This window comes from Solanum dulcamara, chromosome 5 (assembly GCF_947179165.1).
Source record: "Solanum dulcamara chromosome 5, daSolDulc1.2, whole genome shotgun sequence".
In the NCBI taxonomy this organism is placed as follows: Eukaryota; Viridiplantae; Streptophyta; class Magnoliopsida; order Solanales; family Solanaceae; genus Solanum; species Solanum dulcamara.
This window is the reverse complement of record NC_077241.1, coordinates 41333550-41405638: the sequence shown is the minus strand read 5'-3', so window position 1 is coordinate 41405638 and position 72089 is coordinate 41333550. Positions and strand designations below refer to the sequence as shown.

The 72089-nt window shown below is 35.8% G+C and overlaps 1 long non-coding RNA gene across 1 annotated transcript; it reads right to left on the bottom strand.

The window, feature by feature from the left end:
* Nucleotides 1-32469: 32469 nt before the first annotated feature.
* On the bottom strand, nt 32470-65929 carry LOC129888285 (uncharacterized). Its single transcript, XR_008766613.1, has 4 exons — nt 65891-65929; nt 50158-50222; nt 46964-47028; nt 32470-32494 (listed from the first exon to the last, which is right to left on the bottom strand). It is a non-coding gene; the product is annotated as an uncharacterized LOC129888285 (long non-coding RNA).
* Nucleotides 65930-72089: the final 6160 nt, after the last annotated feature.

Sequence of the window (72089 nt, the reverse complement as noted above, 5' to 3'; positions counted from 1 at the left end):
GCGGCTACATGTACATGGAAATGCTATGACCCACTGGGGTTCTTATGTATAGTTCTTATATCGATTGGTACATCTGATAGTTAAATATACGGGGGTCCAGGTCGGACCCAGCCACGGCCTATGGGGCTGGATTATGACAAATCCTGGCCTAAATATAGATGGAAATTGGTAAATATGAATGCCAGGATCTCACATAATCTTCGAATCCACATAGTGCTTTGTACGAAAGGAAAAATCACCAGTGATAACCTATACTAAGTTCTACAGGGTACAGAAGTGTAGTATGAGTACTAAATAAGTGATACTTCATAGGCATAGGCTACTTAGCTCCAAAGATAAAACAAGTATAGATAACATATAAATAAGGTATGTACAACATAAGTAACTACACATGAGATATAACATGATAGAACATGTAGCGAAAATGAAGAAGCAGGATACACATAGTAAAGGAAATGAGTCAAAAACCATACCTGAAAACATAAGTCCAACAACCTACTCTCAACAAGTACTACAGATGTCACGATCTGACCTAGGGCCTAGTCATAACACGGCGATCAAAACCCCAAATGGATCCAACCAAGCCTCTTATCATATCGTAATCATACATAAGGAAAAGTAAAGAAGAAAAAAATATAGGAAAGATTCATAAACATGAATCATAAAAGTGAGTGTGAACTCGACTACATAAGACTCTACATCATATGTCCAATAATGTCTTTACTACTTATGATGGAGGGGGCTAAGACATGTCCCTAGATCAGCCTAAATGCGAATATAACAAAAAATATTTTAAATTAATCAACTTATAACTCACCTTCGATATAAAAGGACTCACCAAATACTTCGCCGGATGGAAACCTCTACTAGCCATATGTGGAAGAAATGTGATCCTTAACCCCTACATTATGAGAGAATGAAGGCACAATATGCGTTAGTACATTTGAATTTACTACGTATTTAGGCATGACATGCAATATAAATCATAGGATGCAATGATCAATTAACATACATGATAAAAAGGATAGGTAAAGTTATGACAAAACCATAGTGATCAAGCTCTAAGAGACATAGTTGAAGTCATAAAAGAGAATAAGAGAATATACATATGTGGGATAGAGCCATAACCAATAATAATACCATACGAGCTAACATGGAATCCTGATGTGTCCCCATACAACGGAAGAAAGTGGAATATACTTTACAAGGTAGACTCTACCCTACTAGGAGGGTGTGATGAACATGTGCTATATGTGGATTCACTCACTAAACCATATTGGAAAACCTACGATGGCATGTAGTTATGAGACAAGAGATTTTATATAAGGACCCAGTAGATCAAGACCCCACATCAAGACTCATTTGGTGCTACGTTAAATCCCATGGAATACATATCATAGTAATCATACTTTAACATATATCATAGCATTTGTACATGGGTTTAACATTCATAGAGTAGCTTATTTTCATGTAATAATTGCAATGTTAGGAAAAGCCTTTCAATATTATAAATCATACTTGTATAATTCATGCTATTAGGTTCCTAGGTCATCAATAAAGGATCATAGGTCATATTTTTTCATAACTTGCATGTAATTCATATCTTGAACATAATTGTAATCCATGATAATAATTCATACTTGAATTTAGAGTAAACCTCATATACATAGTCAATTTGGATGAAAACAATGAGAATACTTTGAAATCATTGAACTTCAAGTATGACATTGGAGCTGCTCACTAGGACTCCACAGAAGCAATCCCATAACATCCAATCCAGCTTTTGGCTTTGTTCTTCTTCATCCTTTTGGACATTGCCTTTTTCCCTTTATGTAGACCCTCTTTGGAACTGCTATAAGGGCTGCAGTAACCTGGGGCTTCTATGGAGCAACACACTCAGCTTGCCATCCACATTCTCTAACATCAACACACCCCAGCAACAACTCCACCAACCTGCAGCACACAAGGAACAAATATAAGTTAATAGTACTGGTTACAGCAGCTTGCAGATTTCTTTGGTTGTGTGGTTTGTTGGTTTTGTTTGTCTGTGCAGGTACTCCAAGAAGTTGAACCTGATCACAACAAAGGACCTCCCTTCTTGTGTAACTGACACCAATAAGTAGCCTAAGAACAATAGAAGCAACAAGGAGCTGCACACAAACTCACACGAAGGGAGACAACTGCTTGGCTTAATTGGATCATCACATCAACTCTTAATCCATACCAAGTCCCCTGTCTCAATACTTGCAACAACCTTCTTGCACACCAGCTACAACTTCAAAGTTGAGAATGCTTGGTTTCTCAGGGCACCTGCAGCCATCATCACCCACCCTCTGTACCACCCATATGCAGCCCACAATGAGCAACTACAATTCACTAGTACCTAGTACAGCAGCCTCTAGATTTGTTTGTTTGTATATTTTTCTGGTTTTGTTTGCCTATGTAGGTATCCCAAGGACTTGACCATCATCCAAAAGAGGGATCTACTACTGAACCTAACCTGCAACAACTAGCATATTATCACTGCAGCTAGAGAGGCAGCAAGGAGCTGGATACAGGACTGCAACAACCATGTTTGTTTGCTTTCTTGGCTACTTATAGGTGCAGGTCCACATAGTTGTAAATGAATGGACACTGAAGCATGGCTTACTAGGGCCTCTCCAGCACACTCCAACATTCTTCAATACCTGCAGCAACCATATACTTAGACCCCCATGCAGCCTCCTTAGCTGATAATCATGATACTGATACAATGGCACACTTCACCTGGATTTACTTGGTATGACAAGACTAAAAAGAGCAAAGATGAAAAGAAGTTTCCCATACCATGCGAGATAGAAGTTTTGTATACTTTTTCTATTTCAATGGAGCTATGTCTGGTACGTAGCAAGTTGAATAGGACTAGTGTAGGTTACTTTCCTTTTTTTCTCATGGACGGGGAGAGTCTCCCTCATTTATGCTTTCTTAGTCGATTTGTACCGAGAGGAGTCCTCTCATAGGTTTATTGCTTTCTAGTTATAGTTAGTCTCCTTTTTGTATCGGGGATGAGTTAGCTGACCTTAATAGGTTAGCTGACTTATGAACCACCATAGGATCGGAGGTAAGGTTTATGTCCCCCTCCTTGTATATTTTACTTTGTTTATTTATGTTAAGTCTTGGGGGTGATGCTCAACCCCTGACTGTGCATGAGAGGTGGGAGCCTCATGTAGGGTCTGTTCCCATAAAAAAAATCATGTAAATCATCATTGAAAATAGCTTCATGCATGGGCATTCATAATTTAACTTAAAATCATGCAATTAATGTAAAATCATACTTGTAATTATCATTAATCATAATTAAAAACATAATTGAAATAACCCAACACAAATCATCAAAACTAAGATTTAAAAGTAATGAAATTCTAAGAGATTTTTTAGGAAAATATTGAGACTCCAAGGGTGAAAGGAACCCATAGATCAATCCCCACATAACTTGATTGAATCAACTCAGAATTGAATAGGAACCTTGACGAACTTGAAACCCTAGCTTGAAATTGTAGGAGAAGATTGAGAGATTTGAAAGTCTTGCCTTAGGAAATTTTAAAATAATGAATAGAATAGGAGGGGAATTTAAATAATTGGGTAAATCTAGACTTTAAACTTGTCCATGAAAGTGTCTAGGTTTATTGAATCAAATTTGTAAAAAGGCAAAAATACCCTTAGTTTAAAACCCAAATTTGATCCTAAATATTGACTCTTCGAGTTGTGGACAAGTCGATGAGTCATAAACTGCAGACATTTCCAAAATCCTAAAAATCCTGAGTCTCTAAAGTTGCATCTACAAGTCATTCTTACTACTCATAAAAAGGATTATAGGTCATTGAACCTTGTCTTCATGTAAGTTCTCTGAATCCTGTAAATCTAAGCCTACTGATCTAGTTTGCTATGAGTTAGTATTAGACTCATCATTAGGCCTATGACTCGTCCAGTTAAGTCATACGACCTCTCCTGAAATTTGGTTTTGAACAAGCCTAAGGGTTCACTCTATGACTCGTAGGTATGAGTCGTAGGAATAGTTGAGTCATAGAGGCACTCGTGATCCTGAAGTCAATCAATATTTAGAGAAATTTCTCCTGGGTTCCAAACTTTCGAATTTTGGGGTCTTACAATATTTCCTCCTTAGGAACAATCATCCTCTAATAAGATCAACTTTGCACAAAAAGATATGGAACAAAGAGTAGAAATCCAACATGAATAAAATGACATATTGAAAAGCATAGACCATAAGATTTCCAAACGTCACATTAATCATAACATTTTAAAATGAACTTCATGAACATACATGTATATGAAAGACATATAAAATAGAAACGTAGGTGTTTAATCAATTTGATCTTGGAAAACTTAGCACCTTAGGCTTGAGTTGAAGGAGATAGATACGGATAATGCTTTATCATGTCCATTTCCACTTCCCATGTAGCACTCTCTACTAGTTGATTTCTCCACAACACCTAGACTGATGCAACCTCTTTGTTCCTTAATCTAATCACTTGCCGGTCTAAGATTTCTACCGGAACCTGCTCATAAGACAAATTCTCTTCAACTTTCACATTCTTCAATGGCACAATAGCATTTAGATCACCCAGAACCTTTCTCAAAAGTGATACATGAAATACCGGGTGAACTATAGCCAACTCAAATGGAAAATCTAACTCATATGCCACTTTTCCAATATGATTTAATATCCTAATAGGTCTTACAGATCTAGGACTCAATTTCATTTTCTTACCAAAACACATTACACCCTTCATAGGTGAAACCTTCAAATACACCTAATCATCCATATCAAATTCAATCTCTCTTATTCTAATGTCCGAATAGGATTTTTGGCGACTTTGAGTCATCTTCGTTCTTTCTCTTATCAGCCTTACTTTCTTTATTTCATCTATAACCAAATCAGGACCAATCAATGTCATCTCGCCCACTTCAATCCATCCCATCAGTGATCTACATCTTCTTCCAAACAAGGCTTCAAAAGAAGCCATTTGGATGCTAGAGTGATAACTATTATTATAGGAAAAATTAATCAATGGCAAATGCTCATCCCAACTTCCTTTATAATCAATCACACATGTCCTCGACATATCCTCAAAAGTTTGGATCACCATTGGTTTGAGGATGGACGGTTGTACTTAGCTTAACTTTGGGACCAAGACCCTTTTGAAACAACTTCAAAAAATATGAAGTGAATTGAGTACCTCTATCGAATATAATAGACATGGGGACACCATGAAGCTTTACCAACTCAAGAATATGTAATCTAGCATAGTCTTCAGCATCATAAGAAGTCTTAATTGGTAGAAAATATGCCGACTGAGTCATTCGGTCCACAAAACCCATATTGAATCATGTTGCCTTCTAGTATGGGGAAAACCTGTCAAAAATTTCATATTCACATCTTTCCACTTACAAGTAGAAATTTCAATATCTTGAGTTAAACCTCTCTATTTTTGATGTTCAAGTTTCACTTGTTGACAATTTAGGCACTTAGCAGAAAACGCCGCTATGTCCTTCTTCATACCATTCCACCAATACACTTTCCTTAAATCACGATATATCTTAGTGGATCCCGGATGAATCAAATACTGAGAACTATGGACGTTATTTAATACAATTCCCTTAGTCCATCCACCTTAGGCAAGCCATGGAGAAGGTAAAGATCATTCAAGTGAGGTTAAAAATTAGGCAAAGTCATTAAAATTCCTACACTGATGTTCAGAGAAGAGACGTATATTTGAGGTGTATGATTGGGTTTATTTGAAAGTTTCAACCATAAAGGGTGTTATGATATTTGGGAAGAAAGGAGAGCTAAGTCCCTGATACATTCATCCTTACCAGATTATAAAGAGAGTTGGCAATGTTTCTTTTGAGTTAGAACTACCATCAGAGTTAGCCATTGTTCATCCTGTACTTCATATTTCCATGCTTAAGATATGCTTGGGAGATCCTTCACTCACTATTCGTACAAGAAACATTGGTGTGAAAGATACTTTGTCCTATGAGGAGATTTCTCTCTAAATTTTGATCATCAGGTTCGCAAATTGAGGACCAAAGAGGTTGCTTCATTCAAAGTCTTGTGGAGAAATCAATTTGCTGAGAAGGCTACATGAGGAGATGAGGAGGATATGAAAGCCAAGTACCCATCTATTTGTTCCTCCTAGTATCAACATTGTAGTTAATATTCCTAATTCCTATCTCAGAGTGAACCTTCTTGAGTTTTAAGTATTTGAGTAGTTATTCTTGATTTAGACTCTTTGAGTTATTGCATTATACTCGTGCTTTGAGGAAATTCTTAGATTGGTCATGATTCGAGGATGACTGATCCCAAAGGGGAAATATTGTAACAACCCATACTATTTTAAATTAGAATAATTCCAAAAACCTTAAGAAAAATAGAGAAGAAGCCACTGTCAGTAGGTCCACAACCCACTCTACGACCCATAGAATCTATAAGCAGTAGAATGAGCTCGTGGAACCCCTTTATACTTAGCCAAATTTGGTTTGTTAAAGACCACTTCTATGGTTCATCTTATGAGTTTTCATTCACTGTACAATCTATAGAGCCAGTTGTAGGGTCCATTGACACATTCCAGTAGATACTAGAATGTGCAACTAGGTCCTACGACCAAGTTTACAATTCGTACAAATTAGTACAGACCCCTAACCCAACCCATTAGTAGAGCCCTATGAGTGGAATTTTATGAATCGACCTATGGACTATGACCCATTAAATTTGGTCGTAGACCCATCTAGCCTAATTCTAATAAATTCCAAATTTTGGACTAAGTTCCTACGATCGACCCCCAACAGTCCGTAGAAGGGTATGTAGGCGGTCAGAATTTATTTTTAATGAGGGTTAAAGTATTCTTTTTCCATTATTCCGTGATGAAAACCAAGACTTCTTGGGACTAAAATTAAACCCTTATCAATACCCAACAATCTTTTTCTCTCATTATCACTTAGAATATTTTGTTAGCAAGGATTAGAGAGAAGAGGAGAAGCTAAGGTTTAAGCATCCAACTAAATTCCTCGAGTTTCTCTTAGATCTTTGATCTTCTAGATATGTAAGGATAATCACAACATTGGACTGAGTTTGTCCTCGTGTCCTACATCTTCATACAGTCAAGTTGAGTTTAGAGTTTGCATTTCAATCCTGATATATTGAGTTCTTGAGTTATCTTGTTAACACCTTGTTGAGTTATTGTATATAATTAAGTATACTTTGATGATTTTCATGTGTTGAGCTCTTGAGACGTTCTTTAATATTTTCAGTCACATGAACCCTAGTTGAGTATTGGCATTATTTATTTTATGCATTGTTGAGTACAAATAATGATATAATTCCTTTTAATTAAGAAGTGTTTGAGCATGTCTCTTATTCACTAGTATGAGCATGAGTATTATTAAGTCTAAATGAGTTTGAGAATAGTGCATTCAAACATTTTATTTTGAGATAAGTTGATGAAATTGAGCTATGTTTAAATTCATTGCTTGAGTTGAGAAAGTATAATTTTTTAAAAGAAAAAAGATGAGTTGAGTAAAATGAGTAATGTCCACTAAGACTAATGAGTTAATTGATTATGATCTAAATGAGTAAAGTCCACTGAGACTAAATGAGTTAATTGATTACCTATACTCCCTTGAGATATGAGCATACTAAATATATTTTGAAAGTAGTATTGAGTACCGCATTGGGTAAGAGTATAGATCAATTCGAACCCCACAAACTACTTAGCGATCGTAGGATAGGATCGTGTCATTCATTCGGGCAACTCCACATAGCCTCATTGAGGACTTTTATATGGATCCATGAGATGAGTTGTATTCCTTACGCTGACAAGATATTGGACAGTTTTGACAATGACAATAATTCATTATATCATCACGTAGATCATAAGTGATGGTTATTGGTTAGAGAAACTCACCAAAGAGTAAAATACTATTTTTATACAGAGTTGTATTATTCATATGTATTTTGCAAAGCATTGTCTTATTCATATATTTTATGCTTTACTGAGTTGAGCTATTTCATTGAGTTTAGTTATGTATCTTTGAGTATTTTTCTTTCATCTATTTTGCACCATATGGTGATGCATTATTTTCTGATGTAGAAATAGATGATAGAGATCCTTAATAGGTGCATCGTTGAAGATCATCTTTCCATCCAGCTTTTGGTAAGACCTCTTTGTATTTTAGATTCACTCTTGAGTTTTTAATTTAGTCTTTATATTACTAGCATCTTTAGATAGTTGTGAGCTTGTCCTGATACCTATTTTCAAATTCAAGTTTTGTAACACCCCAAAAAAAACTCTTAGCTAAGACCGATTCACCCTAAATATGTGTATGGGGTTGTACCATATGATTCATAATTGTGTGCATGTGTGGATGTTAATTCTTTAGTGTGAGAAAATATTTGGAAATGAATTACCATCATATGGATCCTCTAGCACAAAGTCGAGTTGAAAGCTTCTTTACCGATTGAGTTTTGGTAAAAGATGTTACTTGGGTCAACATCAAATGACTATATCTCCTAGAATATAAAGAATTAGCTTCCTTATGACCTATCAAATTAAAAAACTTTGAGTCTTCTTTCCAATGCCACCAATATTGTATCAATTGGAGTTTGGAGTGAAAAGTTATTTCTACTATACCAGAGGAGTATGTGCCAAGTCTATGAGTCTTGGAAAAATGAATGGGGGAACTCCATTGCATCGCGGAACTGTTGTCAGCTCGTTCAAAATTTAGCGAACATTTCCAGTTTCAAGTAAGGGCAACTTGGATAATTCCCTGAACATATATAATCGGGCTTGGACATATTTTTGGATCATTTTCTACTCTTTTGCCTACCCAAAACCCTAAACTTTATTCCTCTCACTCCCAAATCTTCTCTTAACCAATTTCTCTCAAACTCAAGGTATTCACGGCTCCTAATTGAAGACCAAGCATCAATATTTTTTCAAGCTTTACTCTAAGGTATGTGGGCTTCTTCATTTATGGGTTCTTCCACCCATGGAGTCCCAAAACCCTTTTCAACTAATTTCTTTAAATTCAAGTATTAACTATTTATGGGTACTTCAAATTTCTTCGTACGAGTATGAAGCATGATTGAAAATATGGTTATTGACTTAAATTGCATATTACTACCTATTAATACCCTAATTTCCTATTTTGGGTTTATAAATTTTTCAATGGATCTTGTTCTATTCTTCTCAAATTTATAGATTATGGTTCAAATTATTGATAATATGTTCAAGTAAGCTTATATTACTACTCAATCGCATGAATTATTGAATTTTAATTAATTTCCTATCTCAAGCTCTTATAGGTATTTGAAATGAATGGTGGGATATTTGAAGTATGTTTTGAATTGATTCAATTGATAATGTTTATACATGGTTCTTTTGAAAAGCATATTTGAAAGATGAATTGAATAGAACCCACCTAGTTTTAATATGTTTTCAATGAAGTTTGACTTAAAAGTTTTTGACTCCAAATAAAGGTTTATGAAAGCAATGTCTATGATAAAAGGTAATCTTATGAAATAAAAGAATGATGAAATGATATGAATGAAGGATTCTTTATGCAATAAGGACAATTTTTGCATATTTGAATCACTACAGATTTTAAGGAGCTATTCTACCAAATGATGATTTCACATCTCAAAATATATGTATGTTTATGATACTATGATTTACTATTTCGTGGAATTTGACTTAAAACTCAAATGGGGCATTGAGGTGGAATTTGGTAAGGAAATCCTAGTAGCAACCCCTTATCTCATTAACTATGTGCCACCATAGGAGCCTTTGTAGGCTTTTTGTTTTAGACTAGTGGATCTACGAAAGCCCTCTAAAGTTAAAGAATAAATATAAAATTGAAGGAGTTCCACCTTGGCAAGTAGTCTCCCCTCTTCCAATGTGGGGGTTACATTGGATTCCATGTTGTAGCTCAGATGGTATTATTGTCGGTTATAGTCATCTTCCCACATATGTATTATTTAAATGCTATCTACTTGATTACTCATGCATACACTTATTTACGTACTTTACCTTATAAATGTCCTAAATATTTAACACTATATTTCATGCCTACATACTTAGTATATTCAAAGTACTAATATATACTCTTTTGACTATATGATATCACCATATAGGAACTGGTGCTCCTCCTCGTTCTCCTCTACGTGGCTAGTTGAGATTTTATTTGAAGGCTACTTCGGTGAGTTTTCATGTTTCAGGAACAATACTGTTTTATCTTTCTACTTATGACATATTGAGACCTCTTGTAACACCCCCTAAAAATATTGTATATGGTGTTTCAATTCTCGACAAAAATAATACAGCTTCTGTATTTTGGGCATAACTTTTCATAGGTTGGCCAAAATTAGGTGATTCAATTTCTGAAAAAACCCCAACATCATTACCTACAACTATCGTGAAACCATATCTTAAGATTCAGAGGCTAAGTAGGTCAAATATATTAATTTTTTGCTAGACATGGTGTTGTGACGAAATTGAGTATTTGTAGTAGAAAATTCATATCTTATTGTATAATGCTCCAAATAGGTTGATTCTTGAACGATATGAAATTAGACTTCTAGAGAAACAATTTATATAAAAACACCAAATCCTAATGAGGAAGTTATCTTGTTCAAACACAGCTCTGAAAAAAAGTATTCCGTTAAAAGAAGGTTCATCTCATCAATCATGGAAAGATCTAGATCCATTTGACATCACCAATGACATCAATAGTCCTTCATTTGACATAACCCATGGCATGACAATCCTCTATTAAATTTTTAGATTTTTCTTTATAAATATTTTAATTATTGTTAGGTCTCTCCTTCACACCTATAAATACCCACCTTATTTCATCATTTTCTTCATCAAATTTTCTCAAACAACTCTTCTTTCTATACACTCTTTTATTCATTTTCAAAATATAGTTTTAGTTCTTAGTAGTATAGAAATACTATTATGGTGATTCTATACTCTGGATAGTACACAAAACGCTCTAGTGAGGAAAAAATGCTAGGATTCAAGAGTATTTATTAAATCCTTCGATTCTGAGTAACGCTTTGGATTTCAGGTTTGTAAGGCTTCAATTAGAGTATTCCTTCCACTCTCATGCCTAAAGTATTTTGATTATATGATAAATTATGTTTATTTTATTTAAGTTTTACTCTAAGTTATGTGGGTATTGATTCATGGATCCTTTCATCCATGAAGTCCAAATGAATTATCAAAGTCTTTTATTTAATTCAAGTATGAATCTTTATGGGTTTTCATATCATGATTCTAAATGCATAGAATATTAAGTATTTGAAGTTTAATTACTTATGTTATATTAGCTTATGTAATTCTTCAATGAGAGTATTCCTTCAACTCTCATACCTAAAGTATTTTGATTATATGATAAATTATATTTATTTTCTTTAAGTTTTACTCTAAGTTACGTGGGTGTTTATCCATGGGTTCTTCCACCCATGTAGTACAAAATTCTTTCCACTAAATATCTTGAATTCAAGTAATATTTTCTTATGGATAATTCTTATTTTTACTTAATAGCATGAATCATGGTTAAACTAATGATTATTAGTCTATTTTGATGCAACATGAACTCATATGTATGAATTGGTGATTTGCAAGTAATTTCTCTATTTATCTCTTTAGAGGTTCTTGGAATTCATGGCGGGTTGTTTAAAGCATAATTTTTAATTGATGAATTTCAAAGTATTTGTGTATAATTTCATTTACATTCATGCTTGAAAGTTGAAGTGATTTGAACCCACCTAGTTTTACTATGTTTTCAATAAAGTTTGACTTGAAAGCTTTGACTCCAAATGAATATTTATGAAAGCAATATCTATGATCAAAAGGGAGTCTTATGAAATGAAAGAATTATGAAATGATATGATATGAATGATGGATTCTTTATGCAATAAGGACAATTGCTTCATATTTGAATTACCAATGGTTTTAATGAGCTATTCTACAGAATATGATGTTTTCAATTCTCAAGCTATATGCTATTACTATTTTGAAGTATTAAACTATTCTATGGGATTGACTTAGCACTGAATGGGTCATTGAGGTGGGATTCGGTAAGGAAATCCTAGTATCAACCCTTTGTCTCGTTAACTATATGCCAATATAGGAGCCCTTGTAGGCTTAGGCTAATGGATACACAAATAGCCCTTAAAGTTAAAATCTTTTTACCATACGAAATGGAGGGTCATGTGGATGAAACCAGCAGCACCACACCACTTTTTGAGTACTTTCAATCCCTGCAACACTCAATTAAACCACCCTTAACCAGTAGCACCACAACAACAACACACTACTCGACTTCGATTTACCTACTATGATTTCAATTTAGTTTGTTTCTAATGTCAAGCATCCTTATACATTTTTTCCACTTACAGCCTCACTTAAGACATGTAATATACCCCATAATAATATCATAAACTTCAATTTAAAATGAAAAGCCTTACCTTGCTCAAAACTCGCCAAAACTCGCCTCGGAAGCTCTTCTGACACGACTGAAACTTCGTGGCTGTTTGTTGTCCATTTGAGGCTGATACAAACCATAAATTTATATTAAAATCACCTTCATACCTTTGTGGTATACCCCATATAACTAATTCACGGAATGGAATCAGAGAACTTACCTTTTTCTCCTCCCAAAACCATAGCTCTTTCTTCTCTCTAGCTTAAGTTTCTCTTCTCTTCTTTTTGTCTAGAACTTTCTTGGAGATAAGATGACTTATAGGATAAAGATGAAATTAAAGTCATAAATTATATATATATAGGCCAATTTAGGAGGGGACACATGTCATTCCCTAAGTGGTAACACATGTCAAGCCCTAAGTGGTGACACGTGTCAAGCCCTCATTGGGCCAACACATCCCTTCCTCCAATCATGGGCAGCCACATGGCATGTGGGGTACACCATCCTTGCTCCAGATTTTTCCACATGGAACTCTCTCATGCTGCCACGTGTTACCTTCTTTTCCTCCTTGTGGGTTCATAATCTCATCTTCTTTTATGAATCTATATAATCCTTTCTACGTAAGCTTGGTACGTACTCAAGTAGCTTAAGTATGTAAAATTTCTAAGTTGGTAGCTTACGTATGTAACACATCTAAAGTAATAGCTTACAAAAGTAAGTCAGGTCCTACGACTCACTACTTGGCCTTCAATTCCTTCCGGATTTCTATAACTTTATTTCCAACCTTCTCTGCCATGGGGTATCACATTCTCCTTTCCTTAGAGTTGTTTGATAGAGTTATAGCCTATCCGGCTCACATGGTAACTTCTAAAAAGCTTAAGAGTTCTTCAGAATCTTTTAGAAGCTTTAAGAAACTTTAGGAAACCTTAAGAAACTTAAGAAGCTTAAGATCCTTTCAAGAAATTTAAGAACGCGTTCCAAGGTACAAAAGTATGGGGTGTAACACTTCCACTCTCATGCCTAAAGTATTTTGATTATATGATAAATTATATTTATTTTCTTTAAGCTTTACTCTAAGTTATATGGGTATTGATTCATGGTTCCTTTCATCCATGAAGCCCAAACAAATTGTCAAAGTCTTCTATTTAATTCAAGTATAAAATTTTATGGGTCTTCATATCATGATTCCAAATACATAGAATATTAAGCATTTGAAGTTTAATTACCTATCTTATATTAGAGTATGTAAGTGTTCAATGAGAGTATTCCTTCCACTCTCATGCCTAAAGTATTTTGATTATATAATAAATTATATTTATACTCTTTAAGCTTTACTCTAAGTTATGTGGGTGTTTAACCATGGGTTCTTCCACCCATGTAGTCCAAAACTCTTTCAACTAAATCTCTTGATTTCAAGTAATATTTTCTTATGTGTAATTCTTATTTTTACTTAATAGCATGAATCATAGTTAAACTAATGATTATTGGTCTATTTTTATGCAACATGAATTCATATGTATGAATTGATAGTTTGCAAGTAATTTCTCTATTATCTCTTTAAAGGTTCTTGAAATTCATGGTGGGTTATTTAAAGCATGATTTTTAATTGATGTATTTCAAAGTATTTATGTATAATTTCATTTACATTCATGTTTAAAAGTTGAAGTGATTTGAATCCACCTAATTTTACTATGTTTTCAATAAAATTTGACTTAAAATCTTGGACTCCAAATGAATTTTTATGAAAGCAATATCTATGATCAAAAGGGAGTCTTATGAAATGAAAGAATGATGAAATGATATGAATGATGGATTCTTTATGTAATAAGGACAATTCTTGTATATTTGAATTACCAAAGGTTTTAATGAGCTATTCTACCGAATATGATGTTTTGAATTCTCAAGTTATATGCTATGACTATTTTGAAGTATTAAACTATTCCTTGGGATTGACTTAGCACTGAATGGGTCATTGAGGTGAGATTCGGTAAGGGAATCCTAGTATCAACCCTTTATCTCATTAACTATGTGCCAACATAGGAGCCCTTGTAGGCTTAGGCTAATGGTTACACAAATAGCCCTTAAAGTTAAAGTTAAAGTTAAAGAAATAAATGAAGTTCAAAGAGTTCTACCCGGCAAATAGTCTCCCCGAACAACGTAGGGCTTTATGTTGGATTCCATGTAATAGCTCGCATAGTCGTCGATTATGGTCCTTTTCCCATAAAATAAATGTTTTAAAGGATCTATATTATTGAATATGCATGCATTTCATTATGTTTCATATTACATAAGTATTTTAATATTTCTTCAATGTTCATGCATGCTTACATACTTAATACATTCAAAGTACTAATGCATACTCCTTTGCCTACATGATATCACTATGTAGGGACCGGTGCTCCTCCTTGTTCTCCTCCACGTGGCTAGTTGAGATTTTATTTGAATACTACTTTTTGTGAGTTCCCTTGTTTCGGGAATAATACTCCTTTATCTTTCTAACTTATGATGTGTTGAGATCTTTAGACACTTACTATGGCATTTCTTTCTATTATGATTGAGGGTGAGCTAGGGACTTGTCTTAGCCCCCTTAAATCTAAAAGTTAGAGGTATTATTGGATATATGTAAGTCGAAGATTTACTATTATAACTTCTATTTATTTATTTATTGTCATTACCTATGAAAGGCTAAAATAATGCTAAGAGGCTGTTTGAGATACTTTAGGGTTCCTCATTTTTCATATCACGTCTAGGCCCTAGGCTTGGGTCGTGACACCTCTAGAACCTTACTATGGCATTTTATTCTATTTTGATTGAGGGTGAGCTAGGGAATTGTCTTATACCCTGCTAAATTTAAAAGTTAGAGGTGTTGTTGGACATATGTAAATTGAAGACTTTATATCATGGTTCCCTCTTCAATGTTTCCCATAGTCCCTCTTTCCCCTTATTTCTGCTTATTTATTTATTAGAATTACCTATGAAATACTAAATAAATGTTAAGAGGGTTGTTTAAGATACCTTTGGGTTCCTCTTTTGTCGTATCACATCTCGGACTTAGGCTTGGCCGTGTCAAACTTGGTATCAGAGCTTGATATTTTGAATGCTCCTCGGAGTCCAATATACCACTTCAAATAAGGTCTTGTTCGTGGTTGGGAAGTACGACACAATTATGAATAGGAGACTATGAGGCATTTTGGAAACTTTCCCTTCTTTCATAATTCATGTCGAGCGTTAGAGTTTTCCTAAGACTTCCCTTATATAATGAAATCATTTTTTATTCTCTAGATAAGAGTACCTCCACCTAGAGAAATGAATGCTATCGAGGACCAAGTTTCTTCGATTCCCAAGGCTCTAATTCAAGAAGGGGTTGATGCTAATGAGGAACAAGTACATACTGATCCTCTACCTGAACAAGTGACTAATGCAGAATTTTGTGATGCCATCCTGTTATTAGCTTGAACTGTGACCACTCAATTGAATTAATAAAAGGCGACTCCTATGAATACGGGTAGTAAGAAAAGGAAATGGGTGAGCAAAATAAATATTATAAAGAAGAAATCTAGGGACCTCAAAAGGGCGTGGACCGATAGTGGTTCATCTTTTGCAAATCTCCCAGTGTCTAAGCCTAATAAGGAAGAACGTCCCTTTCCCTCTTATGAGAGGTGTGGTAGGACTCACCAAAGAGAATGCATGGCTGGTAAGAAGAGTTGCTATAAGTGTGGTGATATGCAGCATAAGATGAGGTATTGTCCAGTGGCTACTAAAAGAATAAGGGAGATGGCTCGAGCTGCTTCATCTGGTAAGTTAAAGGGTCTTTTATTAGATCCAGGAGCCAATTTGCCATTTTTTACTTCATTTTTTGCTAATAGGTTTGATATATCTCCTAAAATATTATTGGAACCTTATTTGGTGTCTAACCCCATTGGTGAGTTTGTTATTGCTAGAAGGGTTTATAAGGGTTGTCTCGTGTCTATCTTGCATAAAGTTGTTCCATGTGATCTTGTTGAGCTTGACATGGTATATTTTGGATGCTATTCTTGGGATTGATTAGTTGCATACGTCATACGCTTCTATAGATTGTAGGACTCATAGAGTCAAGTTTCAAAATCCCAAGTAAGCCCATTCTCAAGTGGAAGGATCTTGATTCAGTAGTTAAGGGTAGGTTCATTTCTTGTCTTAAAGCCCGGAAATTGATTCCAAGGGTTGAATTTATCATATTGTTAGGGTTAGGTATGTCAACTCTGAAAGTCCTTCTCTTGAGTTGGTCCTTGTAGTTAACAAGTTTTCCTAATGCCTTTCTTGATCACCTCTCGAGTGTCCCTCCTAAAAAGGAAGTTGATTTCGATATCGATATCCTCCCCAATACCCAACCTATCTCTATTCCTCCCTATCGAATGGCCCTAATGGAGTTAAAGGAGTTAAAATGACAATTAAAGGACTTGTTGGAAAAGGAATTCATAAGATAAGTATTTCACCATGGGGTGCTCCCGTGTTGTTTGTGAGAAATAAGGATGGGTCACTATGGATGTGTATAGACTACCGTCAATTAAACAAGGTAACCATTAAGAACAATTATCAAATTCCTAGGATCAATAATTTGTTTGACCAATTATAAGGGGCAAGTCATTTCTCAAGGATTATGACATGAGTGTGTATTATCATCTAGGTAAGGCCAATGTTGTTGTCTATGTACTTAGAGGGGTTCTATTGGGAGCGTGGCTCATGTTGATGAAGGGAAGAGGGAGTTATAAAGGATGTTCATCATTTGGCTAGATTGGAGGTGAAGTTGAGTGGTTTCGATGATAGTGGTGTAAAATGGGTCCAAATCGTCTTTGGTGGTGGATGTTAAGTCAAAACAAGACCTTGATCCATCATTGGTAGAGTTGAAGAAATTGGTGGGAGATAAGAAAGTAGAAGTATTTTTCCTAAGGGGGGATGGGATATTTCATTACCAAGGTCGGTTATGTGTTTTAATGTTGATGGCTTGAGAGAAAGGATATTGATTAAAGCACATAGCTCTCACTGGATGAGTTGGGGAAGATTGGGGAAAGAGTGGGTGTTCCATATTGTGATAATTGAAATATGCTTATTTCATTTAAGGATATGTACATAGAGGAAGAGCTAGACGGGATCTTGTTGTGTTCAATAGATAGGTAAGAGTATATTGGTGTGTCCTTTCATAGGATTTAATGCAAATATGGATGTAGAGATGCTAAGGTAGACGTGAAATTTATTAAGTGATCTTGACTTCAAAGTATCCATAAGAGGGTTAGAATGGTAGGCTTAAATACGTGATCGTCGCTATGTGGGTGATTGTAATGGGCTATTAATGACTTTTTGTTAAGGGATTCAAGTGAGTATATTAAAATAGTTATAGAACTAGGCTTGAATGTAGTGTTGATGGGGGTGAATGTACAATGTATTGGGTTTTTATTTATTAGGTCTCGAGTTTGTTGAATATGGTAGTAAGGGGTAGTACTTTTGGGATAGATTTTGCTATAGAGGTATAGGGCACTAAGGCATTTTGGTAAGGTGGCCTATGAACTTGATTTTTCATTGGAGTTAGCTTTGGTTCATCCGGTATTCCATATAATTATGTTAAGAAAATGTGTAGGTGATCCAAGTTCCATTGTGCCCTTGGAAATAGTGAATGTTGAGGAAACTTTGACCTATGAAGAGGTCCCGATAGAAATTTTGGACTAGCAAGTCAATAGGTTAAGGAACAATGAAGTTGCATCCATCAAAGTCCTTTAGAGGAATCAACAAGTCGAAAGTACTACATGGGAAGTAGAAGCAGATATTATGAAGCGATACTTTCATCTCTTTTACTCTAGTCAAGCCTAAGGTATTAAGTTATCCATGTTTAATTACTTGAAATCCTTGGATTTCGACTTTTATTGTCATATGGACGCACAATCATGAAATGTGTTGTGAAAGATGCCTTAAATTGCACTAATGAATTCATGTTCGGTTGTTAGTTTACACTCTACTCTAGTCAAGCTAAGTCTTGTCCCATTCGAGGATGAATGTACCCGAGGATGAGATATTGTAACACCCCAAAAAAATTTCTTAGCTAAGATTGATCCACCCTAAATATGTTTATGGGGTTGTACTTATGATTCATAATTGTGTGCATGCGTGGATGTTAATTCTTTAGTGTAAGAAAAGATTTGGAGATAAATTAAGGTCATAAGGATCCTCTAACACAAAGTCGAATTGAAAGCTTCTTTACCAATTGAGTTTTGGTAAAAGATATTACTAGGTCATCATCAAATGACCATATCTCCTAGCATATAAACAACTAAGTGGCCCATGACCCATCAAATTAAAGTTCTTTGAGTCATCTTTCCAACGACATCAAGTTTTGTAGCAATTGGAGTTTGGAGAAAAATGTTATGTCTACTTTACTAGAAGAGTACGCGCCAAGTATGCATCGTGAACTTGGCCAATCTTGAAAAAATGAATTGTGGGGGGACACCACCGCATCGCTGATCTATTCCCATCAAGTTTAAAATTTAGCAAAAATTTCCAATTTCAAGTAAGGGCAACTTGGACAATTCTCTAAACATATATAGTCGGGCTTGGACGTATTTTAGGGACATTTTCCACTCTTTTGCCTACCCAAAACCCTAAACTTCATTCTTCTCCCTCCTAAAAAATTCCTCTCAAACCCAAGGGATTCAAGGCTCCTTATTGAAGACCAAACATCAAGATTTCTTCAAGCTTTACTCTAAGGTATATGGGCTTTTTTATCTATGGGTTCTTCTACCTGTGGAGTCCCAAAACCCTTTCCAATAAATTCCTTTGAATGCAAGTATTAATTCTTTATGGGTACTTCAAATTTTCTCTTACTAGCATGAAGCATGGCTGAAATTGTGGTTATTGACTCAAATTACAAGAAATTGATTACTACCTATGAATACCCTAATTTCCTATTTTGGGTTTATGAATTTTCAAATGGGTCTTGTTCAGTCCTTCTCAAATTTCTAGATTATGGTTCCAATTATTGATATTATGTTCAAGTAATCATATATTACTACTCAATTGCATGAATTGTTTAATTTCAAGTAATTTCCTATCTGGGCTATTATGAGTCGTTGAAATGAATGGCGGGTTATTCAAAGTATGTTTTGAATTGACTCAATTGATAATGTTTATGCTTGGTTCTTTTGAAAGACATGTTAGTAAGATGAATTGAATAAAATCCAATTTCAATGAAGTTTGACTTAAAAGCTTTTGACTCCAAATGAATATTTATGAAAGTAATGTCTATGATCAAAAGGGAATCTTATGAAATGAAAGAATGATGAAATGATATGAATGAAGGATTCTTTATGTAATAAGGACAATTCTTGCATATTTGAATCACTAAATATTTTAAGGACCTATTGTACCAAATGATGATTTGACGTCTCAAAATACATGTATATTTATGATAGTATGATTTACTATTCCGTGGGATTTGACTTAAAACCCAAATTGGGAATTGCGGTGAAATTTGGTAAGCAAAACCTAGTAAAAACCCCTTATCTCATTAACTATGTGCCACCATAGGAGCCCTTGTAGGATTTTTATTTAGGCTAGTGGATCCACGAAAGCCCTCTAAAGTTAAAGTTAAAGAATGAATGTAAAATTGTCGGAGTTCTACCTTGGAAAGTAGTATCCCCTCTTCCAATGTGGATGTTGAATTCCATGTTATAGTTCACATGGTCTTATTGTAGATTATATTCATCTTCCTACATATGTATGATTTAAATTCTATCTACTTGATCTCATTTACGTACTTTACATTTAAATTTTCTAAATGTTTTACATTTTATTGCATGCATGCATACTTAGTACATTCAAAGTACTAATGCATACACTTTTGCCTACATGATATCACCATGTAGAGACCGGTGCTCCTCCTTTTTCTTCTCCTCGTGGCTAGTTGAGATTTCGTTTGAAGGCTACTTTGGTGATTTCTCATGTTTTGGGAACAATACTCCTTTATCTTTCTAGATTATGATATATTGAGACCTCTAGACACTTACTATGGAATTTTATTCTATTTTGATTGAGGGTGAGCTAGGGACTTGTCTTAGCCCCCGCTAAATCTAAATGTTAGAGGTATTATTGGACATATGTAAGTTGAAAATTTTCTATTATGGTTCCCATTTCAATATTTGCCATAGTCCCTCTTTTCCCTTGTTTCCGCCTATTTATTTATTGTCATTACGTATGAAAGGCTAAATAAATGTTAAGAGGCTTGTTTGAGGTACCTTTGGGTTCCTCATTTGTCGTGTCACTTCTAGGCGCTAGGCTTGGGTTGTTACAGTTTTAGAGGCTTCATAGACTTGACAGACAGAGTTTGAGTTCTTTCAGTTATTTTAGAGAATATGTTTTAAAACATCTTGTATCTATTTATTGAGATTCTAAGACTTATTTTGAGAAGTATAAATTACCTACTTTGTATGCCCACCTGAGTTACAATATTTGTGAATTAAATATTTTGCTTAGGGGTTAGTCAGGCCAAGGGTTCTTTTGGATACCAGCAATGGTTCTTGAGTGTCGGTCGCGCCTAGGGTGTACACTCAGGGTGTGGCATGGCTTAAGTTAAGAAATAAATTGACCAATATGCACTGAAGTTACTACCTTTCCATTTAATGACTGGCTAATTAGGAAATTGAAACTTTACTACTTTGGTTCTACAATCGATTGATGCATAACATATATTTAGCCAATCCATGCTAAGAATAACATTAATATCAAGCATGTCTAGATCTATAAGATAATTGAGGTAATTTTCTAAAAAATTGAGATCTGGCAATTTCTATATATCCATCTAGCTAAAACTAAGTCACCAACCAGAGTAGAGGTTGAGAAAGACTCTAATAAGATTTTGGGAATGACATCGAATTTTAGAGCAATGTAAGGAGTCACAAAGGAAATATTTGCTTCTGGATCTAACAAGGCACAAACATTAAACAAAAAGGCTCATAACATACCATTGATCACATTAGGGGAATCCTCTTGATCCTGTTGAGTCTTACACGCGTAAGACCTGTCTTGGCATTGTCTGCCACCAAAACCAGAAGAGGTACCCTATTGAGTCGGGTGACTTGCTAAAGCACTAGGCTGAGTCTACTGACGAACATTTATACCTTTGCACTGGGTAGATGGGAGATCCCTCAATCTATGACTCATATTACCATAACCAAAGCATGCACCTGAACTGGCTAAGCAATCTCCCGAATGGTGCTTCCCACACCCCCGACATGCGGGGAAAGTCTAACCTCGAAGAGTACCCTTGAAGCTTAGGGTTAGGCACCTTATCCTTGTTGAACTTCTAAATCAGACCAGTGGATGAAGTCAGGATAGAGAATTACTATCTAAACTGAGAACGACCACCATCATAGTATCTTTGATGAGAGTAGTCACGACTATTGGTCCAACCTTCTTAGTCTCCCTAGATTTTTCCTGAAACTTTTGCTCTTCAATTTTTTCATCATGAGCCATCAACCTCTAAATGTCTATTTCCTTAATCAACGTGATGGTTATACATTCTTGAACCACCATTTTTGAAACTCAGGAAACAAACTTGCTCATCCGATATTCCAAAGGATTCGTCCTTGTGAAGTCTTGAACCCCCTCAACATACTCATGAGGATCTTTATCCACTTAAGAACTATGATATTCCAAAGGATTCGTCCTTGTGAAGTCTCAAACCCTTGTCGGTATCATACCCATATTTGGGTTCATGGGAGCTATAACCTCACGATTGGATTAAGCATTCATGGCTTTGGAAAGCACTTGGAAAGCAGCTCTAAACTTGATATGAGTGACTTTCTCATCCAAAGGATCAATCAGAGCTCGAGGTGCTTGTTGCTCCTAATCTTGATTCCTTCTCATGGGATCTCTTCTTGGAGAGGTATGATAATGAAATGTATAGAATATGAGATAGAAGGAAACCTTATAGAGTTCTACTGTATCGCATCGCAATCAAAATCTCGAAGGAACCCTACCAAGCCTCTTAGCATATCATTCATAAGCATACATAAGGTAGATAAAGCAGTAAATCTAAAACATAGAAGAAGAAGTAAAGTCTCAAAATGAAATTCTCAATAGAAAAGAGTAAATACCAAATGGAAAGACAACATATACCCCATCAATATCTAACATGCCTCAACTAGTCTAGATGGGGCCGTAAGAAAAGCTCCTAGCTCACCCAAAATGAAAAGATAAAGTCATAATGAAAAAAGTGAAACTCATGTTGGTTGTGCCCTCGGATCATGAGGACTCATCAACCAAGTAGTGATATCAATAATTACCTCTAGCCACGAATGGAAGGAGGAGCATGATCGTCGAACCTTACATTATGATAAAATGTAGGCAAAAGTATGCGATAGAACATGGAATGTACTACGTATGTGAGAAGAATGAATGAACAATGATAATGGGACATAAACAGTATGAACATGGGATGCGTGACCAATATCTTAAAATATAAGTAAAACCTTAAAAACATTTAAATATTATAATCAGGTGGTCAATGCATCAAAACATCATCACGAGAACTTACACCTTTTCATATACCTTGGTTTGGGATAAAACCTTTAAATGAGATATAAGACCATGCGAGCTATAACATGGATTTTGATGTAACTCCCACATCGAGAAGGGAGAGGCTACTTTGCCAAGGTAGACTCTGTGAGAACATCATAATTTATATGTGCCACTAGCTAGGCCATATTGGCATAGAAAACCTACACGGGCAACGTAGTTAGGGATTAAAGGTTTCTACTATAATACCCTTGGGTTGCTACTTGGCTACTAGAACAAACCCCACCTTAAATTCCAATCGGTGCTTAGTCATTATCCCAACGGAAAGTCATAAATCACAGTTATTAACATCATTAGTAAAGAAAATAATAGATATCAATATTCATCATAAAATTATCATAAGAGTAGCTCAATAATATGATTGATTCATAAGAATCCATGAGTCAGTAAAAAAGGCCTTGCACCTCTTTAACATGAGTGTTGCGAAAAAACCATCACAACCTTGGCACTTCTCTTGAAACAACATTGAGTTCATAGTTCATCATCACTCATTACTTTCATGAGTCTTTCATAAACCTTGATAATAATTCATAGTTCATTCATATAAATCCTTTATAAATCATGATCATAAATCCTTTAAAACATAATTGAAAATAACATATAGTATAGGTTCATGATAAACAACTTGGAAACATGCAATATTACTTGAATTATGAATAATTTGATCAATAATCATAATTAAGTTGACCCAATGCAACTCCATGAAAATTAGGGCTTAGAAGAAGAATTCATAAAAGGGAATTTAGAGAAAATATTGGAACTCCATGGATCAAAGGATTCATGCATGAATTTCTACATACCTTAGTCTATACGATCCCTAAATGCACTTGAATAGGAGGCTTGAACTTGAATTCTCTTAGAAACCTTGCTTGGGGAAGAAGAAGACCTTAGGAGAGCTTTTAGAGAGAAGATTTTGTAATTTATTGTTAAGGTGAGAATGAGGAATTTCGGAGAGTTTGGGGTAGTTAATAGAATAGGATATATAGAAAAACCATTCAAATACATTAATAAGACAATAGGGAAAGGACCAAAACACCTCTAGCTTAACTGATCCAGGCGATTGGATGGGAGGCCATTAGGGCTAGTAAAGCTCACCATGGGTTGTGGTGAGGGTCGTGGTCTTGAGGACTGGACTGGCCTAGGAGGGGTTGACTTCCATGGAGGTCAGCACGGTCCGTAGAGCCTTTCATGGTCGTATCTAATATAAGAGGTCTTCAAAGGTCAAGTCCACGAATGGGTCTTCAATCTGTAGAGTCCACTATGACTCATGGACGCTTTCCCCCTTTTTCTTAAGTTTCCAAAGCTCCAACATGGTTCCCTTCACAGACCGTAGTGGCTTACACGGTCTGTGTACCCCTCCCGTGAAATCCATCTTGTGCACAAAAGCTGTGATTTTTTGGGAAATGCTTTTAAACTCTATTTCTCCAACTTTCCATCTTCCGGGGCCTCACAATATCTCCTCCTTGGGAATATTCATCCTCGAATGGACTCAAACTAGCATGAATGGAATCTAAAAGAGAGATAAAAACCCAACATGAATGCAAAATATATCGACAATGCATAAAAACATAGAATGTTCAATCCTAAGCTAAAACATGACTTTAAAACTTATTCCATGAACATGAATGCATGTGGAAACATGAGAATGACTGAAATACATGAATTTGATATAGTGAATCATGAAGGAACGAAATAGCTCAACTAGGAATGAAATAAAAGAGATAAGGATATCATGACATCATATAAGCTTCAGCTTCCCATGTAGCACCCTTAACCTCCTGGTTCCTCCAAATCACCTTAACGGAAGTTATTTCTTTGTTGCTCAACCTTATAACTTATCAGTTTAGGATCTCAACTAAAACCTCATCATAAGATAGACTCTCTTTAACACAAATGCTTTCCATAGGCATAATAGAGCTAGGATGACCAACAAACTTCCTCAATAAGGACACATGGAGCATCGAATGCACCGATACCAACTTTGAAGACAAATCCAACTCATATTTCACCTTGCCAATCCACCTCAAAATACGATATGGGAATACATAATGGGGACTAAGCTTCCCTTTCTTACTAAAATGCATCACACCTTTCATGGGTGAGATTTTCAAGCAAACTTTATCATCAACATCAAACTCAAGTTTCCTTCTCCTCACATCCGAATAGGACTTTTGCCGACTCTGGATAGTCTTAAATCTTTCTCAAATCAGCCTAACCTTTGCCATAGTACCTACACCAACTCAGGCTGAATCAATGAAACTTCACCAAAATATATCAAAAGGAAACCAATACCTCCTACCATATAAGGCCTCACATGAAACCATCTAAATGTCAGAATGGTAACTGTTATTATAAGCAAACTCGATCAATAACAAATGATCATCCCAATTTCCTTTGAAATCAATCACAGTAGCGCTCAACATGTCTTCCAAGGTCTGAATAGTATGCTCAGCTTGACCATCTGTCTGACGGTGAAAAGATGTGCTAAGCTTAACTTGAGTGCCAAGACTTTTTCGAAGGACCTTCAAAATTTAGATGTAAACTAAGTACCACGGCCTGAAATGATAAAAAACAGAATACCATGAACTTAATTAACTCATAAATATAAAGTCTAGCATAGTTTGAGTTGAATAGAAAGTCTTAACAAGAACAAAATTAGCCGACTTAGTCATTCGATCAACAACCACCCAAATCAAATCATGTTGCCTATGGGTATGAGGTTTTCCTATAATGAAGTCCATATTCAGGGCTTCCCATATCCAAGAAGGAATCTCAATATATTGAGCTAAACCTTCTAGTTTTTTATGCTCAACTTTCACTTGTTGATGTTAGGATATTTGGCCACAAACTCTGCAATATTTATTTTCATGTCATTCCACCAATACACTTCCCTCAAATCTATATACATCTTTGTGGAACCTGGATGAATTGAATACCACGAACTATGAGCTTCAAAAAATATCATTTTTCTCAAGCCATCAACATCAAGAACACATAAATGGCCTTGATATTTAAGAACACTATATCCCCCTTGAGAGAAAGCCTCAAAGACTTTTTAGGCAACCATTTTGTTTAACTCAACCAAAGTAGATCATTATATTACTTAGCCTTAACATCCACCAAAAGATAAGATTCAGAACCATTTTCCACAACTATACCACCATCCTCCGAATCAACCAACCGAACACCCAAACAGGCTAGCCTGTGAATATAATGGACTAGAAACTTATTTTCATCCTCAATATAGGCAACACTATTCATGGACAACCTACTAAGAGCATCACCAACCACATTCCCCTTACCTAGATGGTAAAACGCACTCATATCATAGTCCTTCAATAACTCAATCCATCTTCTTTGACGACAGTTCAAATCCTTTTGGTTGAACAAATTTTCTAAACTCTTATGATCCTTAAATACATCAACATGGATAATATATAGATAGTGTCTCCAAATGTTCAAAGCAAATACCACCACCACTAACTCCAAGTCATGAGTCGGATAATTCTTTTCATGCACCTTTAGTTACTTAGAAGCATAGGAAATCACCTTACTATTTTGTATCAACACTCAACCAAGACCAACCCTTGATACATTAGAATAAACAAAAAAACCCATCAGAACCTTCCGATAAAGTCATCACTGGAGAGGAGGTAAGACTATATTTAACTCTTGGAAACTTTTCTCACATGCCTTAGACTATTGGAATTTCACCTTCTTTTAAGTCAAACCAGTCAATGGCGATGCAATAGAAGAGAATCTTTCCATAAACGCTCTATAATAACTGGCTAAATCCAAGAAACGCCAAGTATTGAAAAGAGACATAGGTTTAGGCCAATTCTCTACCTCTTCGGTTTTCTTACGATCCACCATAATATCATCACCGAAGAGAATATGGCTAAGGAAAGAACCTAGGCTCAACCAAAACTCACACTTGCTAAACTTAGCAAATAACTAATGATCATTGAGGACTTGAAACACAATCTTCAAATAATTGACATGCTCCTCCTCACTTCAAGAATAAACAAAAATATCTTAAATAAACACAATTACTAACATATTTAAATATTGCTTGAACACTCTGTTCATCAAATCCATAAAAGTTGTAGGAGCACTCGTTAGACTAAAAGACATAACCAAGAATTCAAAGTGACCATATCGATTTCTAAAATTTGTCTTCGGAATGTTATATTTTCTTACTCAGAGTTGATGATAACCTGATCGAAGATCAATCTTTGAAAAGTAGCTTGCTCCTTGAAGTTGATCAAATAATTTATCAATCCTTAAAATAAGATACTTATTCTTGATAGTGACCTTGTTCAATTGTCATTAAAGAACCAGCCTTCTTCCAAACAAAGAGAACTAGAGCATTCCAAGGAGAAATACTAGATCCCATAAAACTATTACCAACAAGTCCTTCAATTGATCTTTCAACTCTTTAAGTTATGTCGGGAGAATTCGGTAAGGAAGAATAGATATAGGTTAGATATTGGGAATAAGATTGATGCCAAATTATATTTCCCTTTTAAGAGGGATACATGGAAGGTCATCGGGGAAACCTTTTGAAAACTCATTAACAATTGAAACTGACTCTAAAGTAGGAGCTTTGGAATTTGTATCTCTTACCCGGACTAGATGATATATGCAACCTCTGGAAATTATTTTCCAAGCTTTAAGGCATGAGATGAATTTACCATTAAACAAGGAATTGCTACCTTTTCATTCAAGGACTGGCTTATTAGGAAATTGAAACTTAACCACACTAGCTCTACAACATAAAGAAGCAAAATATGCATAAAGCCACTCCATACCAAGAATAACATCAAAATCATTCATATCAATCTCTATAATATCAATTGAGGTAAATTTATGGAAAATTGAAATTGGGCAATTTCTATAAACTCTTTTAGCCACGACTGAATCACCATCAGGATTATAGACCAAAAAAGGCTCTAACAAGGTCTCAAGACCAACAATGAATTTCACAGCAAGATAGGGAGTAATAAATGATAAAGTAGCACTCTGATCTAATAATGCATAAATTTCAAAGTCAAAGACTTTCAACATACCAGTCACCACATTAGGAGAATCTTCTATCAGTCACCACATTGAGAGAATCCTCTAACCCTTGACAAGTTGAAAGGTCATAGAATTTGTTTTGGCGCTGACCGCCACCCAAAATAGTACCATGTTGATCTGGTCGGCTCGTAGTTGTCTGAGCCTGAGGTCTAGAACCACCTTTATAATCCTTTGCCTGATGAACTAGTTTACCACACTTATAACATGAATGCAATCCCGCCAAGCATTCTTTCTTGTGGTTCCTTCCACACTTTTTACATGGAGGGATTACTTGACCACTCAGGGCTTCTTCTTGAACCTTAGGATTGGGTACCCTATCCTTGTCGAACCTTAGAGGCAGAGTGTTTGAAGAATTTTGGCCAGAGTATTTTTGAAGGAGTTGAGGACATCCATCATTTTCGGACTTACCATATGAGAAACTACCACCATCGGGTCGAGCCCTCTTGGATCTCTTCTATATCTCTCCTTTATCTTCTCCTCCTCTATTTATTCGGCAAGTGTCATGATCCTCGAAATGTCCATCTTTTTTATTAGCATAGTGGTTTTATATTCTTTTACCACCAAATCAAACACACCCAAAATAAATTTGCATATACAAGCCCTAGGATCGGTGACCATGAAAGGAGCATATTTTGACAACTTAGTTAATTTAAACGCATACTTCTTCACACTTATATTACCTTGTTGCAAATTGATGAACTCTTTAACCTTTGCTTCCCTTAACTCCAATAGAAATAAGCAGTCAAGGAAAGCACTCTTGAATTTTTCACAATCAATGGAACCATCATCTTTATCTCTTTTATCTTTCCATTGATCATACAAAACTTGAGCCATTCATTTGAGTTGATACGCTGCTAAGTCCTCCTTCTCCACCATACTAATACCCATGATCTCAACAATCTTGCATATACCTCAATAAACTCTTATGGATCCTCTTCCACCTTAGAACTATGAAACTCGGAAGGGTTCATCCGAGTGAAGTCACAAACTTTGCTAGCCACTATACTCATATTTGGGTTCATGGTAGCTACCATATCACAATTGCTAGTTCAAATAATCATTTGGAGCTTGTTTATCCTCCTCAACATTCCTTTGGATAGGAATTCTTCATGGAGGCATAGTTTTAAAATTGCAAAGAGAAAGCATTAGAGGAAGAAACCTTAGAGTTCAACTCTATTGCATGATAAGATCATGAAATAAGTGATGTTTTTCATAAGACACATCATAGACTCTTATTCATATATGGTGCACTTCACAGCGATGAACAAAACTCCACTCAATGTGGCATGTTAGATCCCTATGATACTTTAAACATTTAGCTCTGATACCAAGTTTGTCATTATCCAAGCTAGGCCATAGGTGTGACACAGTGATTGGAATCTCAAAGGACCCCAACCAAACCTCTTAGCATATCATTCTAGAGCATACATAAGGTAGATAAAGCAATAAAGCTAAAATATAGAAGTGGAAGAAAAGTCTCAATATGAATAGTCACAATAGAAAAGAGTAAATATCAAATGGAAAGACAAGATAGACTCCATGAAAATCTAACATGCCTTTACTAGTCTAGATGGGGCATAAGACAAGCTCGTAGCTCGCACAAAATGAAAAGATATAGTCATAATGAAAGAAAGTAAAATTCATATTGGTTGTGCCCTCGGATCATGAGGACTCACCAATAAAGTAGTGATATCAATAATCTCTAGCCACAAATGGGAGGATGAGTATGATCGTCAGATCCTACATTATGATACAATGTAGGAAAAAGCATATGTTAGTACATGGAATTCACTAAGTATGTGAGAAACATGCATGAACAATGATAATGGGACATAAATAATATGAACATGGAATGCATGAAAAATATGTTAAAACATGAGTAAAACCTTAAAAATATTTAAATATCATAATCATATAGTCAATGCATTAAAACATCATCATAAGAACTTATATCTTTTCGTATACCTTGGTGTGGGATAGGACCATTAACCGACATATAAGGTCATGCGAGCTTTATCATAGAATTTGATATAACTCCCACATCGATAAGGGAGAGTCTATTTTTCCATAGTACACTCCGTGGGAACATCATAACATCCTGAGTTGTATATGGATCTACTAGCTAGGCAATATTTGTATAAAAACCTATAAGGGCGACGTAGTTAGGGACTAAAGGTTGTTACTAGGATTTTGTAAGACCCAGATGTTGGAAGACCAAACAAAAGAAAATGATGCGGGAAAAAATTGTAGAAAACTATTGGTGTAGGCTCCTTCAAGCCTACCTATGGACCGTAGGATATTCTATGGGCCTTAGGAAGGCAGACGTAGGAAGCCCATCACTAAGATAAATTTAGTGTCAGGGAAGAGCCTAGATTGATGAGACATAGCAAGTCCTACAAGCCATAGGTGGCTAATCGTAAGTGGCCTAAAAAAATTAGAAATTTTTCTAAGTGTAAGGTTGACCTATGAAGGGTCCTTACAACCTGTAGGACCATTGACAAGCCATAGGTAAGACCTATAGAAGGGTTCCTGAAGTTGGAAAGTTTGTGAGTTTTGAAACTTTTCCTATGAACATGCAGAATGGTTCATAGGTGGATAAACGACTTGTAACATCAACTCATAGGTAGAGGTTCAGAACTCAGGTTTTTAGGTTTTTAGAGGTTGCTAGGACAATAGGTCTTGATAACCCGTAGGAGTGTTGACAGCTCGTAGGTTGGTCTCGTAGAATGGGTTCCTAAGTTATAGATTTTTGGCTAAGTGTTGAGAGTCATTGATGACCCATCCCTTTGATCCATTGATTGACCTACGACCCATAGATACCCTCGTGGATCAATCCGGCAAATTTAATGAAGGGTATTTTGGTTTTTTCCCACTATTTTATCAATGTGCATGGACATTTTTAGGGTAGTATACCAAGCCTATAACTACTTATATCCTTTAAATTATCACTATTCCCTCTTATTTTCTCAAATCATTGTAACGCATCAAGGATTCTCTCCCAAAAAGGCACTTCTTCTTCATCAAGCTAGGTTTTTAAGGTTCAAGCTTCTTCTTAAAATTTCAAATTGATCTTCATCAAGGTATGTGGGAATTCATCCATGGATCCTTTCCATCCATGGAATCCCAAAGTTTTTTCACTATTTTTTTATCAATTTCAATTCTTCAAATTCTAGGGTTTTGATCAAATTGCATATGGGACAACTCAATTATGATTTATTTCAATTATAATAGTCTATTCATGCATGATTTAAGTTAAATTACATGTTTTCAATAAGCTTTTCAATGACCCATGCATTATGCTATGAATTTCATTTTCAAGATATAAATTTATGATCAAAGAATTATGGATGATTTATGAATGATTAAGAAAGTTATGTATTATGATTCAAGTATGTTTTCAAGTATAAAACCATAAATTGTGAAAGGTTTTCTCACAACATGCAAGTTATGATGACTTGGATGCTTAGAAAGCTAAGTATCCACAAGTTCAAGTTATGATCGTGGTTTCAGGGAGCTATTTTTATGATGTTGAATTGATTGATTTAAGTTTTCTAATGACTATGTTTTATGTATTCCATTGGGATTAACATAACACTAATCGAACTTTATAGTGAGGATCCACGAGGGAACCATAGTAGCAACCATTAATTCCAAAAATACATGCCACCATAGTATTTGCCTTTATATCTTAGCTAGTGAATCCACATAAAGCTCATGATTATGTTATATTTATGATAAGGAGTTTATCTTATAAATTAGCATCTCTCTTCTCAGTGCGGGATTTACATTAGATTTCATGTTATAGCTCATATGATCGTAAATTTTGTATAAGGTTAATAACCCATGATCTTATTATAATGTTTTATGATGTATTGGCCACATGATTATGATTTACAAATGCTTACAAGTTCCCCTACTCATATTTTAAGATATTGGTTATGTGTCACGACTCGACCTAGGGCCTCTTCGTAACATGGGGATCAGGATGCGAGGGACCCCAACCATAAGCCATCTTATCATACATCGCATATATAAGGTACAGAACAATATAAGCAAAAGTAATCACAAGTGGGGAACAGGGCTAAGGGAAATCAACAAAATAGATGTCCAAAGAGACTACACCATACAACGTCTATACATGCCTCTAGTTAAACCTTTGACGGGGGCTTAGGACAAGCTCCTAGCTCACCCTCCCAATAGAATAAATGTCTAACAATAGTAACATGAATAAAAGTCTCGTCCTCGGTAGAATGAGGACTCACCAACTCCTTGGAGATCTAAAGAAAACTATAGCCATGAGTGGGGTAGTGATGAGTGTCGTTCGGCCCTACATTATGAGAAAATATAGGAAAAATATGTGTTAGTATGTTTGAATGTACTAAGTATGTGAGGTATGCATGAATAAGTAAAACAACATATCAATATGCCATAGGATGCATAATGAACATGGCTATAGATTAAAGCAATTTAAAACATATGAAACTCATAGTCAATATAGCTAATAAAACTTCAGCTTTCAACTCATACCTTGATATCATAAAGCTTAACTTGAACTTGAAATTATGAGAGATAAGACCTTTAACCAACAAATAAGACCATGCGAGCTACTACATAAAATCCAATGACTTCTTAATTGAGACAGGTCAGTAACTCCTGCATCGAAATAGGGGAGGCTACCTTGCCAAGGCATACTCCAAAGATAACTCAACTCAACTTAACTGGGTTATGTTGATCCACTAGCTAGGCCATGAAGACAACCTACGTGGTCAACGTAGTTTGGGACTTTAGGTTGCTACTTGGATTCCCTTATATAACTAACTATGTTATCCCATCGAACCCCACCTAGAAGTCCTCTCGGTGCTTAATCAAAATCTCAAAGAAAACTCATAAACAAGATCATAACATAGTAGGGAAAGATAGTAACTTCCTATCAATCAATCCTTAAAACATTTAGGAATAGTTCATCTAACTTGGTGATTCATAAGAATCTATAACTTCGATGAGAATTTTCCTTATCACCATCTCAAGCATCTAATGATCTTAACTCTGATCACTATCTTAATCTTTAACTTTAAAATCATAATCTCAGGTGTAACTCATTGAAAACTATCTTTATAAATTATTTAACTCATGATTAATTCATAAAATCATCTTTACTTCATAATCATAACTTGAAAATAAAGATTTATGCATGGGTATCTATAATTCAACTTAAAATCATGCAATTTATATAAAAATATGCATATAAAGATCAGTGGTAACATTTGAAAATGAAATCAAATCAGTCTAATGCAATTCATCAAAACGAGGGTTCATAATCAATTGTAAATTGAATGAAAACTTGAAAAATCTTTGTGACTTGATGGGTGAAAAGGACCCATGAATCAATCCCCACAAACCTTTCTTGAAATCACTTAGAATTGAGAAGAAATATTGAAAAAATCTGGAAACCCTAGCTTGAATTTAGAGAAAAACCTTGAGAGACCTTGTGAGTTCTTTCCTTGGGAATTTTGAGAGAATGAATTGAAAAAAAAGGGATTTTGAAGAATAGAGTATTTATAGACTAAACTTGGCCATAAAAGTGTCTAGGTTCTTTGAACTGATTTTTGGAAAAGACACAATTGTCCTTCAATAAAATCTAAAAGTTGACCTTATGGACCCCTTTATATGAGTCATCTTTTAGATGACGAGTCATTTAAATGACTCGTCCTGCAGGTCTGAGAAATAGGTCTAAAATATATAGTTTCTGAATTTTAAAAATGGACAAGGCTTATGACCCGTCATCAAGGAAATGACCCATCTTTTGGGCTTCTCCTGCAGGTCCTAAAAGCCTACAAAATACAAGTCTCTAAAGTTTTGTGGTGGGTGGTTTTACGACCCTTCCTAGATTCTACTACCTGTCCTGCAAGTTCGTGGACTTGTCCCTGAGGGATCCTTGAAACTTGGCCTCTAAACTTAGCTTATGAGGGGTTTCTACGAGCTGTTATCTTGAGGATGACTCATCTTGAAAAGCCATAGAAGATCTCCTGAGGGCAACTTCAACTTTTGTTCAAAGGGTCACTCCACGACTCAACTTTACAAGCCGCAGGGATCTTACAATATCTCTCCCTTGGGAACATTCATACTCGAATGAGATTAACTTATCATAGGAAGGAAATAGAAAGAGGACTAAAAACCCAACATGAACATGATGATATATTACTATGCATGGAACATGAAAACTTTAACTTTACATAAAATCAACTTTTCTCATGAACATGCATGCATATGAATGACATAGGAGGAACTGAATACGTAAGAGTCCAACTAGCTTGAATAAGAACAACTTACTACTTCAGGCTTGAGTAGAGGAAAAGAGGTATGGGTATCATTTCATCATATCCGCCTCTGCCTCCCAAGTAGCGCTCTCTACTTGTTGATTCCTCCAATGCACATTGATGGACTTTGTTCCTTAACTTCTTAAATTTCCGGTCTAGAATTTCCATCGGTTCTTCATAAGTCAAATCCTCCTCAACACTTACATCTTTTAATAGCACAATGGAGTTTGGATCACCCATGAACTTCCTCAACATAGACACATGAAATACCAAGTGAACCATAGCTAATTCAAGTGGCATATCTAACTCATAAGTCACCTTGCCAATACGTCTCAATATCTTGTAAGGTCCAACATATCTAGGACTCAATTTACATCCTTCATGGGTGAAACTTTTAAATAGACCCAATCATCCACCTCAAATTTAAGCTTACTTTTCATAACATATGAATAGGACCTTTGAGCACTTTGGGCCGTCTTCAACCTCTCTCTTATGAGTCTTACCTTCTCCATAATATTGATAACCAAATCTGGACCAATCAAGGCCATCTCACCCACTTCAAACCATCCCACAGAGGATCTATATTTCCTCCCATACAATGCTTCGAAAAAAGCTATTCGGATGCTAGAGTGATAACTATTATAATAGGAAACTCAATCAATGGCAGATGTTCATCCAATTTCCTTTAAAATCAATAACACACGCCCCTAACATATCCTCTAAAGTTTGGGGATGAAAAATGGTACTTAGCTTATCCTTTGTACCGAGACTCTTCTGAAATGACTTCCAAAAGTGTGAAGTAAATTATGTACCTTGAGCTGATATAATGGACAAGGGCCCACCATAAAGACTCACCAACTCATGCAAATACAACTTAGCATATTCTTCTATGCCATAGGAAGTCTTAGCTGGTAGAAAATAAGCCGACTTGATAATCCAATCTACAATAACCCAAATGGAATTATGTTGCTTCTTAGTATGAGGCAAACCTGTTATGAAATCCATATTCACATCTTCCCACTTCCAAGAAGGAATTTCAATATCTTGGGATAGAACTCCCGGCCTTTGATGCTCGACTTAGACTTGTTGGTAATTTTGACACTTAGCTACAAACTCCGCTATATACTTCTTCATACCATTCCACCAATACACTTCTCTCAAGTCACGATACATCTTGGTGAAACCTGGATGAATCGAATATTAGGAACTATGGGCCTCATTCAATATCAATTCTCTTAACCCATCAATACAGGTACTCTCAAACAACCTTGGTAATGTAGCACACCATATCCCCCTTGGAAGAAAGCGTTAATGGTTTTTTTGGCAACCAACTTTTTAAGTCAACCAATATTGGGTCTTGGTCATGCTTGGCCTTGACGTCTACTACAAGAGATAATTCAGAACCAATACGAATAAGAACACCTCTATCATTAAAATCAACCAAACGCACACCTAAATGTGTAAATCTATGAACATCTTTAATTAATTCTTTATTATCTTCTTCAACATGTGCCACACTACTCATGGACAATCTACTTAGTGCATCATCAATCATATTAGCTTTATCTGGATAATACAACACATTCATATCATAATCCTTCAACAGCTCAAATCATCTCCATTACCGAAGGTTCAAATCTTTTTGCTTAAACACATATTGTAAACTCTTGTGGTCGGTGAACACATTCACATGGACACTATAAAGATAATGTCTCCAAATCTTCAAAGCAAACACAACTGCCGCTAGTTCAAGATCATGTGTTGGATAGTTTCATTGGTGCACATTAAGTTGCCTAGAAACATAGGCTATTACCTTACCATGTTGCATCAACACACAACCAACACCAACCCTTGAGGTATTACAATATATCACGAAAACTTCAGACCCTTCCGTCAAGGTCAAGATAGGAGCGGTAGTGAGAAGATCCTTCAATTCTTGGAAACTCTTTTCACATACTTCCGACCATTGGAACTTCACCTTTTTGAGTCAACTTGGTCAAAGGTGATGAGATATATAAAAATACCTTCCACAAATATCCTATAGTATCTGGCTAGGTTTAAGAAAATCCTAATATCTGAAAGAGATAATGGTCTAGGCCAATTTCTAAACACTTTGGTCTACTTAGGATCAACCATAATCCATTCACCAGACATAATGTGACCATGGAAAGCCACCTCCATTAACCAAAACTCACATTTATTGAACATTGGAAATAATTATTTGTCTCTTAGAGTTTGCAACACAATACTCAAGTGACTTGCATGCTCCTTCTCATTCCGAGAGTAAACTAAAATTTTGTCGATGAATACAACCACAAACATATGTAGGTATTGGTTCAACACCCTATTCATTAAATCCATAAAAGCCGCAGGAGCATCAGTCAAACCAAACAACATGACTAGAAACTCATAATAACCATACATCGTCCAAAATGGAATTTAGAGAATGTCACACTCCTTCACCCTCTATAGGTGATAACCAGAACTAAGGTCCATTTTGCAGAAGAAAATTTTCCCCTTGCAATTGATCAAACAAGTCATTTATTCTCAGAATTGGATACTTATTCTTAATGGTTACCTTATTTAATTTCCAATAATGCATATACGTAGTGAACCATCCTTCTTTCGGGAGCACCCCATGAGAGAATACTTGGCCTAATGAAACCCTTATCTAACAAGTCCTTCAACTGATCCTTCAACTCTTTTAACTCCACCGGAGCCATCTAGTAAGGAGGAATAGAAATAGGTTGAGCGTCACGACCCAACTCTGTAGGCCGTGATTGGTGCCTAACTTGGACACCCATACATACCCTTATCCCCACTGAGTATGTTAGTAGAATAAACAAATACAGAAATCAAAAGAGATCGCTAGAGAGCGCACAAAAATAGATGTAACACACGAAGGCCGTTAAGGCCATCACGGAACACAAAGCCCAAAACACATATACAGAACCTACAACACAAGTCTACAAACCTCTATAGAATGATAGCATAATCATATGACGGGATAGGGACCCATCGTACCCTTAACCATCACGTATAATTATACAACAGAAAAGTTAGAAGCAAAATAGGGCCCCGGACAAAAGAGCACTGCCAACCAATAGGGTGGAGACCTAAGCGAGCAGATCAGCAAACCGAGTGTCTGTACCTGTGGACATGAATGCAGCCCTCAAAGAAAGAGGGTCAGTATGGACAATGTATTGAGTATGTAAAGCATGGACTGTAATAGGTAAAGCCATTACCAGAAAAGAAGGTGCAAAAATGAGCAAATATCCAGAATATCAAAATACTTTTCATAACCATAGATAATGTATGTAGAAAAATATATGCCATATCTGACCTCATTATGGGACTCGGTGAACAAATTGTGGTCGCCGTCCTGTCACTAGCGTCACAGCACATTATAACTCCAGAGTAGGGAATATCTCCCTAACAAATCATATCATATCAGATGGTCATATTAGATCATATCATATCATATGTGTATATGGCACATCATAACTCCACAAACCCCATGTATAGAGCGTACCTTCCCCCTCATATTGGGGCACGGCGAATGATGCAGAGAAGTACGCATGATAACAAAACTTGACTCGAGCTCGGTGAAGGAAGCATTGAGGCATCCACGATTGAGTAGTGAGAAACTAAATGCACTTTAAATCATTTTTGAGACTCGATGGAGTTAACAAAATGAGCTATTATTCAAAAATCAAGATAAGAGTTGTATCAAGTACCTTTTGAATATCACTATGAGTTATATCAAAATTGAACTTTAAGAATCATATACACGTATCTAGGTACGATAAAATAACCTTTGGAAAATTAAGAAGTTGGCCATCCTAGCGGCTCTACGAATAGGAAATTCCTTGGAATCATATAAAAGTCATATACTTGTTTCATAAAAACCATTCCAAAAAGGAAGATTAGCTTTATATACTTATGTCAAAACATGCCAAGATAAAGAATAAGCTATACTTATGCCAAAGACATGCCAAAAGAAGGAACGGTTAGCTTTACATACCTCTTACGGATTACTCCTAATACGTTCGCCTCGTCGTCTCTTGAACCTATTTAACTTGAAAGTAATACTATGGTTAATGACCTTTCACTTTCCAATTTTAACTCTACAACCAAGTCTCCATAGAGGTCATTTCCTTATTCATTTCCCTCGACTAGTTCATTACTAGTTCTTAAGTTACCGAAAATCGGATAGCATCTCCCCTATGACTTCAACATCCAAGAGATTTCAACTCGGACACCATGTCAACAACCATACCAACAAAAACAACCAGAAGCATATATACAAGTAAATCACTTCAACCTTACACAATACAAGCACCAAACAACTAGCTCCAAACTACGATACAAAAATAGAGTTTTTAATCTTTATTTCGCAAAATCTTTAACCATACCAAACGGAGGTTCGTGTGGCTGCAACCAGAAGCATACACAACTTGTTAAAACACTTTGAAGCCCTGAAACACGCAACCCAACCATCTGTACCTGCAGCACCACTACTCGACTTTAATATAATGCTAGTGACATCAATTTAGTTTGTTTCTAACATCAAGTATCCTTATGAAATTTCTCCACTTCCCTCATTAAAGACATGTAATATAATTCATAACATCATCATAAACTCTAGTTCAAAAGAAAAAATTTTACCTTACCTGAAACTCACCAAAACTTGCCGGAACTTGCTATGAAATTTCCTTTAGCGCAACTGAAACTTCACGACTGTTTGTTAACATTTTGGGGATGCTACAAACCATAAATTTATATTACCAATACCTTGATAACATCATGGTATACCCTAGATAATTAATTCGTGGAGAAAAATCAGAAACTTACCTCTTTTCCTCTTCCCAAAACCATAGGTCTCTCTCTTTCTCTCTTAAGATTTCTCCTCTCTTCTTTTCTCTCTAGAATTTTTTTGAATTTGTTGGAGATAAGGATTACTTTTTGATAAGAATGAGTCATCCAATATATATATATATATATATATATATATATATATATATAGGCCACCTTAGGAGGTGACACGTGTCAACCCCTAAGTGGTGACACATGTCAAGCCCTCATTAGGCCAACACACCCCTTCCTCCAATCATGGGCTGCCATGTAGAATGTGGGGGCCCAACCCCCTTTGCTCCAGCTTCTTCCACATGGCACTCTCTCATGATGCTATGTGTCACTCTCTCATGCTACCACATGGCACCTTCTTTTCCCCCTCGTGGGTTCGTAATCTCTTCTTCTTTTACGACTCTATGTAATTCTTGCTACGTAAGCTTGGTACATACTCAAGTAAGTATGTAAAATTTCCAAGTTGGTAGCTTATGTATGCAACACATCCAAAGTAATAGCTTACACAAGTAATTCGGGTCCTACGACTCACTACTTGGCCTCCAATTCATTTTGGATTCCTATAACTTTATTTCTGATCTTCCCTGCCATGGGGTATCACATTCTCCTTTCCTTAGAGTTGTTTGATAGCGTTATAGCTTATCCGTCTCACATGGTAACTTCTAAGAATCTTTCAAGAACTTAGGAATCTTTCAAGAAACTTAAGAAGTTTTTAGAAGATTTAAAAAACTTTAGGAAACCTTAACAAACTTAAGAGGCTTACGATCCTTCCATGAAACTTAAGATCCTTTCAAGAGACTTAAGAACGCGTTCCAAGGTAAAAAAGTATGAGGTGTAACATCCTTCCCCCTTTAGAACATTCGTCCTCAAATGTAAACCAAAACCTTCCTTTGGATCTTATACTGACTATATGGAGAGTTTCTCTATCCCATTGCCATAACATATACTTTCATCGAGCAATCAATATCAGAGTTCGAAAGGTTAGAATTATTTGTAGACATAGGGAATAGGTATGGATAGTTGTGTTTCCTTTCCTCTTTCACTTCCCGGAGGGTCACCCATCCTAGTACTACTCTTGCCCAGGCACGCTTAACTTCGGAGTTCTGATGAAATTCGATGTGTTAGTGCTGGTATAATCGCATCCATCCCTTAAGGTCTCCACCAATGGTTCCTCACATGGTCTCAGATACCGCGACTTCTATTTGTTTATTGCTGGCCTCGAGATCTCATTTGAAGTTTAAGCGTTCCTATTTACATATGATAGCGTCAATTAATTTTCTCTTACGCTTGTATTTCTATTGTCCACTTCCCCTCTTTTATGGTGTACCCATGTCCTCCTCTATATATTTTCAACTATTCACGCGCAAATGATTTTGTTCCAACCCTTTAACATACTGCACCATGTCTACACCTTCTGTTAGATCATCTATACTTTAGGTTGCCCCTATAAGAAACCTTAGTACAATCATGGGGTGCTTAGAATTCTTGATAAATAGTACACACTCTAGTCCAAGTACTGGTACTCGAGTTATATAACTAATATAGTATTTTAGCCGAAGCCATATTTCATTTATCCCAATCAGTATGTTACTAGTGCTTATAATCATGTACGATTCTCCATTCGTGGCACTTATACTCTGATGATGTATTTCACGTTTTCTTATCACCTCTCTTTTGTTTTCCAAAGGATACCACTTGTTCCTTTAATAATTTTATAATGCCTCAGTTGTTTTGCAATTTTCCATTCCCTATCCTTGAGGGATCCCACTATTTCCAAAGTGGAGGTACATATACACACTACCCCTTTCTGCTTTATGAGCTTTCATCCTTATTGTGTACCCGATGCTAACTCTTAATCTTACTCACAATCACATTCTTTAGTTACTTCTTTACTAGGCTCTACGTACTTCCATGATGATCTTCATTATATTCACACTATATTCAGCTCATGGTCAATCCCGGAGGGTAATATTTCTTAACTTTTATTCATGATCCTTACTTTGGACTAATTCCACCTAGTAGAGCAAGCATACTTAACTCCTTATCCTTCCTCATCATTCTCATCCTTAATACTTCGCAGGCTGTCTTAAGACATTCATATCCATCACCATTCTTCTCACCATATCAGTATTGACCTTCTACTTGCCACCCATATCGCAATTAACTTATTTCCCAAAGTCAGTTGTACTCCTAGTTTAGTCGGATCTTATCGTTACCGTGGATACGATCTCTCAAGATATATTACAACCTTATAGCTCATTCTCTTTCTATTTCCAAAAGAATTTTGGCATAGTTTCCTCTATATTCCTTACTATCCCAAACCTGCACTCAAAAAATACCAATAATGCCTCATAGGACCAATATATATATATTCATATCACAGCCTCACAGGGTGCCCAATATCAACAATAGTATAAAATAATGAACTTACCTCGTATGTCCAACTCGAACTGCACCCGTTACACTTTCTTGTCTACTTTTTCTTTCAATTTTTAACTTTACATTTTAATCATATTTCAATCTTCTTACCTTACCCAGCATGCCTCTTTCGCACCATTACTTACTTGTATATTATGTAGCTTCCAATATTATCCATCACTTTCTTCTATCGATATCGTTCTTCAGCTAAAACCAAAGGTTAGAAAAAAAAGGAATTTCATTTCCTATTGCTCGGATCTATCGCACGATCTAAGACAAGAAAGTGTAACGGCTCCATCACGTATAATTATACAATAGAAAAGTTAGTACCAAAATAGGGATTTGGAAAAAAGAGCACTACCAACCAACAGGGTGGAGTCCTAAGTGAGTGGATCAGCAAACCAAGCGTCTATACCTGAGGGCATGTAATGCAGCCCCCGAAGAAAGAGGGTCAGTACGAATAATGTATCGAGTATGTAAAGCATGGACTGTAATAGGTAAAGCCATTAACAGAACAGAAGGTGCAAAAATGAGCAAATATCCAGAATATCAAAATGCTTTTCATAACCACAGATAATGTGTGCAGAAAAACATATGTCATATCCAGCCCCATTACGGGACTCGGTGAACAAATCGTGGTCGCTGCCCCACCACTGGCGCCACAGCACATCATAACTCTAGAGTAGGGAATATCTCCGTAACAAATCATACCATATCAGATGGTCATATCAGATCATATCATATCATATGTGTACATGGCACATCATAACTCCACAAAACCCATATACAGGGAATACTTGCCCCCTCATATTGGGGCACGGCGAATGATGCAGAGAAGTATGCACGATAACAAAATCTGGCCCGAGCTTGGTGAAGGAAGCATTGAGGCATCCACGAGTGAGTAGTGAGAAACTAAATGCACTTTAAATCATTTTTGAGACTCGATGGAGTTAACAAAATGAGCTATTATTCAAAAATCAAGACAAGAGTTGTATCAAGTACCTTTTGAATATCACTATGAGTTATATCAAAATTGAACTTTAGGAATCATATACACGTATCTAGGTACGATAAAATAACCTTTGGAAAATTAAGAAGTTGGCCATCCTAGCGGCTCTACGAATAGGAACTTCCTTGGAATCATATAAAAGTCATATACTTGTTTCATAAAAACCATTCCAAAAAGGAAGATTAGATTTATATACTTATGTCAAAACATGCCAAGATAAAGAATAAGCTATACTTATGCCAAAGACATGCCAAAAGAAGGAACGGTTAGCTTTACATACCTCTTACGGATTACTCCTAATACGTTCGCCTCGTCGTCTCTTAAACCTATTTAACATGAAAGTAATACTATGGTTAATGACCTTTCACTTTCCAATTTTAACTCTACAACCAAGTCTCCATAGAGGTCATTTCCTTATTCATTTCCCTCGACTAGTTCATCACTAGTTCTTAAGTTACCGAAAATCGGGCAGCATCTCCCCTATGACTTCAACATCCAAGAGATTTCAACTCGGACACCATGTCAACAACCATACCAACAAAAACAACCAGAAGCATATATACAAGTAAATCACTTCAACCTTACACAATACAAGCTCCAAACTACGACATAAAAATAGAGTTTTTAATCTTTGTTTCGCAAATTCTTTAACCATACCAAATAGAGGGTCGTCTGGCTGAAAAAAGAAGCACCCACACTCTTGTTAAAACACTTTGAAGCCTTGCAACACGTAACCCAACCATCTGCACCTGCAGCACCACAACGACAACCCACTACTCGACTTCGATTTAACGCTAGCGACATCAATTTAGTTTGTTTTTAACGTCAAGCATCCTTATGAAATTTTTCCACTTCCAACCTAATTCAAGTCATGTAATATACCTCATAACATCATCATAAACTCCAGTTCTAAAGAAAAAACTTTACCTTTACCCGAAACTCGCCAAAACTTATTGGAACTCGCCTCAGAATTTCCTTTAGCGCAGCTGAAACTTCGAGGTTGTTTGTTAACATTTTGGGGCTGCTACAAATCATAAATTTACATTAACAATACCTTCATAATATCATGGTATACCCTATATTATTAATTCGTGGAGAGAAATCAGAAACTTACCTCTTCTCCTCTTCCCAAAACTGTAGGTCTCTCTGTTTCTCTCTTAAGGTTTCTCCTCTCTTCTTTTCTTTCTCTAGAATTTTCTTGAATATTTTGGAGATAAGGATGACTTTTTGATAAGAATGAGTCATCCAATATATATATATAGGCCACCTTAGGAGGTGACACGTGTCAACCCCTAAGTGGTGACACATGTCAAGCCCTAAGTGGTGACACATGTCAAGCCCTCATTAGGCCAACACACCCCTTCCTCCAATCACAGGCTGCCATGTGGAATGTGGGGCCCACCCCTTTTGATCCAACTGTTGCCACTTGGCACTCTCTCATGATGCCACGTGGCACTTTCTTATGCTGCCAAGTGGCACCTTCTTTTTACCCTCGTGGGTTCGTAATCTCATCTTCTTTTACGAATCTATGTAATTCTTGCTACGTAAGCTTGGTACGTACTCAAGTAGCTTAAGTATGTAAAATTTCCAAGTTGGTAGCTTACGTATGTAACACTTCCAAAGTAATAGCTTACACAATTAAGTCGGATCCTACGACTCACTACTTGGCCTCCAATTCCTTTTGGATTCCTATAACTTTATTTCCAATATTCCCTACCATAGGGTATCACATTCTCCTTTCCTTAGCGTTGTTTGATAGCGTTATAGCCTATCCAGCTGACATGGTAACTTCTAAGAAGCTTTCAAGAACTTAGGAATCTTTCAAGAAACTTAAGAAGCTTTTAGAAGCTTTTAGAAACTTTAGGAAACCTTAAGAAACTTAAGAGGATTACGATTCTTCCATGAAACTTAAGATCCTTTCAAGATACTTAAGAACACGTTCTAAGGTAAAAAAGTACAGGGTGTAACATTGAGTATTCAAAAGAAGGTCTATACTAAAATCAATCTCCTTTTTGGGAGGGACACTAGGTAAATCATCGGGAAAATATTCAGACACTCATTTACAATGGGGAACAACTTAACGGTTGGGGCTTTAGAATTCTCATCCCTAACCCTCACAAGATGATAAATGCAACCCTTGGAAATCATCTTTCGATCTTTAAGGCACAAAATAAATTGACCTTTAAACACGGAGTTACTACCTTTCCATTCTAGGACTGGCTCATTCGGGAATTGAAACTTCACCACTCGAGTTTCACAATCAATAGAAGCATAACATGTATATATCTAATCCATCCCAAGGATAACATCAAAATCAGTCATATCTAGTCAATTATATCACATAAAGTAACTTAATGGAAGACCACAATCGAACAACTTTTATAGACTCTTTTAGCCAACCGACTAACCTAAGGGAGTACAAATGGAGAAAGGCTCTAACAGTATCTCATGACTAACATCAAACCTCATGGACACATAAGGGGAAACAGAAGATAAATTTGCACCCGGATCAAGCAAAGCATAAATATCATACTAAAAGACCCGTAACATACCGGGATAATATCGGGAGTCTCTTCCACCTCTTGCCTACCATGGAGGGCATAGAACCTATTATTGCGTTGACCATCCTTTGGTTGCACTTGTCCACCTTGAGAAACTTGGCCTTGAGGACGAGCATCCTTGACCCTATATTCCTTAACATGATGACCCGGCTTACCACACTGGTAGCACACATTCAACCCGACTAGACATTCACCCTCGTGGTTCCTACCATATTTCTTGCATGCGGGAATAACTTGGCCAATAGGAGAAGCCCCTTGAGGTTTAGGGTTGGGCATCCTAAATTTTTCAAACCTTGGATTAGTAACATTAGAAGACCCTTGGATGGAGTATTTTTGGCGAAAACGAAGACATCCACCACTTCTGGACTTAGCATGAGAGAATTCACTATCATCAGTTCTTGGCCTCATAGACTCCCTATTCTTCACCTTTAGCTTCTCACTTTCTACTTACTCCACAAAGGTCATGAGTCTGTATATATCCATCTCCCAAATCAACATTGCCATTTTGCATTCTATTGCAACCATGTCCGACATACCTAAAACAAATTCCTCGTACAAGCTCTTAAGTCGGCAACCATGAATGGAGCATAAGGTTGATAAGCTCTTGCACTTTGGCCTCCCTCAACTCTAATAGGAAGAAGAAATCAAAAACACCTCTTTGAATTCATCCAAAGTCACGGGCTCCGCCTTACTAGGCCTCTCACTTCTCCATTGATCAAACCAAATTTGAGAAACACCCCTCAATTGGTATGCAGCCAACTCTGCCCTTTCAACCGGGCTAATCCCCATGATCTCAACAATCTTGTGGATGCTATCAACAAATTCTTGTGGATCCTCATTAACTCTAGAACCCCAAAACTCTGGAGGATTTATCCTCCTAAAATCATGAACTCTTGTTGCTGCTGTACTAGCATTCAGATTCATGGGAGTAACCACCTCAAAAATTACTTGAGCTATAATGGCTTGAGAAAGTACTTGGAAAGCCGCTCGAAACTCGACATTGGAAACTTGATCATTCATAGAGTCATCCGGAGCTTGCTGCTCTTCTTCAACCATGTTCCTTCTAACGGGGTATCTTCGTGGAGGCATATTCTAAAAATTGCAAAGTACAAGTATTAGAGGGAAAAGACTTAACCACTCTACCGCACGACATAGATCATGAAAGAAATAAGACTTTTCCTAAGACGTTTTGTAGCTTCATATTCATAGATGTGGCATCATTCAAACTAATGAATAAGACTCTACTTAACGTGGTATGTTAGACTCCATAGGAGTCTTCTAAACCTTGGGCTCTGATACCAAATTTTTTACGACCCTACCTAGGGCCTTGTCGTAATACGGCAATCAGAATGCAAGGACCCCAACCATAGTCCATCTTAGCATACATCTCATACATAAGGTAAAGAATAATATAATCAAAAGTAATTATAAGTGGGAAACTAGGCTAAGGGAAATCAACACAATAGATGTCCAAAGGGACTATACCATACAACGTCTAAACATGCCTCTAGTTTAACCTTTGATGGTGGCTTAGGACAAGCTCCTAGATCAACCTAGCAATAGAAGAAATGTCTAACAATAGTAACATGAATAAAAGTCTTGACCTTGGTAGAATGAGGACTCACCAACTCCTTGGATATCTTAAGAAAACTTTAGCCACGAGTGGGGTAGTCGTGAGTATCGTCCGGCCCTACATTATGAGAAAATGTAGGTAAAATATGCATTATTACGTTTGAATGTACTAAGTATGTAAGGTATGCATGAAAAAGTAAAAGAAAATATTAATATGCCATAGGATGCATGACCAATCATAATGAACATGGGTATAGCTTAAAGCAATTTAAAACATATGAAACTCATGGTCAATGCATTTCATAAAACTTCAGCTTTAAACTCATAACTTGATATATAAAAGCTTAACTTGAACTTGAACTTGTGTGGGATAAGACATTTAATCGACAACTAAGACCATGCGAGCTACTATATAGAATCCAATGACTCCTGCATTGAGATAGGTCGATGACTCATGTATCAAAATAGGGAAGGAAACCTTTCCAGGGCATACTACAAAGATAACTCAACTCAACTCAATTAGGCTATATGGATCCACTATCTAGTCCGTGAAGGCAACCTACATGGGCAAAGTAGTTTGGGACTTTAGGTTGCTACTAGGATTCCCTTGGATAATCAACTGCATTACCTGATCGAACCCCACCTAGAAGTCCTGCGGTGCTTAGTCAATATCCCAACAGAAAACTCATAAACATGATCACAACATAGTAGAGATAGATAGTAACTGCCTATCAATCCATCTTTAAAACATTTAGGAATAGCTCATCTAATTTTGTGATTCATAAAAATCTATAACTTCGGTGAAAATTGTCCTTATCACCATCTCAAACATCTAATGATCTCAAATCTGATCATCATCTCAATCTTTAACTTTAAAATCATAATCTGAACTATAACTCATTGGAAACAATCTTTATAAATCATTTTACTCATGATTAACTCATAAAATCATCTTTACTTCATAATCATAGCTTGAAAATATAAATCATATTTACTTCATAATCATAGCTTGAAAATATAGTTTTATGCATGGTCATCTATAACTAACTTGAAATCAATCAATTCATATAAGAACATACATATAAATATCATTGATAACATTTGAAAATCAAATCAAATAAGTTCAATACAATTCATCAAAACTAGGGTTCATAATCAATTGTAAATTGAATGAAAACTTGAGAAATCTTCACGATTTCATGGGTGAAAAGGGCCCATGAATCAATCTCCACAAACCTTTCTTGAAATCACTTATAATTGAGAAAAAACCTTGAAGAAATCTGAAAACTCTTGCTTGAATTTGGAGAGAAACCTTGAGAGACTTTGTGAGTTCTTCCCTTGGGAATTTTGAGAGAATAAATTGAATAGAAAGGGATTTTGAAGAATAGAGTATTTATAGACTTTGAACTCTACCACAAAAGTGTCTAGGTTCTATGAACCGATTTTGAGAAAAGACACAATTGCCCTTCATTAAAATCTAAATGTTGACCCTATGGACCCCTTTATACGGGTCGTCTTTGAAATGATGAGTCATTAGATGACTCGTCCTGCAGGTTTGAGAAATGGGTCTAAAAATATAGTCTCTAAAGTTTAGAAATAGATAATGTTTACGACCCGTCGTCAAGGAAATGACCCGTTATTTGGGCTCTTCCTGAAGGTCCTAAAAACCTGCAAAATACAAGTCTCTGAAATTTTGTGACTGGTGGTCTTTACTACCCGTCCTAGCCTTTACGACCCGTCTTGCAAGTTCGTAGACTTGGCCCTAAGAGATCCTTGAAACTTGGCCTCTGAACTTAGCTTACGAGGGGGTTTTATGAGCCGTCATCTTGAGGAAGACTCATCCTGACAAACCGTAGAACCTCTCTTGAGGCCAACTTCGACTTTTTTTTGAAGGGTCACTCTACGACTCAACTTTACAAGCCGTAGGGATCGCTATGAGCCATAGAGGGACTCGTTCACTTGGATAGGTTCAAAATTTGGAGACTTTTCTCTTTGGTTCCATCTTACAGGGTCTTACATCATGTGTCACGTGTTCATCTTAGCTATGTCCTATTATCATTGTTCATGCATGCTTCTCATATACTTAGTGCACTCCATGTACTAACACATATTTTTTTCCTAAATTGTATCATAATATAGGGTTGGACGATCATCATGCACACTATACTCGTGGCTAGATTTTTAACTTACTACATATTGTTGGTGAGTCCTCATTATTCAAGGACATGACATTTCTATTTTTCCTTTGTTCCTTATGACATTATTTCTTAAGTCGGTGATCTAGGAATGTGTCTTATGCCCCACCCATAGTAGAAGTAGCAAAGGCATGTTAGATTTTTATGGAGTCTATGTGATCATGACCTTTTTTTAGTTTGATTCTCATTTATCGAGACATTTATGTTTAGACCTTTATTCTGCTTTTATGATGTTTCTTGTTATGTCTTAATTACCTTATGAATGCTCATAAATGGTATGCTAAGAGGCTTGGTTGGGTTTCTTTGGGATTCTAATCACTGTGTCACACCTAGGGACTAGCTTAAATTATGAAAAAATCCCTTGGGTAGCTACTTGGCTACTAGACCGAACCCCACCTTAAAGTCCTTTCGATGCTTAGCCATTATCCAATGGAAAGTCATAAATCATAGTCATTAACATCATTTGAAATGACAATAACAGATTAACATGATTGATTTATAAGAATCCATGAGTCGTTGAGAAAAGTCTTTCACCTCTTTAACATGAGTGTGTGAGGAAAACCCATCACAACCTTAATACTTTTCTTAAAACATCATTGAGTTCATAGTTCACCATCATTGTTTACTTTCATGAGTCATTCATAATCCTTGATAATCATTCCTCGTTCATTCATAGAAATCCTTTATAAAACATGATCATAAATTCTTAAAAATAGCATATGGCTATCACAACCGGAGTCTAGGGCCTAGAAGTACATGGCGATCGAGATCTCAAAGGACCCCAACCAAGCCATCTTAGCATTCATCACATACATAAAGTAAAGATATAATGAAATGGAGTGGAAGGAAAAACTCAACAATGAAAGTCTATGGAAGAAGTAATACTCAAATCAATGTCCAAAATGGACTACATCACTTGCAACGTCTAATCATGCCTCTAAGTCTATACTTGATGGGGGCTTAGGACAAGCTCCTAGCACACCCAAATCATAAGAGAAGGTCAAAGTAATCAACATAAAAGAAAGTCTCATCCTTGATAAATAAGGACTCACCAATGTCAACTTGAGAGTGTTAAGTCAACTCTAGCCCTCAGTAAGATGAATGTGGTTGTCGCCCCCTACATTATGAGACAATGTAAAAAAAATATGTATTAGTACATAGAAGTTACTAAATATGTGAGATATGCATGAACAAGTAAAGGAACGTGAATAATATGCCATAAGATGCATGACCAATATAATGAAGATGAAATAAGCTTTAAGCACTTGAAAACATATAAAAACTCATGGTCAATGCATCATAAAACTTCTTAGAAAAACCTATATATTTGCATATAACTTGTGCGGGATAAGACCTTTAACTGACATCTTAAGACCATGCGAGATATAACATGAAATCTGATGTAAATCACACTTGAGAAGAGAGAGGCTACTTGCCAAGGTAGACTCCGTGAGAACAACTTTAAATTTGTGAGCTGTATGTGGGTCCACTAGCTAAGCCATAAGGCTACCTATGGTGGTAACGTAGTTATGGGACTTTAGGTTGCTACTAGGATTCCCTTGGGTAACTAACTACGTTACTAGACCAAAACCCACCTACAAGTCCTCTCGGAGCTTAGTCAATATCCCAATAAAATTCATTAAAAACATAAAAATGTCATCATTAACTTCATTATGAGAAATAATCATTAGAGTAGCTCATTAACTTTAGTGTTTCATTAAGAATGCATAACCTCGATGAGAATTATTATTATCATCATCTTTAACATGATTGTGTGACAATTTTACTTATCACACCATAATAACTTTCATGGATCATAATTGATCATCATCATAGATTTCATAATTCAATCATAAATTTTACTTTAACCATAAAAGCTTTTCTTTGGAAATCATTGAACTCATAATCAAAATCATATAAATCATCTTTGAACTTCATAATCATGATTAAAAGTAGCATTGTGCATGGTCATTCATAATAAAACTTAAAATCATGCAGTTTATGTAGAAATATGCTTATAATGATCATTAATGACCACTAAAATGAAATTGAAACCAACCTAATGCACTTCATCAAAAATAGGGTTATAAACCATTGAAATTTAATGAGAGTTTGAGGGAAAACATTGGGACTCCATGGATGAAAGGAACCCATGGATCAATCCCCACATACCTGATGACTTTAGCTCAAAAATTAAAGAAGAAACTTGATGAACTTGAAACCCCAGCTTCAAACTTGAAGGAGAGCTTGAGAGGATTTTGTGATCTTGCCTTAGGGGAAATTTAGGTGAACGAATTCGAATAGGGAAATTTCAAAGGGTTGGGTAGTTATAGGTATTGAATTTGGCCAAAATAGTGTCTAGATTCATTGAACTGAACTTGGAAAAAGACATGAATACCCTTCATTAAAACTGAGCTTTGGACCTACGAATCGACTTCTACGACTCGTTCTCAAGTCTATGACTCGCAGACTTGAGTCATCGTGCATTTCCTGAATTTTCTAGTATTTTTGGGAGCCTTTGAAGTTGCGTCTATAAGTCATGATTATGACTCATCATTTTGTTTAGGGGTCGTCGACCCAATTTGTCCTACAGGTTTTGAAAAACCTACAAATTAGGAGTCTCTGAAGTTTGGTTACGAGTCGCCTTTACGACTCATCCTGTAAAGTCATAGGGCTTCTTCTGAGTTTTCATCTTGAGCAAGCCCAAGGCTCCCTCTAAGACTCATCTCTATGAGTCGTAAGAACCTCTACAAATCGTAGAGTGAGACGTGATCATGAAGTCAATCAACATTTTTGTGAATTTCTCCTTGGTTCCAACTTTCCAACTTTTGGGGTCTTACAATAGCATGGATTAATCATAAACAACTTGGAAACATGCAATGTCACTTGAATTATGCATGATTTTATCAATAATTGTAAGAGAAATAATACAAAGATGACCCAATACAATTCCATGATAATTAGGACTTAGAAGAAGAATTCATAAAAGGAAATTTAGATAAAACCTTGGAAATCCATGGATGAATTACCACATACCTTAGACCATAGGAGCTCTATATGAACTTGAATAGGAGGCTTGAACTTGAATTCTCTTGAAAACCTTGCTTAAGGAAGAAGAGGACCTTGGGAGACCTTTTAGAGAAAAGATTTTGTAATTTAGGTGTGAGGATGAGAATGACGGATTTAGGAGGGTTTGAGGTAGTTAATTGAGTAGTATTTAACCTAAAAACCATCCAAATACATTAATGAGCCTATAAGAAAAAGACCAAAACACCCTTAACTTAACTAATCAGAGGCACCTGGATGGGAAGCCACCATGGCCTGTGAAGCTCTGTATGGGTTGTGGTCCTGAGGGCTGGACTGACCTATGAGGGGTTGACTTCCAAGAAGTCCACCATGATTCGTGAAGTAATCCACGGTTCGTGGAGCCTATCGTGGTCATCTCCAATATAAGGGTTCTTGGAAAGTCACGTCCACGAATGGGCCTATGGTCCGTGGAGTCCACCACGAGCTGTGAACCCTACCATGGACCCTTTACCCTTCTTATAAAGTTTCCAAAGCTCCACCATGGTACCCTTCATGTCCCATGATGGCTTACACGGTTTTTGTACCCCTCCCATGAAAGCCATCGCGTGTACAAAAGCTGTTATTTTCTAAGAAACTCCTTTAAACTCCATTTTTCTGACTTTCCAACTTTCAGAGTCTTACAAACATAATTCCCTCCTCAAGGATAACATATAGAGCAAGATTTAGATAATAGAATCTGGGAGCACATCTTATTTGGCTCAAACGCATGATTCATATGAATAAGGGTGCATACTTTAGAATACATAGACTTAAGTACACTAATGGGCTCCTCTTAGTCCCTTGTGCAATCTTTTTACCTTTTGATGACTTTATTTAAGAGTAATTTAGCAACAAGGATCTGAGATTTACTATTCCAACCACCTTGAGTATGAGGGGCAAATGAATTGACATCAACCTTTGTTCATTTGTTTCATTATATGTCACAATCATAAAATTGATAGATTTAAAAATTAATATAAAAAAATGCATTCATAGATTTTGCAATTAAGCTTCCAAAAAGATAACAACAACAACAGTAACCCAGTGAAATCCACAACATGGGATCTGGGCAGGATAAAGTGTATGCAGACCTTACTCTTACCAAGGTAGGACGGCTGTTTTCGAGAGACCCTTGGCTCAAAAGAAGCATAACAAGAGGTCAGACAAGGCTAAAAAGTTCAAAGCATTATAGAAAAACAAATAACAAATAACGCAAATAACAAAAGCGACACAAATAAAATAGAGTAATCAAAATATAGAAAATAATAGAAAGATAATAACAGAAGTCAGAGCACAAGAAATTATAATGCGCTAATGCGCCTACTAATACGGAATAATAACGAGATTATGTACTAGCCTTCTACCCTAATATGGGTCCTCCACACTCTCCTATCTAAGGTCATGTCCTCGGTAAATTGTAACTGCGCCATATTTTGTCTAATCATCTCTCCCCAATATTTCTTTGGCCTATCCCTACCTCTTCCAAAACCATCCATGGCCAACCTCTCACACCTCCGCACTGGGGCATCTGTGTCTCTCCTCTTCACATACCCAAACCATCTCAGTCGCATTTCCCTCATCTTGTTTTCCACTGAGGCCACTCCTACCTTATCTCGAATAGCCTCATTTCTAATTTTGCCGCTCCTGGTATGCCCACACATCCATCTCAACATTCTCATCTCGACTACTTTCATCTTTTGAACGTGAGAGACCTTAACTGGACAATACTCCACCCCATATAACATAGTTGGTCTAACCACCACTTTGTAGAACTTGTCCTTAAGTTATGGTGGCACCTTCTTATCACATAGCACACCAGAAGAGAGACTACATTTCATCCACCCTGCCCAATACGATGTGTGACATCATCGTCAATCTCGTTGCTACCTTGCATGATAGACCCAAGGTACTTGAAACTACTTTTCTTTTGGATGTCCTGGTCACCAAGCCTAACTTCCGCATCAACCTCCTGAGGTGTCTCACTAAACTTGCACTCTGAACTTGCACGATTTTAACATAACATAATGTTGAGGCACGATTTTAGCCTCAATTTTAAAATCGTCCTATTTCAAAAGTGTTACTACTTGTTCAATCTACCAAGACTCTCGGTGAACCAGGGACAAAGTATAAGTTCAATTCTTCAAATTCTCTTCTAGTTCAACACCCTAAATATTTGGTGTCTCGGTGTTGTACAAAGGCATGTAAGTAGTTGTAGCAGTAACATATATCGATGCTTGTTCTTGGGTTGTCAGCACAGAAGCATCAAAGATCAGTGAAGTATCCAGTTTCACCTTTTCAATTGGCATAACACTTCCTTTCACATCCAAATGCTCCTCGATAGTAATCACGTTCACATTAGCATTTATGTGGTTAGGTATAGGGTTGTTCTTCACATTGGACCGAGGTCCAGTAAGTTGGATTCCTCTTTCCTTGATTAATGCTTAAATCTTGTTTTTGAGACCATAGCAATCCTAAGTGTTGTGTTCGACAACTCTAGAATGATATGTACAATGCTTAGAACCATGAAACCATTTTGGAATAGGATCAGGAATCTTCCCTTCAATTGGTTGTATCATACCTGTTGTTTTCAACCTCTCAAACAACTGAGCCAATGGTTCAGCTAATTTTGTGTAGTTGTGGTTTTGATTTCATGATTTGGACGAGCTCTAGGTGTAACATATGATTGATTTTGATATGTTGGAGCTTGGACTAGTTAGTATAAATGTGGATTTGATAAGAAGGGGCTCGAGGTTAATAGTAGTTTGCTTGGGTGTTGTAGACATGATTTAACATCCCCTAAAAACGTTGTATACGAAGTTTCAATTCTCGCCTAAAAATGATATAGCCTCTGTATTTTGGGCATAACATTTTATAGGATTTTCCAAATTGGGTGATTCAAATTTCTAAGTAACCACAAGATCATTACCTACAACTTTTGAGAGGACCATAATTTACGTTTCGGAGTTTAAGTAGGTCAAATAAATTAATTATTGTAAGACAGTGTGCTGTGACGAAATGGAGTATTTGTAGAAGAAAATTCATATCTCACTGTAGATTACTCCAAATTGGTTGATTCTTAAACGATATGAAACTAGACTTTTATATATACAATTCTTATAAAGACACCAAATCCTAATAAGGAATTTATCTTGCTCAAAAGTAGCTCCGAAAAGGAGTATTCTGTCAAAGATAACTCATTTCACCTACCATGGAAAAATCTAGATACATTTGACATCACTCATGATATAAATTGTCCTCCAATTAACATCATCCATGGCATCATAATTTTCCACTAAATTTTCAGAGTTTTTTTTATAATTATTTTATTTATTGTTAGGTCCCTCTTTCCCACCTATAAATACCCACCTTATTTTCTCATTTTATTCATCAAGCTTTCTCAAGCAAGTCTTCTCTCTATACACTTCTTTACACTTTCTCAAATATAGTTTTAGTTCTTAGTAGTGAAGAAATACTATTCCGGTGATTCATATACTCCGAGTAGTACACAAAACGTTCCGGCGAGGAGAAAAGCTAGGACTCAAGAGTGTTCATTAAGTCTTTCGGTTCCGACTAAAGCTTCGAATTCCAGGTATGTAAGGCTTCAATAAGAGTATTTCTTCCACTCTCATGTCTAAATTATTTTAATTATATGATAAATTATATTTATTTTCTTTAAGCTCTACTCTAAGTTATATGGGTATTTATCTATGGGTTCTTCCACCCATGTAATCCAAAAACTCTTTCAATTAAGTCTCTTGATTTTAAGTAATATTTTCTTATGGTAATTCTTAATTTTACTTAATAGTATGAATCATGGTTAAACTAATGATTATTGCTCTATTTTGATGCAACATAATTGCATATGTATGAATTGATGATTTACAAGTAATTCCTCTATTTATCTATTTAAAGGTTCCTGAAATTCATGGTGGGTTGTTTAAAGCATGATTTTTAATTAATGGATTTTAAAGTATTTATGTATATTTATTTACATACATATTTGCAAGTTGAAGTGATTTAAACCCACCTAGTTTTACTATATTTTTAATAAAGTTTGACTTGAAAGCTTTGACTCCAAATAAATGTTTATGAAAGCAATATCTATGATCAAAAAGGGAGTCTTATGAAATGAAAGAATGATGAAATGATATGAATGATGTATTCTTTATGCAATAAGGACAATTCTTACATATTTGAATTATCAAATGTTTTAATGAGCTATTCTACCGAATATGATGTTTGAATTCTCAAGTTATATGCTATGAATATTTTGAAGTATTAAACTATTCCGTGGGATTGACTTAGCATCGAATGAGGGATTGAGGTGGGATTCGGTAAGGGAATCCTAGTAGCAACCCCTTGTCTCATTAACTATGTGCCAATATAGGAGCCCTTGTAGGCTTAGGCTAATGGATCCATGAAAGCCCTTAAAGTTAAAACTAAAGAAATGAATGAAATTGACGGAGTTCTACCTGGCAAATAGTCTCCCCGGCCAACGTAGGGGGTTATGTTGAATTCCATGTAATAGCTCGCATGGTCTTAAATGTCAGTTATGGTTATTTTCCCACAAAATAAATGTTTTAAAGGATATCTATATGATTTATTATGCATGCATTACATTATGTTCCATATTACATAAATGTTATAATGTTTCCTCAATGTTCGTGCATCCATACATACTTAGTACATTCAAAGTACTAACGCATACTCTTTTGCCTACATGATATCACCATGTAGGGACCAGTGCTCCTCCTCGTTCTCCTCCACGTGGCTAGTTGAGATTTCGTTGAAGACTACTTTTGGTGAGTTCACATGTTCCGGGAACAATACTCATTTATCTTTCTAGCTTATGATATGTTAAGATATTTGACTATGACATTTCTTCTATTATGATTGAGGGTGAGCTAGGGACTTGTCTTAGCCCCGTTAAATCTAATAGTTAGAGGTATTGTTGGACATATGTAAGTTGAAGATTTACTATTTTGATTTCTGCTTGTTTATTTATCATCATTACCTATGAAAGGCTAAAAGAATGCTAAAAGGCTTGTTTGAGGTACTTTCGGGTTCCTTATTCGCCATGTCACGTCTAGGCCCTAGGCTTGGATCGTGACAACATGGTAAGGAGTTGGTGGAGAATGGTAGAGATTCTACAAGGCTTCAGCGTATTGGTAAGTATAAATGGATTGATGTGGTTGATTTATGTAGGGAAAGAACTTGACTTGGCTAGCATCCTTGGTTAATCATGACAACATATACATCTTCTTTCTTTCTTTTTGATCCCATGATAGAACCATATTGAATTGCTTTGCTTGCAGCTTGCAAAGTTGTAAAATCTTGAATTTCTCCCTGATTTGATCCCTTCTTCCACAATTTCCCCCATTTGAATGTGTAAACGCGTAATTTTTTATCGAATTTGAGATTTTCCACCATTTAGTGCTTACATATTTTTTATATATCCAATTTAAATATTTTTATTTTTATTTTATTTTTATTAAGTTTATTTTACAAGATTTGAAAACTACAAAAATAGAGTCACATTTTAGTATAAGTTTTGTTTAAAGAAAATAAAATTTACAAAAAATATATATGTTTTCTTTTAATTTAGGTTAAATAAATAAACTTGTTCCTTATCTGTTTTTAGATTAGCTATTTAACTTTACACCACCCCATTATCCCACTCAGTCTACACATTTTTTCACTCCCTCACACACACACACGACCTGCACAAATATTTTTCCTCAACTCCACTCACCACTCCCTGACAACACCACAAAACACATAAAACATATTGGGTTATATAACATAAACGGATACAAACAAAAAGGAGGAGAAAAACACACAATCATTGAATCACTAAATACACATTACCAAGAAACAAAACATTAACACACCAGACAAGAACAGAAAAAGGGAAACACACACACATCCACACACCCAAAAACTCACGGGAAAAAGAAAAACAAAAACAAAGGTCTCGAGGTTTGGTTTCGTGATTCCAAGTTCGTGGTTCTTATTGTAGTCTTTTTTGTGTGAATTAATCTTCACGAAAGGTAACACTTAATCTTCATTATATGATTTGATTTCATAATTATATAAGACATGATTCCAAGATTATAAAGTTGAGAAAATTTATGTGTTAACATTGACGTTATGGTATAAAATTGGTTGAGAATTTTTATATCGTTAAATTCAAAGTAAAATTGATATAACATGTGATTATTTCTTCCTTGCCTAAAGATTCAATATTCATCTTGTTCCTGATTAAAATACAAAACTTGATGTTCTACGCAATGTAATTAATTGATATTCAAATGAGATTTAGTTATAATGAATTGAGTTACTTTTTCACTTTGTATGCTTAATAATATTGTGTTCATTTTTTTGTGAAAAAATAAAATAAAGTAAATAAAAATCTGCAACTTTCTTTGCATTTTCTTTGAGTGATAGTCTTATTTTAGAGTTTTAAATATATTTATTATATAATTAATTTTTCCTAAGTGAGTTGCAACGATTAACTTTTAACAATAAATATTTTATAACCCTTCCATTTTTACCAGAAGATTTACGTTTTCAAATGATTTTGATAATTATTTTTTCTTTAATTGAAACGTTAGGAGCATGATTACGGCAATAATGATAATTGAAAACCACTACGATTTACAAAGCTTTAATCAAATTTTAGGTGCGACATACAAATAATTAAATAAATAATCTGTGGCAAGGTTGGAAAGCAATGCTGCCAATACACTACATACCTAATAAAATAAGGCAGTTTTAAATAAGTTTAAAATAAATCAAAAAAGGCGGGTAAAAAGTTTTCTTAAGCTAATAAGTATAATATATCTAAAATTAGTTCAAGCCATATATAAATCGATAAAGCGACCGTGCTAAAACTATGAAACTCGAGGGGTGCCTCACACCTTCCTCTCGGTTAACAAATTCCTTACCCGGATTTCTAGTTAGCAGACCACAAAATAAAGGGTCAACTGTCCTTTTGATTAGAGATATACTAAGGTAACTTGGAACACCAAAATTAAATTTCAAGTGGTGACTCAGAATTATTAAATTAAGCCTTTTTCAAAATAGTCACTTTAATTGGAAAAACCCGTCAAGAAAGGGGTATGACAGAATGATTTATGTGAACTTTTGTCTAATCATGGTTATCACTTTATCATAGTAAATATTGTTATCTTGGCATTCAATGAAGGTAATAGTCATTTCACTTTCATTAAATGGTGGTTGGACTCTAGATGCTTTTGATTTCCACCGTAGATTATACTCACGAAATATCTAAGTTGACTTCTTTAACTTATTCAGGTAGAACCTATCAGGTGTGATGTCAGTGATGAACTTAAATCCATCCATAAAGTCTTGTTCCATATCACTCCAACCATGCCAATTTATGGAGATCTTATTGTGTGTACCAAGCAAGAGCTTCACTAAATAAACTTCTTATGAAAAACTTCTTTCTGAACCTCTCATCTCTCCCCACTCTTACCAGTTTGTTACAATATGCCCTTAGATGTGTGCGAGGGTCACCTTCCTCTAAATATATCAAACTTTGGCAGTTTTCACCCTACAAGCAAGACAATGTCAGGTTGAACACGTTAAATTCTCATACTCTAGGCTTTTGCTTCCCCTAGTAGTTTGGAGATTTCTCATTTCTTCCTTAAGATTACGAATCTCTATAGATAACACATGGTTAGACTTTACCTTGACTTCCTTCTCCATTTACTCATATTGTTCTACCTCGAGTTGAAACTTGACCGATACTAGATTAGAAAAAGTTTGAGTTTCCATTGCATATACCGGAGGAACATGTTGCGCATAAGGAATGGCAATATATGCCTCTTATATATGTTGAGTTGGATAAAGACGGTTGGAGTATTTTGAATGGGAGGTAGTGGAGGATTCTAAGGGGTTTTGATGGATGGTTGATTTGATGGGTTTTTCGAGAGTAGTTGTATGTAGTGGATAGATATTAGAAGGTGGAAAAGTGTAATGAATGTAAGTTGGAGGTTGGTTTGGTGGGATGACAAGTGGTGGATTAGGAGTAGTAGGATAGGTAGTGTAGATAGGTGGTTGACCCTTTAAAGGAGTATTGAGGGATGACAGATTTGGTGGATTTGTGGGGGTGAATGGAGGTAGATTGTTATTAGTAGGTGGAGGTTGTTGTGGAGGAAAGTATTCAGAAATTGGTGAATCAAGTGATGGAAAGCGAGGTGTCTTTGGTGCGATAGTCCTGAGTTCAGGTTGTGGACTTTGAAATGTGATGGATAAATTGGTCAAGTCCCTAACCCGATTTAGTTCACTACGTAGATCCTTGATCTCTTGAGTCAAGAGACGATGTGTTCATCATGTTGAATAGCAATTCTATTTTCAACAGTTTTGGGAGGACTGTTGGGAACCTTGTTATGTTCTAGAAAAATTGGATTAGACGCAGTTGGATCATACATAGTTATTTTTCTTCCTTGAACAGCCCAACTACGCCGATGTAATGCCGATGACTTGGGCCTTGTGAAGTAAGGATGGTTGGCCAGCTCGTTTGTCAACACGAATCAACTTTTGTATGGAAATAAAAATAAAATAAAAGAGAGAAAAAAATAGAACATAGATAAAGTTAGTTTTTATATGAAATTCTTAAGTAAAGTCATGTTCATATAGAGTCAAATAAATCATGTAGTAAATAAGTCATCAAATAAAGTCAAAAAAAATTATAAAAATAACATAACAAGTGCATCAAATAATGATAACACGTCCTAATATTCTTGTGACCTCTTTGTGCCGGAGGTAGGCCTAACACAAATTTGTGGAGTACATTTACCATAATATGTCATTCCATTGCTCTTGATTAATTAAACAAATTTTATTTCTCTAAAGATAAAGTATAAAAATTGCGTAAAATTTATTTCATGTAAAGTAATTCCTAATCTAATTAAAGTAAAAAAGATTTTATCATGTCCAATCTTTTTAGTGATATTGTCACTTCTTGACATTTGTTGGTCGAATATGTACTCCAACATGAAGTCTTTGTACTTGTCATGAAAAGGTTAGTCGGACCATCCCCTTTAAAGTTTAATTAATTAGAGCAAATGGTCCATATTTAGGCATACATATACCTCAAATATGCACATAGATAATGATATTTTGTCTTTTATAATCGGAAATTCATTTGAACATTTAAGGTAAAGTCTACTAATGGACTTAATACACTAAGAGTATTAAGCCTCCTAGGTCATGAAATGATGCATGTTCCTAGTAAAGGGTGTTGGTTTAGCTCTATCGTAGGTAAACTAAGAGTGGTTTTACTAGACATAAGGTTTTCGAGTGGACTACTCGAGTGAGAAGGCTACGTGTTCACACAAAAAAAGATCTGAATACCTCGTGCATAGCCAACTCTCCTAAATTTTGAATAAAATTTACAGGTGCACAAAACATACCTCGCGTGTACGTGTGATAGGGTGAATTTACAAGTGGAGAAATATGAATAGAATGACAGTTAAGGAAAGCAGTAACACATCTACAATTTATAGCAAACAAACAATTGATAGCATGTAAAAATAACTTACAAACAATTGATAGCATGTAAAGATAATTATAGCAAACAAAACATTTATAGCATGTAAAAAAATATGATTCATGTCAATGAATATAATTAAGAAAGCACATAAAGCCTAATAAAACTAAGTCTGTTACGGTTAGAACCTAAATTCTCCGGAGGAGTCGCCAAGCTGTTATACTCCATTTTAATTGGGTCAAAATAGTGTACAACATATTGATGATTCCTAAATTAAATTACTAACTTAAAGCATCATCACCTAATTATTATGGTGAATTAGGGCACCAAAAATAGATTAAAGTTTATTTTAAAGTCTATCAACCATGAGATTCTAGGTAATGGTTCAATTAATCCTAAAAAAGGGGTGAGACATCCTTTAAGAACCATTAAAAATGGTTAATTGTAAGACCTCAAAAGTTGGAAAGTTAGAGCCAAGTAGAAATTTCTAAAAATGTTGATTGGATCCAAGTTTACAACCCTTGTTATGGATCGTAGTAGTTCCTACGACTCGTGGAAATAAGTCGTAGAGGAAATCCTTGAACTTGTTCAGGACAAGTTTCTGAAGGAGTTCCTACGACTCAACAGGACGGATTCGTCATCCTGTTGAAGAGTCATAAGGATGACTCACAGCCAAACTTTAGAGGCCTTCAAACTTGCAGGTTTTCAGGCCTGCAAGACGAGTCTAGATGATGACTCGTAGGCACAACAACGAGTCAAAAACTTTGACTCATAAGAAAACTTCATGGGCTTCCAAAAATACAGAATTTCAATACCTGTATGACGAGATGTAGATGAGGGTTCGTAGGTCCAAAATTTCAGCTTTAATAAAGGTCAATTATGTCTTTTTCTAATATCTGGTTCAATGTACCTAGACACTATTATGGCCAATTTCAAATTCTATATATACCTAACCCTTCAATTTTCCCTCTATTCTAAATCTCTCTTTAAATTTCTCTAAGGCAAGAACTCAATTCTCTCAAGGTTTCTCTCCAAGTTTCAAGTTAAGGTTTCAAAGTTCGTCAAGGTTTCTTCTCAAATTCTAAGTGAATTCAATCAACGTATGTGGGGTTGATCCATGGGTTCCTTTAACCTATGGAGTCCTAAGGTTTTCTCTAAGTTTTCTTCAATTTTTAATGGTTTACTAACCCTAGTTTTGATGAATTGCATTGGGTTGTTTCAATTTTATTTTGAATTGTTATCAATGATTAATCCAAGCATGTTTCTTCATGAATTGCATAATTTTAAGTTGAATTATGAATTTCCATGCATAAAGCTATTTTCAATCATGATTATGAAGTTAAAGATGATTTTCATGAATTGATTATGAGTTCAATGATGTTTAAAGAAAGTTTTCATCAATGAAGTTGAGATTATGATTTAATGAGAAAGTTATGATGATGATCAAAGATGGTTATTATGGTGTGATAAGTACAATTCTCAGACAATCATTTAATAAAATAGTGATAAGAAAAATTCTCACCAAAGTTATGGATTCTTACGAATCACTAAAGTTAATGAGCAACTCCTAATATGTTTTATAAAGATGGATTGATAGGTAGTAACTATCTTTCCCTATAATGTTTATGATCATGTTTTAATGAATTCCATTGGGATATTGACTAAGCACCGAGAGGACTTCTAAGTAGGATTTGGTCCGGTGATGCAGCAAGTTACCCAAGAAAATCCTAGTAGCAACCTAAAGTCCCAAGCTTGCCCATGTAGGTTGCCTTGATAGCCTAGCTAGTGGATCCACATATAGCACAGTTGAGTTGAGTTGAGCACTATAACGGAGTATACCCTGACAAGGTAGCCTCTCCTTCTCGATGTGGGTATCATCGAATTCCATTTTATAGCTCGCATGGTCTTAAGATGTCGGTTAAAGGTCTTTTCCCACACAAGTTGAATGTTAAGCTATGAGATTTACTATGAGGTTCTATGATGCATTGACCATAATTTTTCATATGTTTTCAAATGCTTTTAAGCCTTATTCATGTTCATTATGTTGGTCATGCATCTTATGTCATATTGATCACGTCCTATTACATGTTCATGCATATCTCACGTACTTAGTACCTTCTATGTACTAACATATATTTTGCCTACATTGTCTCATAATGTAGAAGCGGACGACGACCATTCTATTCGTGGCTAGAGTTGCTTTAGTTATCAAAGAGTTGGTGAGTCCTTATTTCATCGAGGACATGACTTTCTTTTCACTTTGCTACTTTGACCTTTTTATGATTCGGGTGAGCTAGGAGTTTGTCCTAAACCTCCATTGAGCATAGACTTAGAGGTATGTTTAGACGTTACTTTGATGTAGTCCATTTTGGACACTTATTGAGTATTTATATCTCTTGGACGTCTGTTGAGTTGTTACTTCCACTTATCTTGTTAAGTTTCTTTATCTTATGTATGCGATGTATGCTAAGATGGCTTGGTTGGGATCCCTCGTAATTTCGATCGTCGTGTCATGTCTAGACCTTAGGCCCGGATCGTAACATTAACCGATCGAACTTATAGATTTAATTAGGCTAAGAAAGTCGTTAAAAACTTTGTATGTCAAAATGCAGGTCAGGCATTTTGTAAAAGCAACTCGCTATTTGAAATTTAAAGACTTGACTTTCAAAAATGCATTTGAACAAAGTGGGTAAAGACTTCAAATAGTAATTTTCCAGAGAAAAGAGGTAGACTTTAAACCAAGTCTAGGTGACTCAATAGATTGACAAAACAATGAATCAAATAATTTAAACAGACACCACTGAAGGAAATTATTCTTTTTGACGACAAATCAATTAACATGCCATAAAAGACTAGTTTTTTTTTTATAAAAAATCCGTTCAAAAAACTGATTTGCAGACACGAGAGTTTAAAAAGAATACATATGTCTTTTGATTCATAAAGATTCAAGAAATACATAAAGTAAATTAAATTGAGTTCAGAAAAGATTTATTCTCAAACTAAATCACTAAATTAACATCTCATTTACCCCTCTAGATTCAAATATTCTACAGCTAATTATTTTAAATAGTCAAATATGAAATAAGAAAAATGAGAAAGGAGAGAACAAGTTAGCTAATCACAAGATTAAAAAAATATATATATCAGCTAGTCACAAGAGAAACGAATGAAGAAGCAGATGTAGGATTCTAGATTTCCTCTTGCCCTCTAACTTCTTTTCTGCTCGGATGGAGTTTTTAGGGAGCGAGAAACACAACAAAGATGTATATGTATGTTTCAAATATTGTGATAATGTCGAATCTCAAAGTAAAACTCTTCGGCTCTAGTGTTCATGCCAAACAAAGAAAAGGAGAGGAAGAATAGCCAATGAAGCAGTCAAATAAATTTTGATCCAGAGGAAAGTTCTAAAAATGATCTAAAAATACAACTTCATAACGAATGTCACAAAGACCTGCAACATGATATGTTATTCATGTTGAGAAGAATGTTTGAGAGAAATATATAATATAACTCATGGTCCAATTTTCAAGAACCTAAGAATGATCCCAACATCAAATATTTCACAACACAATCACATAAGAAGATATAGAAGTGATGCATCATATATCAAGTAAAGACTTATCATTTTGTATATACATGATCTCTAAATAATAAAAGAGGGGGTTATACTTATCACCTTCGCAACTAGGCCTCTTAAATTACATTTGAACTTATTAAGAGCCTTAAAATCCAAAGGCGATGAGGGATACAAAAAAACATTTTCACAAAGAACAGTTTCCAGAACTTAAGGGGAGGGATCCTTAGCATGAGTACGAATTACCTAAGATCAGTTAGGTTAATAAACACCTGACATAGTCATTTTCCAACAGAATGTTTCATCAAAAGATCAACATCATAACTTTTCATAAAAGCAAAAAAATGATAATCAGATTTTGATGATTTCAAAAAGGAGTATAAAAACATCTAAACAAGAGTTAAGATACGTTATTCATAAATACAATGAGGCAGAATTCCTAACATGAATCACTTTCAATACTTAATCTAATTAAAGTAATCAATAAATGAACTAAAATTCCATTAGATGAAAGATAACTATTTCCATTTCACTTAAAAGAAAAAGAACACCTAAAGTACAATATCTATAGCATAATCATATTTTATAGGCTAAACAAAATAATAATCAGAAGGAGAGTCGGATTTACCTCTTGTGGGGCAGTGAAATGGGTCGTTGATCAAGGATCTACGACTCGTTCCTCTAATAAAATCAAGTAAAGTAGAGAGTAGAATAGAGATATTTTCGTAAGATGATATCGAAATGTAAATGAGTGATGTTCTTGTGGTATAAAAGCTTGTGAGAAAGTAGTTTCTATAGTAAAAAGATGAAAATTTTAAAATGTTCAAAAAGTGCTTTTGGATGAGAGTTTGAGATGTAATTATAGGCAAAAAATTAGGGTAAAGGTCTCCTCTTTTGAAATTCAAATTCGGCCAACTGAAGAAGGTCACAAGATGATCTTGGACTCCACAAAATAAGCCGTTTGAACACTGAAACTCTACCCCAAAAATCAAAATCAAAAAGTTCTTTGGCTCCTTGTATTGAACGAATCTTCTCTAATGATGAGACAGAGCAACGTTTGAAGTGAATCAAGGTGTAAAGCTATGAAGAGGTATAAGATTTTCCAAAATGGTGTGACAAATTTTGTTTAGTGTTGATGGAGGTGGTGAGCTTTCATTGGAATGAAAGGGGGAGGAGCACATGTTTGAGAAAAGAGTAGACCTAGTTGAACTTAGAATTAATGGGACAATATTGGATGGGTTGGGCCTAAAATTTTTGGGGTCAATTTGGTTGGGCTAAATTTTTTGGGGTCAATTTTTTGACGATGATGTCACACATCGTATTGGGCAGGGTAGATGAAATGGAGGCTCGCTTTCGGTGTGCTATGTGACAAGAAGGTGCCACCACAACATAAGGGCAAGTTCTACAATGGTTAGACCGGCTATGTTATATGGGGCGGAGTGTTGGCCAGTTAAGGTATCTCAGGTTCAAAAGATGAAAGTTGCTGAAATAAGAATGTTGAGATGGATGTGTGGGCATACTAGGAGCGACAGGATTAGAAATGAGGCTATTCGGGACAAGGTAGGAGTGGCCTCGATGGAAGACAAGATGCAGAAAATGCGACTGAGATGGTTTGGTTATGTGAAGAGGAGAGACACAGATGCCCCAATGCGGAGGTATGAGACGTTGGCCATGGTTGGTTTCAGAAGAGGTAGGGGTAGGCCAAAGAAATATTGGAGAGAGGTGATTAGATAGAACATGACGCAGTTACAACTTACTGAGGACATGACCTTAGATAGGAGGGTGTGGAGGACCCACATAAGGGTAGAAGGCTAGTTCATAGTCTCGTTATTCTTCCTTTTTAGTAGGCGTATTAGCGCACTATAATTCCTTGCGGTCTGAGTTATGTTATTATCTATTACTTTCTATATTTTCTGTACTTTGATTGCTCTATTTTATCTGGGTTGCTTTCGCTATTTGCTTTCCATATCGCTTTGAACTTCTTATCCTTATATGACTTCTTTTTATGATTTTACTGAGCCGAGTGACTTTCGGAAACAACCTTCCTACCTTGGTAGGAGTCAGGTCTGCGTACACTTTACCCTCCCCAGACACTGGATTGTTGTTGTTGTTGGTGGTGGTGGTGGTGGTGGTGGTTGGGCTAGTCATTGGGTATAAATCTGATGGTTTTGCCTCATTTATTTAAAAAAATATTTATTCTTTGAGCTTCTAATTTAATAACTAGTACAATATATATTATATAATGAAGATTTAAGAAATATGAAAAGATTTAAAGTATGTATAATTAAATTAATAAGTATGTAAATATCACGATCCAAAATCGGGTATGATGGCGCTCGTCCTATCCCACCAGGATAAGTCATCCTAAACCAAACAATTGTAAAAAACAATGCGGAAATATTAAATATATCAAATAAATAAAAATAAAAGTCTTAAAAATATTAGAATAACCTCAAACATCTGGTTGTCGCATGTACAAGCCACTAATAAGTATGAAAAGAAATATAAATACAAGTCTTCAATGTCTTTGTATCTCAAATAGAATAAATCATTAATAAAAAGAGGCAAGGGAGATCGTTGGCCATCAATCAGCTACCTCTCATATTCACCTCGAAGCATCAGAGGATAAGAGAAACTCAAAATCAATGTTCGGGCTCAGAACTTACACAAGTGTAGAAGCAAGGAGTGAGTACCAAATAATATGGTACTCAGCAAGTCAACTAACAAAACTAGACAAATCTAATAGAATACATGAACTCTTTTTATCCTAACCGAATCTTCATAACTACAACCTGCATAAAAATTCAGTCCAACCTAGATTTGATAATACACAGTTCAAATATGTTCCACAATCATAGCTAAGTCGTCACAAGATAGAAATCACAAGTCTCACACAAATCAAACACAAGAGTTAATATACTACAAATAAGTATGCAAGAATGCTCATACACAATCAATAATCGAGCATCAGTCACATTCATCGGCAATGACCTTGACTTTATACTCTCATCAAAATAACCTCGGCATCATACATTTCCATCTCATCACAGTGTCCCAGAACAAAATTCAATTCGACATGTTCACACAATAAATGAGGAAATGACAAGTTCAAGCAAGTCACAATCACAATGAATTATCAAGGCATATAATAAGATTCACATCAGTATCACTATCAAGAATTTAACACTTTCTAATCACAACAATATCAACAGATTGCCTTGTTATTAACCTCATATGAATAAATAACCCATCACCTCATTTCATTACTCCCCAACGCATACAAGAAAGGAAATTTGAAGATTTGAAAGATTTATGGAGTTTTAGAAGTTCACTTGCCTTAGTCAAATCACGATCAATCAACCACTAGAGTCTTTCCCTTCCAAACAGTATACGACATGCCATAATCTAATAAAATAATGATTCACAACAAGATTCCAAAACCAACGACACCAAAATCATAAAATTTGGACAAAAGGATCAACATGGGTCAAAATTTTGATTCTGAAAACGAGGTTAAATTCTGAAAATATTTACATGATCATGATCCTTAAAGCGTTTGAAATCCATTAAAGAAAACCATTTCAAAAATGGAGTTGAATTCAACTCATAAACATCATTTTTCATTTGAAAATCCAAGTTCTAGAAAACCTTCAATTTGACAATAAAAATCTCAAATTTCATGTTAAACTCATGTTTGACACTGAGGAATAGAAGTTTTAGGATCAATGACAATTACACAATTAATTCACAGCAAAATTCCCTTTAAAATCACACCAAGAGATGTTCCAAAACTCAAAATAATAAAAATGGAATTTAACCCCGAAATCAGTCCCAAAACCACCATCTAATGTCGCGATCAAGACCACTATTTGCTAAAGTGAACCCCGCAAAGGGTCAGACCTAGCAAAAGCAAACTAGGGTCACTTTCGAGACCACCGTAATTGTGGCCCACAGGCCGCTTTCGCGACCCTCATGAAAAGGTCAGCCCTTGCTTTTACGATGGGGCCTCGCTTAACCGATGGTCGCTTTTGCGACAAGCCTCTCACAATCGCGATGTCCGCAGCATCAAAGACACATAGAAAAATAACATAGAACACAAAATCATGGAATGGACCCTCGGAATTTGTTCAGAATCCCGTGCGCACAAATCATATATGTTACCCTATAAAATTCAATGTTTTGGACTTAGTGGAATCATCTAAATTCAAATTTGAGGTTTTCTTGATGGGGAATTCGTTTAGTCGCAACTAAGCTAACTTAATATTTACAAATATCAAAATAGGCTTGGGACTTCTGAAAATGCAACTAAGACTTTACCTAATCCTAAAATCACTTCTCAAATCCAGTAGAATTATCGAAAATCCATTTTGAGCTTTTGAACTTCGACTGTTGACCAAAGCCAGCTTAATAATTTCCAACTTAGGACCTCAAATCTATAATATAACCCCAAATCTGATTCTGATAACTCTCCTAGACTAATTTCATCATTCTAGAGGTGATGGAGTTGACGAAATTCCATTCCAAGACTTAGAACTTTGAAAGACTAAAATTCCAAACTTTGAAAAGTCACAACTTTTCAAAGAATTTCTAAAACCAACATCGTAAACTGATCAAATATGGCCTCGGGGCAACTATTGGAATGGGTAAAATGGTCATTTCAGGGTCATTATATTATCCACCATTAAAAGTCATGTTCATCCTCGAACATAAAGTAAAGAAAAATACCTGAAGCCTCAAAAAGTTGGGAATATGTGGCATGCATGTCAGCCTCCATCTCCCAATTTGCCTCTCTGACTGATTGGTGCTTCAACTGTATCTTCACTTATTCTATCTCTTTAGTCCTAAGCTTACGGAATTGCCTATCAGGAATAGTTATAGGCTCCTCCTAAAATATCAAATCTGGGTCCAACTCCACCGAATAGAGTGATAACTCATGGGACTTATCTGAAACATACTTGCAGAGCATGAAAACATGAAATACAAAATGAACAGCTGATAAGCTAGGTGGCAAGGTCAATCTATAAGCCACTTCTCTAACTCATTCCAAAATTTCAAATGGACCAATGAATCGAGGGTTGAGCTTGCCCTTCTTCCTAAATCGCATCACACCCTTCGTGGGAAACACTCAGAGTCATACATGATCACCCTCCATAAACTCTAATGGTCGAACACTCTAGTATACGTAACTCTTCTACCTTCTCTAGGCTGTCAACAACCTATCCTGAATCATCCGGACCTGCTCCATGGCATCTCTAAAAAGGTCTGTATCTAAAGAATCCATCTCAGCCAAATCAAATCACCCAATTGGAGAGCTACACAGTCTGCCATACAAAGACTCAAAATGGGACTATCTAAATACTAGAATGATAATTGTTGTTGTAATCAAATCTACTAAGAGAAAATGATGATCTCATCTAGCACCAAAATCATCATACTAGCTCGAAGCATGTCCTTCAACACTTGAATCATCAGCTCAGACTGGCCATCAGTCAGAGGGTGGAAGGTTGTACGTATACCTAACTGAGTATCCAAAACATGTTGTAAAGCCCTTCAAAAGTTAGAAATGAATAATGAAACTCGATCTGAGATAATGGAAATAGGCACCCCATGAAGTTGGACTATCTGACTGATGTAAACCTAGGCTAACTTCTCTGTTGTATACTTCACTTGAACTGGGATGGAATGGACAGATTTGGTTAGTTTATCAACAACCACCTACGATGGTAGGTAGACCCATAATAAAATCTACAGTGATCTGCTCCCATTTCCAAGTAGGAATGAGCATCCTCTAAGACATACCTCCGTGCCACTAGTGCTCACACTTAACATGTTAATAGGTAAAACATCTAGACATAAACTTTGTGATATCCTTCTTAATACCACATGTCACGACCCAAAAACTGAGGTCATGATGGCACACATCTCAAAACCCAATCTGATGTGTAACCCTAAAAATAAAACTCATACAAGACTCCCAAAGGGGAAAGTGATGCCACGATTTAAATAAAAAGAAAAAAAAACAATGAAGAAATTATCCCAAAACCTGGTGTCATAAGTATAAAGAGCATCTAATACAAGGTTCGAATCTGAAGATACAACATAAGTCTCTGAATGATACAAAAGACTGAAAAATAAAGATAGACTAGTGACGATCCGAATTCTGGGACCTCACCACTAATCTGAGAATACACAATCCGCTAGAATATTAACTGCCATGTGGGGTACCCCGACTAGTATCTGCATCAAAAAGGGACACAGAAGTAGGGGTGAGTACAATTCACATGTACTCAGTAGGTTTTAGCTGACTGAGTATAAGGAATTAATCAAACCTATGAAATAAACTAAGGAACGCATCCACCTGCATACAGAAAAGTCCCACTTCGGCATCGGTGCCGCCAGTTTATATATATATTGATGCGAGTAAAGTAAACCCATAATAATAGCTCATAATCACAATTAACCAAATAATTCAAGCAGTACAAATATCAATGCAATGCAATGCAATATGATGATGCAATGATGTAGTGGTACGGTGGAATCAAGACTGTCGCACAGACTGTCGTATACACCTGCTGAGTTGTGCTACCAAGCAGGGCCCATGGGGGTCTCACAGACCATATACCTCAATCACAATATTTCATTATCCTTGCCACCTCCTCGTGGTCAAGGGATCACAATGCATCCACTATCCTGCCAGAAAACCGTCTCGGTCAGGGACTCAAGATACAAAGGTTGAGATCACAATGCATCCACTACCCTACCGGAAAACTGCCTCGGTCAGAGACTCAAGATACAAAGGTTTAAAGGTGTTTCATTTTCTTTCTCAA